The 72,089-nt window shown below is 32.5% G+C and overlaps 1 long non-coding RNA gene across 1 annotated transcript; it reads left to right on the top strand.

Annotated features, from left to right (window-relative positions):
- The first annotated feature begins 44,106 nt into the window (after window positions 1–44,106).
- On the top strand, window positions 44,107–59,456 carry LOC143240081 (uncharacterized). The gene is made up of 2 exons (XR_013021565.1): window positions 44,107–44,388; window positions 59,143–59,456. It is a non-coding gene; the product is annotated as an uncharacterized LOC143240081 (long non-coding RNA).
- The last annotated feature ends 12,633 nt before the right edge of the window (window positions 59,457–72,089 follow it).

Here is a 72,089-nt window from a genome sequence, read left to right as displayed (position 1 = left end):
TGATTTTTGACATGCCGGAATGATTAATGAAGTTTTAGCATGTACTGATTACTTGTAGAAAGCTCTATTTTGATTATTAATTTTTGGAATCAATATAAAATGTAGAGTAAGAAAATATCTGCACGTGATATCATAAACGGTTAACGCAGATAGCCCTCGAAAAGCTTTGCGCGAAGTTCAAAACAAACCAAACCATACGTAATTTATATATCATACCAACAAGAATCAGGCTTATAATAACTATGATCAAGAGGAGAAACGTTCTTTTAAGTAGGTTTTTTTTTTTTTCTAATTTTGTATACCTTTTATTTACATTTTGAACTCGTCATAAAAATTTGAAGACAAGAAAAAATATTCCTTAAGTAATGTTTACATTTGTTTAAACGAACAGAAACACATAATGCTAGTTTACTTCAGGCAAATTACTTAGTAAAATAAATATCAGCAATTCTCAATTTGCCCCTGAAGAAGAAAGGTCCGCCTTTTGAAAGCTCTTTGGTTACAGGGCTTTTATTCATTTCTATCCGGTGATAAGTTCTTCGATACAGTCGAATAAATGAAAAAGGCGAAAATTATTTGAATTGTCAACATAAATGACACTGTATGTTCACGTAAGCTAAGAAGCTATGTCAGAGACTTCTTTGGTTCAGGTACAATTGTCTCTAATATCTACCTATTGAACACAAATACTTTTTTGCGTTCTTTGGATATTTCCAGTCACTTTTATAACGCGACTACAGCCGAAATTACAAATTATGCTCAGTGACATTACGTTTGGAGCCTCGCGACCTCGATACGCTAAACAAGTCCAAGCCAAAAGGTGAAACACCTCGTCATCATTATAAGGTGTTAAAGTGTAAAACAGAATAGTTTCCCGAAAATATTTAGTATTTTACGGAACTTTGTTACATCGTGAAGCCTCCCGCTAGTAGAGCGTTAAGTCTACGGATTTACAACGCTAAAATCAGGGGTTCGAGTTCCCTCGGTGGGCTCAGCTGATAGCCCGATGTGGCTTTGCTGTGAGAAAACAAACACACTATATCGAAAAAATGGTCAAATTAGTATTTCATTTTATTGTGAATAATTTATTTCTTGTATTGAGTTTTATCTTAGTCATGTGAAGTTAAGTTATGCGCAAAATTAAAAAACAAACATAATAATTGCAGGATAAATATATAAACATTACCGGCAACAGAAAGAATAAGATATTTTCTCTTTATCTGATATCAAATCAAGATTTTCGTCACGCGAAATGTATTGTTTTTTTTTTTTTCCATCTAGACTGCAACATGTGCTTAGCGACCAAGTCAGAGAATTTTTGGGCTCAGTAACAGCTGTCTCAAATTTCAAATTACTGAACAGAAGGCAAAACAGCCAGTAAGCAGCACCCACAAAGAGATTTGCTAATTTCCCTAACACGGGATTGATGATCACTTTTATAAGACATTCATAGCCTGAAAGTGATGACAGAGTTCAGTAAAGTGGCAGTGGCTTATTTTATTTTTTCCATCTATTGTTTGGTAGGCGTACCATTAAGTCATACTCGACACAAACAAGCAACACAAGAAATACTTTACCTCTATCTACGCCCCTTCATTTAACACCAAGGCATTTATTATTAATATTTTTTGATAAATGTAACACATCTGAAATACACTGCTGGCCGAAATATTAAGGCCAATGAACATAAAGAAAAAAATATGCATTTTGCGTTGTTAGACTCAACCACTTATTTGAGTACAGCCTTGAAAGATAAAACAGAAAAAGGGAAAATAAAAAAAAACTTTTTTTTAGCATTTAATAAGGAAAATGTGAACACTATGAAATGAGCCTAAGTACTAGCTGGTCAAAAGTTTAAGACCAGGGTAGGAAATGCCAACAAGAGGTATCAGTTGTGAGTTGCACGGCCGTCGTTGCGAATAACTGCAAACATTCGCTTTGGCATGGTAGATATAAGCCAGTGATTCTCAACCTGTGTGCCGCGAGAGATTGGCAGGTGTGCCGCGGTGTTTTTGAAACACATTCAACTTTCTTGGGATTTTACAAGCAAGTCGAACACATCAGTTAATAAAAGCTACTATAGGGACACTCTGAAACCTTCCAAAACATTCGATGATTTTCATTGAACTCGAGCACTGAGAAGTTCATGCTTAAATTTCATTCTCGACTGCACCGGTTCAACTGTTAGTTTAATTGTGGCGCAACAAGCGCTTCGTACGTCATAAATGATGCATCAAACAATCAAACTGCTTTCTGGAACACGTTCTCATTCTGTGGTAAGCTACAACTACTACGCTGTAGGTAAGAATTTTATATCAACTGCAGAACTTCGTGCTTATCATGTATGAATTAGCTTTATCATTTATCCAAGGAAAAATATTTAAGTAAGTCTGGTGCTGCAAAGAAGAATGTGTTGAATCAAAAGCTGGAATCAATCAAAAGTAAAAAAAAAACGAATACATCGAATACGGTTTTATCGCTTTGGAATTGGAACATTTTCAATCACCATTTTGCCTACTCTGCAATGCGGCTTTATCGAACAATGCGCTTGTTCCTAGCAAACTGAAGAGACATTTGGAAACAAAACATTCAGCTGTGAAGGATAAACCAAAAGAATACTTCGAGAATCTCGCGACTCAACAACATGAACGATCAAGGAAGATTGTGAACTACATGAAGCTGCCCGAAAAAGGATTGATTGCAAGTTATAAGGTTGCTCAATTGTTGGCAAAACGCAAGAAAGCGCATACGGAGGCCGAATCAGTCATTGCGTCAGCGTTAGCAATCATCGTTGAAACTATGCTTGGAACGGATGCCGCCCAAAAGGTTAAGCAAGTTCCACTGTTCAATGATACAATTTCGCGCAGAATTGTAGACTTGTCGTCGGATTTGAAGGATTAAGTTTGCGAACACTTCAAAGCGCCTGAAGATGAATTGTCTCTGCTATGGTCTCTTCAAGTTGATGAATCTACTGACGTTAGTAGAAAAGTTCAAGTTCTGGCTTTTGTTCGATTCATAAAAAATGGAAAAATCGTAAACGAATACTTATTTTGCAAAGATTTAAAAAAGTACAGCGAAAGGCCAAGAAATTTTCGAGTTGGTGAATGAAAACATTTTACTCTTCAAATTACATTTGAATAACTGTATCAGCGTTTGCACTGATGGCTGTCCTTCAATGCAAGGAAAAAAGAAGGGATTCGTCACTCTGGTGCGCCAACAAAATCCAAACATTAGGATTGTTCACTGCATGATTCACAGAGAGGCGCTCGCCTCCAAATCTTTGCCGAAAGATTTGCAGTCTGTTATGAATCAAGTTATTCAAGTGGTGAATTTCAACAAGTCTCGGCCACTTCAATCTCGACTTTTTTCTCTTCTCTGTGAGGTGATGGATTCAGACTACAAAAAGCTACTGTATCACACTGAAGTTCATTGGCTTTCGAAAGGAAAGGTGTTAAAGCGTCTTGTCCAACTAAAAACTGAAGTAATTTCTTTCTTGGAGGTTGAAGAAGCAGGTTTTGAATTTTCTTTTCATGATGAGATTTGGTGGCTGAAGGTTCAATTTCTCTCCGACTTGTTTGACAAATTAAATTCTCTGAACTTAAGTCTCCAAGGGCCATCTGAAAACACTATTACTGCAACGTCCAAACTGAAAGCCTTCGATGAAAAGGTGACGCTGTGGAAGAATAAGATCTCGAAAGAAGTCCTTGATTGTTTTCCTTCTGTTAACGAATGTCCGTCAAAGAAGAAAATTGTCCCTCAAATTTTGAACACATTAAACGACCTACAGTCTGCACTAAAACATTACTTCCCGTCACTTGCTGTCGACGAATATAAATGGGCGACCTATCCATTTGGAATCAACGAGACAACAAATCTTACAACTGAAAAGTAAGAACAGATTATTGATTTACGAAACGACAAATTTTATCAGTCATTGTTTCCCGAAAAGAGCTTGGATGAGTTTTGGATCTCTATTAAAAAATTCATATCTTGCAATCAGTTCAAAAACAGTTGAAGTTATGCTTTCATTTGCATCTTCATGGTTTTGCGAAATTGGATTTTCAGCATTGACTGAAGTTAAAGCCAGAAAGAGAGAGAGGCTTCTTACAGTCGATGATGTAATGCGAGCTTGTTTGTCTACGTTAGAGCCTCGCTTCAATATGATTTGCTCTCGGAAGCAGGCACAAGCGTCACATTGAAAACATATGTACAAATAAAAAGTTTTGATTTTTCTGCTATACCACAAAATCGTTAAAAAGCCAGTGGCGACGCCAGGATATTTTCGTTGGGGGGCTGAGGTAAATATACTGTACTAGAATTTTTTTGTTTTTGTTTTGGAATTTCGCACAAAACTACTCGAGGGCTATCTGTGCTAGCCCTCCCTAATTTAGCGGTGTAAGACTAGAGGGAAGGCTGCTAGTCATCACCACCCACCGCCAACTCTTGGGCTACTCTTTTACCAACAAATAGGGAGATTGACCGTCACATTATAACGCCTCCACGGCTGAAAAGGCGAGCATGTTTGGTGCGACCGGGATTCGAACGCGCGACCCTCGGATTACGAGTCGCACGCCTTACGCGCTCGGCCATGCCAGGCCATACTAGAATTACTATTTGGCTTTGGTATTAATTTTAAAAGACATAGGCATTTAAAAGGCATAGTTTATATTGTGAAAATAATTCAAAATGCTTTTTTTTTTTTGTAAAGGAACATAAATATCTTACATATGATTTGTGTTTTAAACTATAATAAGGAAAAAGAGAGATACAATTCATTGTTGAATTTTTTATATTTTAAGTTCACAGAAAGAAAATAATAATGAAAAGAGGAATTTACAGAAGGTTATTTGTATATCTAGAGCCAATTTCAATAACATAGATTAATTCTGATGTAATTGTCCTTACACTTTCTCTAGTATTTAGTATTTCCAGAGCTTAGATTAATATGGAATACTGCGAGTGGAAATTGTTGCAGTCTATATGCAAGAACTAGCGCCATCAGAAACTCAAAATCTCTTGACGTGAAATGTGTACACCAGTTAATCCCATCAATGACACAGGCAACTTTCGCTCTAGAAATGAGTAATCAATTTTTATCAATAGTAGATACGATTTAATCAAGTACATTAGAAATAACGGTCATAGGCTTCTTAGGAACAAGTATTTAGTTTTTTGAGGGGTTCTTCATGACAAAGCGCATACTAATTCACAACTGACCAAGTTCTATCTCGCATCACTTACAAAACGTGGACCACTCACACCTTTTCTATGCTTTAATTTTTTTTTCTTTAACGGAACACTTGAATGATTATTTTCACACTTTGATTCCAGCTGCCACACATCTAGGCTTTGAGCTGCATATCCGAAGAAAGTTTCATAATGTCTTAAATTAGAGCAATTCAATGGAGCAGTTCTTCAAAGTTTTGGATAGCTTTTGTTCACGTGCATTAAGAACACGTTTTTACGTACTATAAACTTTCGTTTGAGATTCTCTTCAAGTGAAGTGCGTTGTATCTTATTTTCAAAATAATTATATGGCGCTTAAAAACTGTTTGTTCATTAAAAATGATCCTCTTCAGGCAGTCCAGACGTGAGAAAATATTACATTTCAGAAAACTTACAAATGAATTTAATCATTTTTAGCTGTGGCAGCGGCTCACAGGATGGCTGTTTTTTTTTAATAGAAATATTTAGCTCATATATCCATCTCTTGACGAATTTGAGAACTAGTTACAGTTGCGGCCACTGAGGATTCCCTCTTGTTATTTCTTTATTCAGAATCATATTTAATTAAAATTGACATATAATAAGACCTGTTCTAAAATATCGAGTTTCTGCCATTTATATACAGGCATGTTAGGATGCTTGTAATAAGTTTGTTTAACTGTGAATTATTATGGTATTCTTGTTTTTTTACCACCTATGCATTATAAACTGTACAATTTTGATGAACATATTATGTTAAATATTACTCTAATGATATAATTAATAATAGACTCGTTCAAATCCTAATACAACAGTTCAATCTCTTTAGGCTAAAATACATGAAGTAAAATTTAACTGTAACATATTGAGTAATGAGAAATATTCACATTAATAATACAACATTATGAAAAAGCTATATGAGTGTGTAAGCTCACAACTGAAAATCTCTCCTCGATTATATTACGTGGATGATTGAATTGAGTGCTTAGTGTATATCCAACTTGTTTTTAAGTGACAGAATTACGTCTTTATGTCTATTATAATGCACATAAAATATTTTTCTTGGAATCCAAGTTTAATTGAAATCCACCTATAAAATAAAGTTTATATGACGGCACAAATGTCAAAGGTCAACATTGGCATTGGTACTGCTATTTAGTTGCTGTTTACATTCTGAGAACGTATGAGCGAACGCAAATAAGAACATGCTTGTTGAACTCATGAAATGTTATGTGAAAATAAGACTTGAGATATTCGTGATGATGAGAAACCCACTCGAAGTGAAAATGTATCTCGAGACGGCTGGTATTGGTATTAATACGTTTATTAAAATAAGTAGAGAACAAAGTTTCGACCTTCTTTGGTCATCTTCGGAGAGTTTGCAAAGAAGATCAAAACGCTGTTTTGTACTTTGTTTTAATAAAAATTTTAATACCCATACCAGCCGTCTTGAGATACATAAAGATCTGGGATAACACTTTTAATGACAAGAAGTCATGAACTTAAAAATTATATATACTCTATAGCATTTAATTGTTTGTTAATACAAGCAATATTATTAATTGGTTTAAAAACAACAGAAATTATTCTATTGGTGTCATTACAAACCCTTGAAAGTCAATTTAAAAAAAAGGAGACTGTTATGCGTCATGACTTGATGCTTGTATGAAATTAATTAACATTGTAAGCTATTGAACGACGGATAATTCAGAACTCAGGTGACTCCGAATAGTTTATAAGTAACATAGGTACTGCTTGATTGTGATGCATTTTGATAACGTTATGGGCTGTTGTGTCTATTTTGGTATCACTTGTTATTTGCTATTTCTCTATTGCATGTCCCAAAGGTTAAAAGCAAATGCTAGAATGTTAATGTACATGAACAAGAATTGATTTAACACTGACAATGACGTTTTTAAAAGCTGACCAATATGACGTAATTATCGAAAAAAATTCCTACAAATTGAATTTTAGAATAATAATGAATGTCTTCAAATCTACCTTTAAACACTAAAATAAAGTATAGGTTTAAATTTAATAAAAATATTGAAAAATTCTCGAACTATCTATTTGTATTTTATGGATGCTTTGTGTTTTTAATTATAATATTTAGGTCATAACATTGTTTTCGCAACCGTAATTTAATCTAGCAAAAAAAAAGAAAGAAAAAGATGCTTGTTGAGAAGCTTGGATCCGAAAGTTTTCTTTGATACTTTTATATGCAAAAACGGCTTGTTTGGGTTGAGAAAATATTTTACATAGAAAAGCGAACAACGTTTCGACCTTCTTCGGTCATCGTCAGGTTCACAAAGAAAGAGGTAACTGACCAGAAGCTGACCACATGTTTGAAAGGGGTTGTGTAACTGAGTGTCGGAATGTAGAGAGCGGTATTAGATGTTTGAATATATAATTTTATTATATTAATATAGGTATAAAGGCGTTCCTCTATATTGGTTTATTTTGGGTTTAAGTTGTTGTATAAGTAAGGTTTCTTTAGTTTAATAAAATTAACGATGAATTAGACAAAATAAAACAATACTTCATCAACATCAATAAGTTTCCTCCACAAACCGTAGAAAACATTATACGCACACACCTAGACAAAAAGCAAAATCAACCACCAACTAAAGTAAATACAGCTCACGAATCAAAAAACCACAAAACCATATACTGCTGTATACCATATATTCCTGACATCAGCAAACAAATAACCAACGTTTGGCAAAAAGTAGTAACAAAATATGACATTCCAGTTAATACCAAATTTATTCAAAACCCAGGCACAAAACTGAGGTCTATACTATGTAAAAACTACACTGACAAACACCACACCAACATTATTTATAAAATACAATGTGATAACTGCCACGACTTCTATATTGGAGAAACAAGTAGAAAAATGGAAACCAGATTCAAAGAACATAAAAAGTCACCTTCACACGTTTTCGAACACTGCAAGTCAAATAAACACAACATAACCATAGAAAACACCCAAATACTAAATAAAGAAACAAACATAAAGAAACGCAAAATTAAATAAGCTTTACTTATACAACAACTTAAACCCAAAATAAACCAATATAAAGGAACGCCTTTATACCTATATTAATATAATAAAATAAATAAAATTATATATTCAAACATCTAACACCGCCCTCTACATTCCGACACTCAGTTACACAACCCCTTTCAAACATGTGGTCAGCTTCTGGTCAGTTACCTCTTTCTTTGTGAACCTGACGATGACCGAAGAAGGTCGAAACGTTGTTCGCTCTTCTATGTAAAATATTTTCTCAACCCAAACGAGCCGTTTTTGCATATAAATTTCTCAACAAGTGGGTTTCTCGACATCACTGATTCCTTGATACTTTATTAAACAGAAAACAACTCGTACTTTACTTATAAATTTGTTGTTGTTGTACTTTCTATTTAAATGTACAACGTTATTTAAGAAAAAAAGACAAACCGATCGACTTATATAGCGAAGACTTTCAAACTTCAGCTCAGGTGCAAGTATTAAAACTCAACAGCGTGACGGTTATGAACTTAAAAAAAGTATTGGAGTGGATGCTATGATAAATACTAGAAAAAATTCTAACTATTACACAATTTATTTATATCATAACATGTTATGATACTATTAATTATTACTTCACCAAATGTTTTGCATAAGCTGAACTTGGCCAGGTGGATAAGGCGCTCGACTCGTAATTCGAGGATCGCGGGTTGGAATCCTCGTCACACCAAACATGCTCACCCTCTCAATCGTGGGGTCGTTATAATGTTACGGTCAATTCCACTACTCGTTGGTAAAAGAGTAGCCCAAGAGTTGACGATAGGTGGTGGTGATGACTAGTTGCCTTCGTTCTAGCCTTACACTGCTAAATTAGGAACGGCTAGCGCAGATGGCCCTCGAGTAGCTTTGCTCGAATTTCAAAAACAAACAATAAGCTGAACTCAATATGTATATACTTAAAACATAGCATACACTGTGCAATGGCCACAGTAAATTTGTATGAAGAGGTAGAGACAAAAGTAATGGTGGTAGGGACACCTTCTATTACAATCTTTAAACACTCACCTCTCAATGTCCTTGCACAAGGTTTCACGTGATTAATTAATTGACGATCACTGAGTGCATAAGTGTTTTACGGACTGAAGTTAAAAGTTCACAGATCAAAGCAGAATATGGGTATAACTCAATAAACGGCTCTTGATATTAGCCTTATGGTAGCTGTTGGAGCAGAAATTTTAGGTTATAGTTTTGCAATAGTGGAGACGATTTTTATTGTATTACTCCATAAAAAGTGCTAGTGCATTTTGTGAGATATGAAAGACGCTTGTGTGCCCTCTCCCACACTGTGTATGCTGTTTTATAGAAAGTTTAAGGTTTGTTTTGGTGTAAGGACGTACCGCCATCTATACATTTAGTTAACGTTAATTTACGTCAAAACACAATAAATGCTGAATAATAGCGATAATGGGCGGAGGGAGTTGTAAACCTATCATTAACACAGTTTTTGTTTCAAACTATGATCCCACAAAGTTTGGATGAGATTGGTCCAGCGACCTAGGAGTAGTTACATAAGTTACAAACAGAAAGATGTGCAGATTTTTGTTCTTTAAATATATATATTATGATTTTGAGTATCGAAAAACTGAAATAGAGAGCAATCGATAAGACGCATCATGTGATCTTCAGAATATGGTAACCTAGATTTTCAGAATCAGTTGTGAGATGAGCTCTATTTCAGGAGAAACTGTCGTGTGTCTTGTTTTGAAAGCATTTCTTAGACAAACAAGAAAAAACTTCCATTAATGTGTTATCAATCTAAGCTCCATCTATCGTTGTATTGTTTCTGTTCAATGCTACTGGAAACTAAAAAGTTGTTTTTGAGATCAAGTTTAAGTAAAAACAACTTGTTTCGGTTTACTATTTGAAATAGGTTTTTGATAACTGTCATAAAAAGAGAATGAATTTGTTTTAAAACTTTTTTTTCTGACATTCATATTTCTGAAAGTCAAGATAGATTTAGACAAAACGGAAAGTAGGCTTTGAAATAATCTGTAGTAATTATTGTTTGTAAAATGGAATATTTGATTGCTTCCATGAAGCATGTATCTACACAATTCTAGTAGAGTTATTGTCAATGAACAAGCCTTGAGGAAGACTTTCTATATCCGTGACGTTTCCTATCGTATTAAACACGTAGATAGCGTAGAGAATACTAAAGCTAATTTTAAACTGTTTTCAAAAGTGTCACCCTTAGGGCTAATACAAGATTTAGAATGCAATGTTGTAACTAAATGTTTAATAAAGACAAATGCTGAGCTCGCTTAAACTAAAAGGAATTTAATGGAGAAACATGTATGACCATTAATAACGCTTTTTGAACAATGTAGTTTCTTTGTTTTCTATACTTCTCTTGAATAATTACTCGAAATTAATTAATCTTTCTACTTAATTAATTCGGTAAACTAGTGTAACAGTTTTATAAAGTTGTTTATGAAATGAGAAGCTACAGGCTGGAGTTAAGAGGTGGTGATTGTTTGATTAAAAAAGTAACCGTAATTAAAGCAAACTACAAATCAACGTCAAACAAGGATGGCGGTTGAAGCAGTTTTGGATAAGCAGGTTAATTAATAAGTACTAGCCGTAAGAAAAAGCATTGAAAAAGTGAATAGAGATTTTACTGTTATGAGCTAACTCTGTCATTTTATAGTTTACTAATAAGTTACTGTCATTTTACACGCTGATACTACCAGGAAAACGTTTTACAAAATGTAATTAATACTATAACTCTTTACACCATAATTCATGAAACCGAAGATCAAAACTGGCGTAATGTAAGATCTCAAGTTTTTTCTAGACTGAGATCCATTCAGGTAAGACTGTTATCTAATCAATGTGTGATACAATACTTTGAATGTTTATTAGAACAATTATTTAAATGATGTGCACTTGTGCAAGTTTAATATATATATAAAACTTAATATATAAAAGGTTGATCAGACAAGTTGAATATATTTAGTTGCATAGATATTTATTAAGCCAGTCGTGTTTACACAATTTCAATAGTTTTGCTTACAATGCAGTTATCTAAACAAAATTATTGAAATTATGTAAACACGACTGGCTTAATAAATATATATGTAGCTAAATATACATATACACACAACCCATTCAACTTTTTTATCTCTCGTAAAATGCAAGAAAATAGTGAAAATGTACATAATTATCTATTCCTTCAATGAGAAAACAAAAAAAGTCTCATTTCAAGTGTAATACACTTTATTACTACATGTATTTTCATTACTTAGTAATTCATGTTTCTGGTCACGTTCGACTGTAATTGCACGAGTACAACTAATATCTCGGTTAACGCCTAAACATTTTTAATTTTTTGAAGACTTTAACTACTTGTATTATTTTAATGGTTAGGTTCATTAACTGGTCAATGGTTGAAGAGAGGGAATTGCTTACAATACGATAGACATATGGATCAAAACATTTATTCTCTTAAAACAGTGGTAAATGTATGGACTCACAATGCTAAAATTTTGATTTCTATTTCCCGCAGTTGATAGAGCGTTGTGGTTTTGCTCTCAAACAAACAAACAAAAAACAACAATAACAAAACATCTCAATATGGCAACTTTGATTAAAAATAACTGTTTATTCAACATGAGAACATAAAATATGTTTTGCTTATAGACAGATATTCATATTTATATGTATTTCATAGACAAATGATGAATTATACATATTTCAAGTAACTAAAATCTTTAGTAGTTCAAAAGAATACGTATGAAATATTCTTATCAAATTTTACTTTATTCGCAAATACTTTACTTCTTTATATTATGTATAGAGTATCAAAGTCGTCTTTTCTAAAGTAATATTCAAAAGTATGGATTCACAATAATTAGGCCCGACATGGCCAGGTTTTTAAAGCACTCGATTCGTAATCTGAGGGTCACGGGTTCGAAACCCTATCAAACTAAACATGCACGCCCTTTCAGCAGTGGGGACGTAATAATGTAACGGTCAATCCCACTATTCGTTGGTAAAAGAGTAGCCCAATAGTTGGCGGTGGGTGGTGATGACAAGCTGCCTTCCCTTCAGTATTACTATACTAAATTAGGGACGGCTAGTGCAGATAGCCCTCGTGTATCTTTGCGCGAAATTCAAAATAAACAAACACAACAATTAATACAGTAAACAAATAGAAAAGCGTGTAAAATTACACCATCACTTTATTCTTTATTTCGGCAATGCCACGCATCATAAACAACAGATTTTGGGTCATTGTAAGATAAATGTTAAGGTTTTATAGCATGCATTTTTAAATCGAAAAGCTAAACAATTGGCCATTTGCAGTGTACCCATCATGGTTATTGAACTCAGATTGTTTGCATGTACGTCCTCCCTTTCAAGCTTACCGCTGGGTTACTAAGGAGGTCGGGAAGGGGGAATATTTTAAGGAATAAACAAATTAATTATAACATGCTTGTTACATTTCAATTAACTTGCGTGTAAGATATAACTTCAGTGTTGCAGTATAAAAGTTGAGAGACATTGTGTTAGGCCTCATGAAAATACATTAGTACCATGGAACACAGGATATAAAATTAGTTTAACAGTTTCCTTGGAGAGTAATATTTGGACTGACATAACAAGGTTCAAATAGATATTTCTAAAGTCTTTTAAATAAAAAAAATATCTAAAAGTGTATTTTTCTGCAATCGTAGCATATTTCTTTTTCTTTTTTTTCCATTGACATGACAGATTAGAAAGTTTGTCCAGTGGTAAGAGCTCAAATGACGAATGGAGGCTTTCCACGTGACCACGCGACACGTTCACCGTGTACGCCCGACGATCTTCTTCTTACAGTAAGTTGTCCTTCGATTCTTTTCTTTGGGGAAGGGGAGAAGAAAATAGAGAAATGCGTGTTTTTTAAAGCACGTGCATTAACAGTGTTGAAAGTAAAAACAGATTTGAATGTGCTGAGAGCTGAGTCTTCGCTGTAGTATTTTGTATTCAATACCACAATCGATACTTTCCATAACAATGTTAGTGTTCTATTCGACCAATTCCATAACTTAGTCATTAAGTAAAAGTATACTTTTATAGCATAGTCTGGTTTTCATTTGGAACATTACTGACAAGTTACGTGTACTTTCTTTGTAATTTGTACGACTGGTTCTCTGTTTTGTTTTTCATTCGTTATATCTGGAGATAAAAAAGTTTTCCTTGACAAAATAAGGTCGTTTCGGTTGAAAATTGGAACCTATAAAACGTAATAGTTATTTCGGCTTTGCTTGCTTACGGTTGTATGATGCATGTGTCACAATAAATTTAATATTAACTTTGGTCATAAAATGTGATACTGAAACAGTGGTTTACTGGTGTGTATTTGACAGGGCTTTTTTCCTTCGCTTAAATGTATTAAGAAACGTTTTTCTTTTTAAAAACATATTTGCTATAATGAAAGGGAAGAGATAAAGTAAAACATCATACCATAATAGTATATTAAATTGTCCAACCCCTTCTCTTATATTTCAAAATTCTAACATTTATTCGTCGAGATTTATGCCGTTAGGGATCATGCCTGAATGGTTAAAACCACAGACAAACCTACCTGCGAAAGTAGAAGCCTTAATCACAAATCTTAACCTTAGGATTCCGAGCCTCAATTCAAGCTGTAGCACCAAAGAATAATCTGAAATTGGAGCTACATCCTGGTACTTTTATTTACGAGTCCAGATAAGCTTTGTTCTGTTTCCTAACTCCTTACACAGTTTAGGAGTTAGAGCCGACTTGAACTTGCACAAGGCTTCTATTGATTTTCAAGAACTTCAATCGTTGCTTGGTAACGGATCATTTACTCACGAGACAAATAGCTATTATTTGGATTGGAGTCGAAATCACCTGTTCTAGTATTGTTCTTCAGACAACTTCACAAGCGTTTCACGGTTAACTTTACTCTTCAACTAGGAAAAGTACACCAATCTTTAAAACTGTTGAAGGATACTTCCTCAAATGGCCCGGCTATAAATATCAGCAAATATCTCGTTATATGTTACAGAATAATATGATTTTATGCTCTCTAAGAGAAACATAAAAAATGAAACACGGTGGAAAGCCAATCAAGATAAAATATAGCATATCTTAATACAAGAGACATATGTCTGAAACATTGTAAGAACGTTGCGACAATGTTTACATGCAACAGCAACAATTAGTTTGTGGCCACTTAGATAAAATGAAAAACAAACAAACAATTTATACAGCAATAGGTTAAGCGTATAAGTGAAGAAAGTCGAAAATATAAACTAAACAACACAAATTTCCGAGTTTCACTTTGTAAACAGTTTTTTCATACAGCCCGTGTGTCCTTATTTAAATGAAATACGTTTCTATTTTGTGATAGATATACTGTGTTTTGTTTAACCATAAGTTGGTTTGGAAATCCTGTTTCTCATGCATTATATTTTATTTGTATATATAATTTAATTAACTTTCACAATAAAGAAAAAAGCGAAGCACAGCTCTTAGCTTCAGATAAACTGGTTTCTGAGATAAAGCGCATTTTAAACTGTTTTCATCGTATATAATAACCCTAACCATCATTGTCAACATGCAGAGAAGAACTACTAGTATAATTAATATTTTCGAGCTCTGCCAGACAGTACTTGCTTTAAAGTGATCGCTGGACGAATAAAGAAGTTGAACTGGAAGTTGTACTCTCGACATTTGTTCACCGAGTTGAACTGAATGCTATGACTGTGAACTTCATTTATAAAACTAGATTAGGTAAAATAGTCACAAACTTTATTATTGAGTTAAGCATGCTTTTAACCTTCCTTTGACGAAACTGGACCGACTCTTACACTTCTGAGCTTTGTTTACTTAGCTGAACTGAATACTATATTTTCTAACTTCACTTACCATTGTTATATTCTCAACCTTACTTTCATGAAGTTAAATTAATTGTTGTATCTTCAACATTTCTTCTGATAAGATACTTCTAACGCCGAACTGCGGAAATGGCATTGATAAACCGGGTTAATACCATAATTTAAATTGTCCGTTTACTAAATCGAACCCCAAGTGGCTCAGCGGGAAGTTTAAGGGTTTACACCGCTAAAAACTGGGTTTCAATACTTGCAAACTAGCACATTATGTAGCTTCAAGCCTAAGAACAAACAAATAAAATTTTAAACCGAAATGTCTGTTATAATATCGATATTTTATTGTCTTATTTGAACCGGACTAAATTCCGCTCTCCCGATTCACTATTAATAAGTCGTATTGAAAAATTTTAGCTCTAACGCCTCTTGTACTATGCTAGTTTGAGTGTTTCACGCCTGAATTCCTTTTTTCTAAGCAGGCTAAGTGTTTCACTCTCAATCTTCCACGCCAAGTTGAACAGAACATCACAATCTCGACTAACATTGCAAGACGCATATTGGTTACTGACAGGTTTCCATTACCCACAGAATCTAGTTAAGTATAATTTAGACTGAAAAGATGTCGCTTCACTACGTTTTTTTTTTTAACGATAGGAAATTGTTCAAAGTGTATTTTAATTTTCTTAGAATAGTATGGAGGAAATCTAATTTATTTTACGTATTCTTCAAGAGAACTAAAATAATTCAATTACTTTTTTCTTCATCTAAGGTTATTGTTTATTTTATTTTGAGCATACAGGGTTGGAAAATTTATACAGCTGGATATATATAAAATGCTAATTGATTTTAGAGCTAAGCCACAGCAGACAAGTTGCTTTGTTCAACAGTGAGAGACGAGACCCGGATTTTAGCATTGTACGTGTCCGCAGACTTACCCCTGTCCCGTTGGAGACACAACTTTAATTACATATGACATTACGAATACAGAAGAATCATTTCTTTTACCCACAAACACGCTATTTTGTTATTCTAATTACTTTAACTACCAAAGAAAAGTATATAAAGAAAATTATTTAATGCTGTAGAACATTTATGTTAACCGTTTGTATGTTTTTAAATTTGCGCAAAGCTTCACTAGGGCTATCTGTGCTAGCTATCCCTAATTTAGCAGTGTAAAACTAGAAGGAAGGCAGCCGGTCATCACCAACCCCGCCATATCTTGGACTTCTATTTTACCAACGAATAGCGGGATTGGCCATCACATTATAACGCCCCCACGGCTGAAAGGGCGAGCATATTTGGTGTGACGAGTCGAGTGCCTGGACAATTCTTATGTTAACAGGGATGTATATGTAGACACAAATATGGGAATTAGCGCCTCACATTATATAAAGTTACTTGGAGTAACACTAATATGAGCAGAACGATCGGGTATTTTCTAATAATTATTACAATTCTAGTATATTTATATATATGTGTTCTATGTTTTGAAGAAATGAATGTTATCAAAATTCAGATACTTTACAATACAACTGGTGCTTTTTTTCATACAGTACACAATATAAACATATAAACAGTTTAAAATTAGACTATACAAATGAATAACATATTTAATTGCACCATATGTTGGTTACGTCATTAGTAATTATACAATAGGATAGCCTCGCTAAAACTAGCAATAAAAACTCATAAAATTATTTAATCATTATAAAATACACAAATATTAATTTACATCAAAATGTGAAAATATTGTACGTGAAGTGATCAGTGTGAATTTGCATTTATTGTGATATGTGATGAGTAATGGATTTACTGTTATAGAGTTATTTTAATATCTACGCTTGTTTCAGTTTAATGCGCATAACTTAGTTCGTTAAATGTGTATTGCGAAAGTCCCGCCTGTTCTCCAAATTTGTAGAAGATTCTTGAGCGTGAGAATCAACAATCTACTACGTATGTAAAACAGTAGTGATTGCCAAGTTTCACTGTGTCAGTATTTGGGTATTGATGTTGTTAAATACCCAGGAGGGTCAGGTACATTTGACCTCTTCCTCCCTCCCGAACGATTATAGCGTCTGTCTTTAGGTTTTTTTTTTTTAAGCTTTGGGCCAGAGTAAAAGTATAACATCATACTCAGGTCCATTTCAGGGCTCAGTCCATGCATGGACGAACAAGAAGTTTTTTGTTTTTTTTCTTCATTTAATTTTTTTTCTATATATATATATTTTTTTGTATTTTCATATATATATATATATATTTGTTTGTATTTTCTCCTTTTCTCGATTGAGAGAATGCTACTACTACTTGTAGTAACACACACAAAAAAAGAAAGTAATAATAATTATTATTATTCAATACTTGAATAATAATTCAAAAAGAGAAGAAAGAAAAATAAAATAAAAATAATAATGATTAAAAAAGAAAACAATAATTATAATAATAAAAAGAAACAAGGACTAAGTGTCTAGTGCATAGTGGCCAGCTTGTGTTACATTTCTTAAATATATGTTAAAAGGGGAGAGGTATTTAGGACTATTTACATCATGTACGTGATATCTGTCGAGATCACACATTAAGTCATTTTTATGCCAATTCTTATTGAAATATTTTAGAGAATTATGCAAGAGTCTTTCAGATATAGTGTCTATGTTTGCATACTTGTGCATGAATGTGGTTGAGGTGCTACGTGGTACTTTATATGCTGAAGTTAGTACTGAATTTTGTATACGTTGAAGTTTCTGTATATGTGTGGGTGCTATGTTAATCCAGGCAGGTGATGCATATTCTATTGTTGGTCTAATGTATGTTTTGTAAATTTTAAGTATGTTGTCTGGTGATGTTCCTTGGATTTTACCTGAAAGACTTCTTGCATAGTTTGCTCTTTTCCAGATTCGTATCAGTACATTTTTGAGTGATTGCCAACATTACTGCTAGCTGAATTTTCGAGAATCGCGCCTAATGAGTATAAAAGGCAGTTATGACGAAACGAGGAGAGACAGTATAATATTGTCGAGTTGCTACAGTCAGTATACTATAAACTTCGGAAGCTGTAATTGTAACAAATGTTTATTAATCGGAAAACTACAGATAATTCAACAAGAACATTTATAGATTTCGAACATTACAGACCGTTTAACTTTAGTGAAGTAAATTCAGACGTTAACATTTCTACGAGGACATTAAATATCTTCGTAGGTAAAAAGGCAGCTTGTAAGTGACGCGAGGACAATCAAGAATAAACAGCTAGCTAGCTTAAGCAAAGAGTAACATTATCAACTCAGAATTAATTCGTTCGACGTGGACCTTGACCGTCAATGAAATATTCAACTCCAGACCAGATAGAAGAGTGAATTTTAGTTTTGTATATAAATCATTATTTCTAATAACTGTTTGTAACAACTGATATTATAAATCGTATTGTTGTTTGTACATTAAAAATATATTTGTGTTAAGAAAGCAAATTGTGCGTATCAATTGTTGGCAAATATCATAAATTTCGTACGTATCGACATATCTAAATTCAAACTCAAATTCACGGCTAGTTGAAATCATGATACGTTAACAAACGCAACATAACAAACCGGAGACTCTTCCAAGATAAACTTTAATTATGTAATACGTAACAGATGAATGCTAGTTTTAATTCTATACAACTGTATACATATACTTTAAATAATCTGTGTTGTTGTGAATTCATATATCAACAGATTATTTAGTTCAATCTTTGTAGATAACAGCAGTGACTAAATTATTAAAAAACCTACAATTGAACTATAATTTATGTTTTGTACGTTATATTAAACAGCGTTAAAACAGCATAATTTATATATTACACTCTGTTTATAGGTAGAAATAAAAATTCAGTTTATGAGCCTAAAATCTGCAAATGGCAAACATTTAGTTGCAGTACAAACTGAGTGATATCGTTTTAGTTAATATTTCGAGGCTTGAACATCTGATAACTGTGAATGCACAGGCATTATATCACCAAAGAAAAGTAATAGAGATCTTTTAAAGGAATCAGTACATATAAAATGTATTATATTTAATTATATTATATTATATGAGAAGCAAATGTTGTTGTTTATTTGCAGAGATATTGCTTATTGTGGTGAAGGTTGAAACCACTTACTTTTAATCATGTTAGAGTGGATAGGATAATCATTACTGTTCCTCATCCTCCACTCCCACTTCTCAGACTGCATTGGCTACTTTTAATGTCAAGTGTTAATGTTTAACTGGTCAACAAACTACATGTTTAGTAACAGCTGAATAAATGGTGTCGGCCTAAGGCTTTTCTGATGATAACACTTGAATATTTAAAAAAAAAAAATAAAGAAAAATATGTTTCCTTAAGTTTTGTACTCTAAAGCAAATTGTTTCTAACAGGTATAATTAACATTAGTTTAGTGCCACCGACCCTTTTATCTTTACGTTCTGATAACTATATAAACAGACAGATGGCACTGAACGCTCTACCAAAGCTCTGATATCACCACAGTGGATGATCAATTTGGAACAAATACAAATCCAATTAAGCTGATTTAAGTGATCAGTAAAGCTAGTTATAAATGATAAGTTGTCTATGAGATTTTGGATTGTTTCTACGCTATATCAGAAATGAAGGATGAACTTATCCTGAATTGGAATTTTTAATCTAAATATTACTTTTTACCCCGGAAATATCATACATTATACATTTCTAGCTTAACGTTAATGTTAAGCTATCTTAGTGGTTATCAGTATCAGATTATATCTCCAGTCTTATGTGTTTTAAAATCAGTTTCAAAAAAACTCACAGTAACAATTAGATCATATAGATTTAACAAAGATAGTTTTCACTTCAGCAAAATTCATTACGAACACAGAAACTGTTGTTAATCGTATTTTATTTAAATATATCCAAATTCGATTTATTTCGGTGTGTGTATTTCAGTCTTAAAAATAATATAATAGTAACTAGTATAAAACGATTTTTTAACACTGCGTAAAAGATACATGGTAAAATGCCTTGAAGATACTTACATCTAAGATCTTTAATCAACAAATATCTAAACTAACCAAGTAAATTAATATTCAGTATACATGAAAGACATTACGATCATTACAGCATAGCACAATGCTGCTTAGTGATATAATGCACGAACGCGCCATCATGCCTTTTGTTTAACATTATACAAATATAGCTCATCAAGAAAATTATGTACTTTAAACTGAATTAGCTACCGGAGCACATTCAAGCAAATTTCAGCGTAACTCATGTTAATCCATGCATTATCTCCAAGTCTGAGCTATAATCTTATAGCGCAGAGAAGAAACCATGCGTTGTATAGATTATTACTAATGTACATGATGTTCAACCTGTCCTAAGCATCAAATCAATAGAGTCTCCTTAATGAAAAGTGGATAACATTAGTCAATATGAACTTGTTTAGTTTGGTGTTTTAATGTAACAAGGAGATTTTAAGTTTTACTCAAGCTTTTAGGTATTTTTTTAAAAAAAATCAACTAATAGCAATAACTTAGCTAAAAAGATTTAAATTCCCTATTGCAAATTAAACAGGGCTTCTACATTGTTTGCTATCAAAATCACTCTTTCAGCAAATTAGAAAATAAGCATCGTTTTTGTAGCTCTGCAGTATATAATAAAAATTTTCTAAAGCTACAAAACGCAACGGATTGAAAAAGGATCGTACGTATGAATGGCAAAAACAAAATCTACGAAGAAATATATTTATCTTTACTTCTTATCTTGGACAGCGGATCAATGACCGGGAGATAACAAAATAGATTTATACAAAATATATATCGTAAATAAAAAAATACGTGTGTACGTATCGAATCTTTGAAAAGTTTGAGTTTTCAGTTTTTTACAGTCATAAATATATATAAGGAAACAGTTATATGGATTTGAATGTCTAAAGGAGAGAAAGCGTGTAATGCAATAGCGTTTTCTAGTGAAAAGCGTTGCAACATATAGAATATTGAAATAAAATTAATGTACTCAGTACAGAATGAATAATTTGGGATATATTCTACAAGGAAAGTTTCTGTACAAAATCAAACCTACACAACATATGACTTTGATTTAGCTTCTTTTCACGAAATTAGATTGGAAATGAATTATGAATTAAAAATTGAGAGCAAATATAAGTATTGTATATTATTATTAAAGTTATGAGGATAAATTCAAGTTTTTTTTTTCTTTTTAGGGTTAAAAAAAGAGACCTTTATGATATACGTTTTACTTTTTGTTCCGAGTGAGCTGCTTCTAATAGACAGGTGTAATTTAGTGGGTGGCTGAGAATCGGAAGTTACAAGGTTAGATATCGCGCCATGATACCACTAAATACGTTCTGAATGTTCAGCTGTAGATGCGTTATAAGGGTGATAGTCATTTCATTATATGGTTTTATCCTACACAACACTCACTGTTGACCAGCTTCATTGCATTTAAACAGTTATTCACAGTTAGGAATTCCTGTATCTAAACCCAAAACTTTTCTGACTCACAATTAATCCCTTGTGCACATAAGGTGCCCTTTAGGTTCCACAATATCTATGCTTGCTAAAAGCATATTGCTTTTGGTTTTAATTTATTATTTCGTTTCTAATGTCAAGTTTTAGAGTAAAATTTAGATCTAATAGAGAATGTGTTCTCACCACTTCGTAAGTTCTGTCTGTACTTCTTCCTTTGTCCTCTAGTGGCACAGTGGTATGTCTGCGGGCTTATATAAAAATAAACTGGATTTCAATACCCATAATGGGCAGAGCATAGATAGCCCTTTGTATAGCTTTGTATTTAATAACAAACAACAGCTTCTACTATTCCTACTACGTAGTTTAGACGATAGTCTGCCTTATTTGTACAAAATTATTTTGTTTTCAAAATACTTGAATGAAATTATGTTAAATATACTAAGTAAATATTAGGACCATGCATACATTTGTAGAATATTCCATGTTTTTGCGTATGCATAATAGATTGACATAATATGCGTAAAGTGATATCTTGATCTTTATAAATGTAGAGGCGTAGTGTTATCGTGGATTTATTGCAAAATCAGAAGAGACAAATATTTTGACGACGTTTAAAAGGGAATGATAGTAAACAGTCGTGTAACAGTTAATCAACCAGTAAGAAATGAAATAAAAAACGTTTGCCATCATCAACTGCTGATGACTGATCGAGAAATGATGATTAGGTAAATTTAAATCCATTTTTATATTGCATCACCCGGAGTAGTTTCGTGGTTTTGCTTGTTACAGTATGTAGTGTAGGAATGAAACACTCTCCTTCTACGTACAATGTACATTGTAACAGAAAAGAGTAGGATTAATTGCAATACTGATGAAATATTTGTTTACTTTTTCTGTTGGACTTTCATGTTATTAGAAACCTCGAAGAAACAATTGTGAATCTCGGGGTGAAGTGGCGCATAAGTTCTTTAGACAAATGTGTTAAAAAAGCTCATGATTTCGTATACATATTTAGGATTAATGTGCAATGTGTTACCAGATGTTACCAACTAAACACTATTCTGAGAACTGTTTATTTCAGTCACAAACAGGAAAACACGACTTTCATAAAATCGCTGGAATTAGAGATGTGAAGGTAGAGTTTCACATGACACATTTAAACCTGTTTGTACTATTTCAGCAGTGTAAGTTATTGTTCATTGTATGGTGGAACTGTTTGGAGATGCTCGTGCAGTACGAATTGGGTTATTTTATCTGTTTAGAAGAGTATGCATCATCTAAAGTGTATTTAAACGCCGATTACAATTATTTACATTCCCCATATATATATATGTATCCTAATAAACTAGATCTTTCCAACAACCGTAAGTTAAAAACCGTTCCACTTATGTTGTCCAAAATGTATTCAGAGAACACGACAGAAGCTTTAGTCATCTTTCTTAGATGGTGTAGTCGTCAGGTTTCAGTCTTGGATGAGCTTCAATATCAAATTTCTCACTGTACACTTCTGTGGGCATATTAAAGAATTCTAGACCATACTTCTTAATGGAGAAATCACAGCAAACCAAGTCGTCTTTTAGGTTGTTGTAAACTTATAGTAGAACTTAATTTCCTTATAATTAATATCAGTATATAAATACAAACTCATCCAAGTGGCTAAACGGTATGTCTGCGTACTTACATTGCTAGAAACAAGACTTAGATACCCGTGGTGGGCATATCATAGATAGCCCATTGTACAGCTTCATGCTTAATTTCAAACAAACAAAATAAATACAACCGTTTACATTTTGCTATGTTTCCAATTAAGTGAGGGAGCCTACACACGTCTTGTATAAACATATCTATTTTTAGCCTGTATATTTTATGCAGGTGTAATTAACTACATTTTTGGAATCACCTTCATCATTTATGTAAATTAATTCATATTTCTTAATGGTACCTTCTTGTACAGAATTGTTGCAGGTGATAAAGAGATATCACATTCTAGTTATGCTTTTGGAACATCAATAAAACCGCGGCCGCCATCTTACGTTCAGTTTTCGTTTAGTTTAGCCTACCATCTCAAAATGGTTATTTTTATTTTCTTTATCACTTTGATAGGATATATTTATAATTTAACTGGATGTTGTTTTTATGTAATAAACAGTTGTGCTCCACTGTTGTACTTTTAGTATAATCTCTTCATTTCGTCGTTTAGCCCCGCAGTAGCTCAGCGGTGCGGACTTACAATGCTAAAATTGGATTTCGATACCCGTGGTGGGCAGAGCACAGATAGCCTATTGTGTAGTTTTGTGCTTAATTCAAAACAACAACAACAACAATTCGTCGTTGAATCCTTCAATACCATTCTAACCAACTATATCATGAGACTTCTGTTACCTACAGGTTTAACTAGCTTTTAGCTAACTGATTTTTATTAAAATAACTACAGAGCTAATTAGGTAAAACATTTTGCTAATGAAACTAAGATTTAATATAAATAAAATTTTAAAAGGATAGTGACAATGCATAATTCCGTTGCTACTAGCGAAGGAATACTGAAATTTGGTATGGAAATCTTTGTAACACTTCCAAGCAGCCAGAATACGCTATATTTTTGTATGGTAGAAATTGTCTTATGCATAGAGGAAGATTGTTGGCTGATAAAAAATACTGAATAGTACCATTCTACAATCAGACAAGTTAGTTATATTATTTCATAAAGTAGATGAAACAGGGTCAAGTAATGTCGCCTTCCGAACAGAGGCCATCTGGTAATGTTAATGGTTCATGTCTAGAGATACAGGTACACGCAGAGATGTGCATTATATTTATTTTAACTCAGAATCTTATCATTTAACAAGTCTGCCAAGTGCATTATGCTCCTTTGTAGAATACGTAGTCTTGTATTTTGAAAAAAAAAACTACTAACGAGACCAGAAAAACATGCCAGTGCTCCACTGAAACATATATTTGTCAAATTCTTTTCGCTCGTTTCATATGTAAGCTTAAATACGTAGTTTATTATTGGAAGAGAGCGAACAAAGATTAGTTTAGGTATGTTGCATGACTCAACAATTTAGTTAATCTTTATTTTTAATACTATTTGATGATATGTACAGTATGCATGGATTAGAGACCACTATAATTCACCACTGTTCATTTTAACATCAAAACATGATCAGTTCGTTTTCGTGCAGATATTTCAGAGTTTCATAATGTCTAAAGGGAGATCTAACACATATAAAGCAAATTTACAGTTTATTCCTATAAAATGTTGTGTATTCACTTTCAGTTGAGATCGCTTCCTAAAGCTGATGAGGAATGTTTTCTTCAAGCCTTTGGAGATACTTAAGGGGAACTGAATTCTAAGCTTTTCGAAGCACTTCTCAGAATTTCTTTTTTTCTTCTTATGATTTCGATTGTCTTTTTTTGTTTTCGCAATAAAATAGTTCCTCACATACTTTCAACAGTGTTGAGGTTTGGGTTCAAATATTTCTTCTCCATTTCCTTTTGTTGTAACATACATTTTTTTGTCTTTTATTAACATCTATCTCTTGAAAATCGTTACTTCTATTCATAATCATGTTATTTTCAGTTTTCCTTTTCCTATCTTTGAATTTCCTATGTCTTTCTTTAATACTTCTATGTGCCACATTTCCTTTCATTTTCATCCTTCACCGTTTCTTCTCTCTTCAATTCTATACCAATCACTCCAATATTCTATCAGCGCTTCGCAAATAGCTTTATTCTGCATTATTTTATTAAATTCCAAATTTTCGAGTCAGTTTTTGTGGATTTCATCTTTTGGTTTTCATTCTATGCTCGGATCTTGAATTTCGATTATCAGCTTTTATGTTTCTATATTTGTTTTCAATTGAGTTCCTTCATTTGAGTTTGCTTATTTCTTTATAAAATTAAGCACAAAGCTACACAATAGGCTATCTGGGCTCTGCCAATCACGGGTAACGAAATCCAGGTTCTGGAGTGTGAGTCTACAGACATACTACTGTTCCATTCGGAGGGGTTGGGTATTTGAGATAGGTTCATTAATGTTTTCAAAAAATGAAAGATTCTTTTGAATTGCATTTTTCCATGATTTGCTTAATTTTCGAATTTCAAGATTTTCCAAAATGCAAATTTTCTGTCTTCCGAAAAAAAACAAAAAAAACTTATAGAGCACAAAATAGCTTCAAATTCTTTTTTTTAATTTTCATCAACTGTTTTCTGGAGTTTATAATTTCTTTCATAAGATCTGTTTTGTGCACTCTTCCAGTAAAGCATTTAATATTCTTTCTGTTAATCGTAACATTTGCCATGGATTCCATTAAGTTTGTTTTTGCATCCATTAATCAAAACTTCTTTGTAATTTCTCTAAGAAATTCTCAAACATTTTTCCACTTTCGTAATTAAATCCTTAAATTTAATATCTTCTTTACCATTTTGAGGTATCCCTTTAAGTAATTCTATCTTAGACTCTGATCTAGCGTCCAAACGTTAGCTGGATTAAACTAACAGGCCTTATAGAGATAATTAAACCACCTCTAAGATTCTCTTTAAACAGGCACTAATAAGAGCAAAAGTAACTGGTAAGTCAGTAGTAAAGCTATTTCCAAGTCTTACAGAGAAGACAATAAAGTAAGAGATATAAAATTATGGAATAAATAAGTATGGAAATTGCATTTCTATACCAACAAAAAGTCTAACTATAATAATATTTTAACGTAGAGTATTTAAAGGAAATCATATAAGACAAACTTTAATTTTAAGTCTATTCATATTAAGTTGTGGTTTTTACACATTAAAAATACATTACTATTATTGTATTTTAAATATATAGCTTTCTGTTATTGGTTCTGTAAGGTTTCACTTACACTATGTTGCTGATTGTGTGTTGTATTATTGAGTTTATAAGAAACGAAATAACATTTTTTTCTGCATTTTCGTGAACTTCTTTGCATTCTAAGACAATGTAAAGTTTGTGTTATTATGCTGTACTTTGTGTTACAAACCATTGTAGGCAGCTACATTGTAATATATTTAGCTGCTGGCTTCTGGTTTTATAGTATTGTATTTTATATTTTGTAATGTTTGATTATATACATGACAGTAAAATACTTTTGCTGTTGTTTCAAAGAATTTTATTTTGCCACTATGTTTTCTGAACTTATGAAAGATGAATAGCTTGTAATAAGTGTCATCTGTTCTGCGACACACGTTCATATTACGCTATGACATTGCACTTTGTACGTGGAATATAAGACTGTTTGTTCCGTCTGTCGTCAATGAGAGTAAAGTTTGTATGCAGACAAAAGACTAGAACTTTTAGATTTTGATTCAATTTCTATTCTTAAATTCAGGTCGTCTTGAAAGTAGACCTTACGCAAGGTCAATAAATGCTATAGTGGGTTTACCTGTACAGCTCATACATAATATATACTTACAGACTCTCTCGTGCAGGGTCTATGTGTGTGTTTTTTCTTATAGCAAAGCCACATCGGGCTACCGGCTGAGCCCACCGAGGGGAATCGAACCTCTGATTTTAGCGATGTAAATCCGTAAACTTACCGCTGTACTAGCAAAGGGCGTATGGGTGGTAGCCTAGTAGTTTAGCGTACTACACTGTGAATCCCAGGGTCCATGGTTTGTCATCGGTTCACGCAAAATTATTATTTATATTTTAGGTATGTTGGTGAGCCATAAGAGTAACGGCCAAACCACATTATTTGGTGAGACAAGAGTAATCCAAGAGTAGATGGTGGGCGCTGTTGACTTCTCTCTAGACTGTCTACTAAACGTTACGTACAGTTGTGTACAGATAATCACTTGAGTAGTATGCGCGAAAATGTGAAAACAAACACAAATCTGTGTTTCCTTTATTGGAATATCTAAACCTGTTATGGACATATGGAAATCTCTGAGGGCTATAGTTTTTGTTAAAAGCAAAACAGTGATTTCTGCAAAACTATAAAAATAATTCTTTGTTTAATTTTTTTTTAATTATCAACTATTGGATGGGAATTTAGAGCGTCAATCATTTAATCTGAATGAATTTGCAATAGCGTTACAGTTTTGTTGGTTTGATATTGCGTATGTTTTAGTCATTCTTGTTCTACCTATCAAAATGTAGTTTTCCTGTATGGTACTTTCCATATAAGTCTCTGTTGCTGATTGTTTTACCTGGTCTATGAATTGTAAGATATTACTGTTCTCGTCCCGTTGCCGAAAACGTACACCCCGTATTTTAAAGTTTGTGACTACGTTATAAGAGGGTCTCTGAAATTCCACAATTCGGACAGATAATAATTGCCCAAGAGCTGGTGGTGAGTGCTAATTAGAAACTAACTTTCCCCTGTTCTATCAGATCATAGAAAGGCTTAGCTTTGTGATTAAAGCTATCTGTTGGTTAATCAAAACTACTTAAGTGTTATTTTGAGATCATGTTTAATATTGCAGCAAAAGATTGGCCGTTTTGATATTAGATGAAGACTTGCACTGTAAAGAAATCTCGTAAAAATACATGAATTAACCGTTATTGTTTAATGTTAAAAACCATTAAATGATAAAAAACATTGAAAAATGCTCTAAAAATAAATCTATATTTTAATTTTACTGGAATTATCCGAACGTTGAATGCTGAATTACAATGAATTTAATTAACAGAAGGCTTCGTGAATTAGTATAAACTTCTGATTTTACTATTAGAATAAAAGGTTTCACAGTTCGGCCACTTGTCTTCTTACCGTAATTTAACAGTAAAATTTTTAACAGAATAATAGCTGGACGAATCAGGTAATATCGAATGTTATGAAAGTTGTTCCCCAGTGGTACAGCGTTATGCTTGCATACTTAAAACGCTAGAAACAGGGTTTCGATACCTGTGATGGGAAGAACATAGCTACCAATGTGTAGCTTTGTGTTTCATCACAAAGAAACAAATTATGAAAGTTTTAAAATAAATTTCATGCACTTGAAAGTTTGTTTGTTTGTTTTTTGAATTTTGCATAAAGCTACTCGAGGGCTATCTGTGCTAGCCGTCCCTCATTTAGCAGTGTAAGACTAGAGGAAAGGCAGCTAGTCATCACCACCCACCGCCAACTCTTGGGCTACTCTTTTACCAACTAATAGTGGGATTGACCGTCACATTATAACGCCCCCACGGCTGAAAGGGCGAGCATGTTTAGCGCGACGGGGATGCGAACCCGCGACCCTCAGATTACGAGTCGCACGCCTTAACACGCTAGGCCATGCCGGGCCATGCACTTGAAAGAACTTGGAGGCTAATGCGCTTGACTACCAATATGTGGGTTGAGGAATCGAATCTCGTCACTGAACATGTTCGCCATTTCAGCTGTGGGAGAAAAAGAACGATATATGTGACAGTCAATCTCACTTTTCGTTAGCAAGCAGTAGTGACGAGCTGGCTTTTGACGGTGTTGACAAGCTGCCTGCCCTCTAGTCTATCACTTCTAAATTCACTTTAGTTAGCGAAAAGAGCCCTAGAGTGTTGGCCCGGCATAGCCAGGCGGTTAGGGCGCTCGACTCGCACTTTTAAAGTCGTGGATTCGAATCTTTGTCACACCAAACACGATCACCTTTTCAGCAGTAGGAGTGTCATAATTTACGGTTAATCCCACTATTCATTGGTAAAGAGTAGCCCAAGAACTGGAGACTGGGTGTAATGACTTGCTGCCTACCCTCTAGTCTTACACAGCTAAATTAGGAACGGTTTGCGCTGATAGCCCTCGTGTAGCTTTGATGAAAATTCTAAACAAACAAAATCAGCGATTCGATTCTCCTCGGTGGACTCACCATATAGTTTGATGTGGCTTTGCTATTAGATAAACAGACACAAATACACTAAACAAACAAACAAACAAACAAACCCTAGAGTGCTTTTGAGTAACATTTAAGAAACAAAGAACACAAACCATTTGAAATGTCTGAACATCTATGTAAAACATTTTAAAGTCCGCTTTGCATTGCATTATTTCATTTAGAATTATTAACACATATATAATTTTAGATAACGCGATAGTATTTTTAAAGGAATAAATATAAATAATTTTAGATAACGCAATACTATTGTTATAGGAATAAATATTAATAATTGATGAGAGTGTACACTACATATATGACCAGAATTTTAACCTACAATTAACAGAAATGTTCGTTTGAAGTATATAGAATAAGTATGAAAAATAGTTACCAAGAATAAACGCACAAAATATAACAAAATGTTTTTGTTGTTTGACGAATTTTCCACAAAGCTATTCGAGAGCTTCTTTGTGCTAACCTTCTCTAATTTTAAGTGATAGACCAGAGAAAATGCAGATTGTCAGCATTACCCACCGCCAGCTTTGATACTTTTTTCTTGACCAAAAGTGAGATTGTCTCTCATGTTATAAAACCCTCATGGCTCTAAGGATGATCATGCTCGGAGACGGGACTCAATCCCTCGATTTGCAGATAGGAAGTCGAGCATTAAAACCCTTAGGTGATGTCAGATCTCAAACACTCATTACATTTAATAAACTGTGATGTCATTTACGGTGTATGTTACATTTATCACTAGTGTTTTATTGTTGGGAATAATTTGTTGGTGGTTATTACGTTCAATAGGCTTGCAGGATTTTAAATTACAAATGATTTGCTTTTATTCAATATTTTATTATATGTAATAACATTGCGCTATATCTGTTGTGATTACGCATAGAGTAGTTTACATTACGTGGTTAAACAGTCTATAAATTCCGAATGAACAAGGCATCCGTTTTGATATCTACATTATTTATTATGAACGAATGAGGTGAGAAATCTAGTACCAACTGAAATTACGGCACTGAGCGTAGTTTCTCAATAACTCTGATTGATATTGATTTTAGATTAACACATAGATTTGAAATAAGAATCGATAGTAGCAGAAATGAGAAATGGTAAGGGAACTATGGACTAAGTTATTTTTATATAACGTTGATTTACTGGAAGGTCTGATAAACTCTGGCAACAGTTGATAAAATGCGAAGAGCTTTCATGCTACACATTATCAGAAATGATGATTGAATAACACCAATTAAATAACATGGAACATATATAGAAATATATTTTTAATTTTAATGTACATATAGGTCTGACAATAAGCAGCGACATAGGATTCAAAGAATAGATTTGTAAATTTATGTGGCAATTACATACATTAAAATATTGTACAACGTGCTAGAATCTGCTTATTTTACGAGAGTTTTATGCTAATATTTTTATACCGTAATCTGACAAATAAGGCCATTTAGTTAGATTTATTCAAACAATTTTTAAATCGATACTAATGTCATTAAACTTGAGATTTTAATTGGTGAATTCTAGCATGAAAACGTTTAGAGAACAAACTTGTATTTTGTATTGATACAGGAAGGTTTAGAAAAATTACTGAGATAATTTTTTGCGTTCATGAACAGCATAATAGAAACTTTTATAATTTCACTTTTGTAGAAAATATTTATAATAATGTGAAATGTGTGTTTTATTTAATGTGTTTGAACTGACAGGTTCAAACTCAAGTTAGTATTTAGTGACTACTGCAGATTTTATAGATTTAAAATTTTTAATCCTTTGTTTTGATGTAGCAGTGGTACAACCTATTAAATATTTAGGGTTTGTAACAATTGTGTGGCTTTTCACTAATTAAGGAATGAAGTGGAGCTGAATCCGCTTGTTCTATGTTCTATCTACTTGTTATATACAGTAAAATAGGGATTGAACTTCAAATATGCGTAAAACGTATCTAAGGTGAGAATTGCGCTTCATTTCTGCTTGATTTCTCAAAGTAAGAAGATTCATAAAAGCCAAAACGCATTTATCCAGATAGATAAAATATCCAGATAGTTCGATTACTGTTTGTCGATAACGATTTTAGTGAGAGGGTGTCGTGAAACCTTATAAGTATAGTGAGTATTGGTATAATAAGCCTAAAGTAAAGATATAGTGTGAGATCACCAAGCTTATAGCCAACTGGATAAACTTTATAATGAAAGTAGAAATATCGATTCAAGTTTAAACTTAAGTCACTTCTCATTTAAACTATTTTCTGTTATACCACCAAAGTTTATAATAAAAGAACAAACTTCTTTAATTAGTGGAGTTTCTAAATTAGGATATCAACAAATATTTTTTTCCACTTTTGTTGTCTATACATTTCATTTTATACGTTTAGTGCGCAGCCTAACAACAATATATGATTATACCTTTGTTGATAAAACCATGATATAAAAGCCATTGTTGGAACGTAATGTTACTAAAACGTACTGGCTTTTATATTAATTAATCTAATTGATTTTTTACCAAAACATAGGCCTGCAAATTTAAACTTCATAAAAGTTGTTTTGGTTTTAACAACCAATTTTCCATAATTAAGCTGCGCACATTTCGAAAATAATGTTAATTTTTTTCCGTCACGTAAGAATTTCTTTTACAAGTCGGGAAAGAAAAAAGTTACTTAGATCAAATTATTATCTCGTTTACCACAATGAACAAAATGTTGTGTTTATTTGAGTTACAGTGTTCGAAAACGTGTGAAGGTAACTTTTTGTTTTTTGAATCTGGTTTCCATTTTTCTGCAAATCAAACAAACACAATACAACCATAGAAAACACTCAAATATTAAATAAAGAAACAAACATAAACAAACGCAAAATTAAAGAAGCCTTACTTATACAACAACTGAGGCCCAAAATAAACCAATACAAAGGAATACCTAAAACTAGTTTTAGTAATCAAGTTATTCAGGCTTTAATCTAGGTAGTTATTGAGTAATGAGATTATAACTCTTTATTAAGTTACACGATAAATGAGTGGAGACACTTCATTAGACCATACCATTATATTGCGCAATTTAATTTAGTTTATTCTCAAAGCGCATTTGAAGAACGTAAACATTGAACTATATTTTGCTAGTTAAACAGTCAACATGCTATGTGGTCTTCTAATTTATATCCATAAAATATTTTAAGAAAGCGGTATAATATAATAATAATATATATAGATATGCTAATCTTACAACTTTATAATATTTATAATCCCACAGTTCTACTGCTAAGTTATTGAGGGCTTCTTACTACGAGATGTACTACAACTGCGTTGGAAAATATGATGAAATGGCTTTTAGGGGTAAATATTTCCTTCTAATAACAAGTTTTATGGTATGGGCACCTATTTATATCTGGCGACACATGATTATAATTAATTATACTTGTCATACGAAATTTGTAGTAGGCCTACTACATTTTAACACTTCCTTGTTTTTCAAGTCTCTCGTGGATTTTCAAAACTTTGAAGAGTGTATATTAATAGTATTTCATTCACAGCAAGTGGCTTATGTATATATACATAATGTTCTGACCATCATTGCGTTTGATGTGTCCCAGCCATCCTGATGAGCTTTGACTTGAGCGAAACATGTCGTCGCTAATGGATATAGTGAATACAGTGTGGTTGAAATGTTTTTATTATACATTCTTGTAATTCGTAACAACCTTTAACGGATTAGATTAAGAATGAAGCGTTAAAAGACATAATAGGCCTAATAGTGATGTAGTTTGACAAGTATAATTAATCATTTCCTTCCACTTTTTGTGAGATGAAACATAGAATAACTAGGAATTATATTCGTGGGTTGTTGTTTGAACTGATTTATCACATTTAATGAAAAATTCAATTGTGATATAAAAAGTAGAAAAGTGTTTGACTAATAAAAACTGAATCAGTAGATTTTGTTTGAAAATACAAGACTGCCATTTTAACATTCAATCAAAAAATATAGCAGATAGCCCTCGTAAAACTTTTCACGAAACTCAAAATAAAATGTGAGAATGAATTTAATATAATATGTTGAATAGTAACTCATCAGTTTTTATTTACACAAAATATGTTCTCTGCCTATTTTAGTTTTTCTTTATTTGTACTTTTTTTTTACAATGTTCGTGGCTGTTCAGTTATAAACCGGAGGGCTTGTAAACCTAAAAATCGCGTATCGATACGAGCAGTTGGAAAGCAACGCATTCACTTTTCAGCTTTATTTTTAACACACAGATGCCCACTGGATAGTAAGCAGTAATTTTACGGAGTTACAACGCTAAAATTTGGGATTCGATTCCTCGCAGCCTACAGAGAGCGGATGGCTCGCTGTGTAGCTTTATACTAATAAAACAATTCCAACAGTTCTTCAAATGGTAGTTTCTCACAATCATTCGGGAAAAACAATAATGAGTTGGAGTGCTACTATTTTTAGTTTTCTAGGATTCAAGAAGATACGACCTATTTCGTTGTATTTATCATGTATTTACCTAGTGGTAAAATATACCAATTACAAATTAATTATTTCATTCCGTGAACTTTTGAATTCGAACGCTTAAGATTAAACTTTTTATGATTTTAAGTTCCGAGTTAATTTAGACTACGCTCTATACTTCTTTATTAGTGAATTAATTGGGCCTGGCATGGCCAAGTGTGTTAAGGCGTTCGACTCGTAATCCCAGGGCCGCGGGTTCGAATCCCGGTCGCACCACAAATGGTCGCCCTTTAAGCCGTGGAGGCGTTATAATGTGACGGTCAATCCCACTATTCGTTGGTAAAAGTGTAGCCCAAGAGTTGGCTGTGGGTGGTGATGACAAGCTGCCTTCCCTCTAGTCTTACACTGCTAAATTAGGAACAGCTAGTGCAGATAGCCCTCGAGTAGCTTTGCGCGAAAATTCAAAACAAACAAACTGAATTAATTTGATATTGATATTTTTTTATTATCTGGATTAATAAAAGTGTTATAAAATGTTATTATTTTTGTGTGTTTTTTTTCCCTAGTAGATGATTCTAGGGCAAAATTATTCCCCAACGAATCAAATACCATTTGACGTTAGAACCGGATTAGTACTCTCAGTCGTGTTGCACATTACCAAAGTCATTGCATTAAAATTACATTTTGGAGCTGTTTGAATAAAATTAAAATCGATCTGATTTAATTGATTGAGTGGATCAAGGAATAATTGTAGTTATGCTCTCTGATTTTGAGTTTATAGGCTAGAGGGAAGGCAGATAGCCAGTAGAAACCACCATAAATCCTTAGGTCATTTTAATTAAATAGTGGGATTTGATCATTATCTGTATAATGCACTTATTGTTCCTCAATGCGGTAATGGATTGATTCTTGGATCCACAATCCAGCGTATTAATTACTGTCTTTGATTGAGTAGTATAAAATACTACTTGCGTGACGATTTTACTCAACCAGCCCTCAAGTGGCATAGTGGTATATTACACAGATAGCCAACTGTGTAGCTTTGTACTGAACGTCGAACTTTCTCTACCAAAAAATCCACTATAATGCAAACGTTCTAAATAGGCAGATCACTGGTTGAATACGCGAAATTAAAATGATTTCACAAATCAGCAGGTAGTGCGACAATTACAATAAATATCAGATGGAATATATCAGAATTATACTCTGCTAATGTGTATGCGCTTCGTATGAAATACTGTGACACCGTGAATAGATCGCTTTTGTGTAGGGTATACAATAGCACATTTTGATATAGAGTATTCAGATACTCAAGTCACAAAGATCTGTTTATATTAGATATTTAAAATTTGCAAGAGTGTTAATTTTCCTTATACTTAATGGAATTAGAAACAAAAAAATATGGATCATAATGAATCACCAGAATCGTTCTGGAAGCTAGACCTGCAACAAATAGTAACCTATATGTGATAAGTATAGTTCAGTGTCGTGTAGGTCCGGTATTGCCAGGTGGGTTACAGCGCTCGAGTCGTAATCTGAGGGTCGTGGGTTCGAATCCCCGTCGCACCAAACATGCTCGCCGTTTCAGCTATGGGAGCGTTATAATGTGACTGTCACTCACACTATTCGTTGGTAAAAGAGTAGCCCAAGAGTTGGTAGTGTGTGGTGATAACTATCTGCCTTCCCTTTAGTCTTACACTGCTAAATTAGGGACGGCTTGAGCAGATAACCTTCGTGTAGCTTTGCGCAAAATAAAAATAAAACCAACCAAAACAAATCAGATAGAGTACGAATGGATGTGGTTAACATCGAATGGATCAATAAGGTGAAGCCCTAAAATCGTTTTACTATAATACACTAAGTGCTATGTTTAGTACATACATTTGATCTTTGATGTCCTCTCATGAACTACATAGTATTTTATTACGGTATAAATACCCCCCCACACACACAAACACACATCAAAAAGAAAAGGCCGAGTAGACTTTTCCTGTTATATTTGAAACCTAGAAACAGTTAACATTTCAAAAAGTGCCAGTGTGTATCTCGAACAGGATAAAGGGTTCTTTATTATGTAGCATCTTATTAAATTACGACATTTAATAACTTATTCTGAAGTTTATTTATTTTTGTATAATGATGTAGCAAAAATATGTTGAAAAACAAAGAGATTTATAACTTTCCAGATACTATTAATCAGCTGTGAAAATAAACTTTAATATGATAGAACAAACCACTGAATTTACGAAGGGATTTTTAAATGATGTATTACGTATTCTTGATAAAAAAAAATCCCTATTACTGGCGCTTGAGGAAATTGTATATAATTTTAAATTCTGAGTTTTTAAAGCTCTAAATGCATATTTTCGTACTTTCTCTCTATTGTTCTAAAGATATCGCAAATAAAAGTTGAGTATGCAACGAATTCTTCTACATGATAAATGATTTACTGACATTCTTCATGAAAAGTGGGACAAATAAAGCTACTATTTTTACAAAACAAAATTATACGTTTAAATGATTCGTAGAGCATTAAATTAGCTTAGTAAAAAGCACTTAATTGAATAAAATGTTTTGGGTGTAAACTAATTAACAATAATACAATTAATGTATTAGACCATTATGACGTAAATTATAAGAAATATGAATAAAATGCGATAATTACTTCTATACTTATGTTTTACAGCATTCCGAAACTTCTATTTCCAATTTTAGTGCTGTTTGAAATAATTTATATATGTTTTTTCCTCGTGTATTCTGATGAAAAAGATTTTAAAGACATAATTTACCCCGAAGTTCATGTTCACTGCTTTAAGTTAAATTGGTTCAGCCAGTTTGATAGATTAAACTATATTGAAAATGTCAAATTAAATTTATGTTGAAGTCTAAACAAATTAAATAATTTTTAATGTGCGGGTCCAGTTTTATTTTTACGAGAGATGGCTTGTACAAAGCTTTGTACTTCTGTTGTTAAGAGTAAAGTTACATAGTTACCACTGGGTAAGGCACATAAAAGCGTTGTTATCATGAAAAGCTGCATAAGTGGTACATGGGCTTTGTCTATTGTAGGAATCGAAACCCGGATTTTAGAGTTATGAGTCGGAAAATTTACCTTTATTACACAGAATAAACATTCTAAGCAGAGACAACTACTGGTGTTTTTTTTTTGTCAAGTAATTTAGGAACCCACTTAGCTGTTAACATTTTCATTTACTTCAACTGTTCTTTTCTATTTATGCTCTTTGTAACATAATTACAAAGTTTGAAAAGAGTTTACGAAATACAGAACAAAAAACTTATTCTTTAGAATTAGTGGTGTTTGTCTTGTTAATTTCTCCTTTACACTATACCTCTAGAAATGTGTTAGTAAAGAACTGACATGGCCAGGTGGTTAGGAAGCTCGACTCTCAATTTTAAAGTCGTGGTTCACAAGCATCATTGTCACACCAAACATGTTCGCTCTTTCAACCGTGGGGGGTTGGGTGTTATAATTATACAGTCAGTCCCACTATTCGTTGGTAAAAAGAATAGCCCAAGAGTTGACGGTGGGTGCTGATAGCTAGCTGCCTTCTCCTTAGGTTTACACTGCTAAATTAGGGGCAGCTAGCACAAATAGCCCTCGTGTAGCTTTACGCGAAATTTCAAAAAGGAAAAAAAAAAGATATTGGAATATATTAATATTTATTGGTTAAAGTGATAAATAAAGAAATGTATTTGAAATGAAAAACCAAACAGTTACAAAGCCTAACTTTTACGAAACGTTAATGATAAGTCCATACTGTCAATTGTGATGAATAAACATTAGTGACAAGTCCATACTGTCAGTTTTGAAGAATAATTTAATCTGAATGGTAATGCTTTTCTGTCTATCACTTACTCTTTGGCTACGTTGAAATATTACTTACATTCACAGATAAATATGTTTTCATATAGGGTCTAAAGTGAGTGGTGTTTTTTTTAGATCATTTACACTGAGGTGTGCTCTTTCCACAATCATAAACTTTGGTGTGATTTATAAAATAAATTCACTGAAGTTAGTTCGAAAAAATTAATTTGAGACAGATGTAGATCTACATAAACGGTTTGAGCTAGAAAATTAAATTTGGTTTTCCACTACATAACACTTGTGACATTGACCACATGTGTATGTGTGTATTGCAAAGACTAAACAAGCATTAAAGTTCAGACTATTCATTTTAAATTCATTTGGATTCCATTAACTGAAAATTAAAATGGAAATACATCATGCATATTATAGGCAGAGTTTTTCAAATCAGTAAATATAATGCTTAAGTGAAAAATCACATTTTTCTATGAAATTCTTTTGTAAGAAAAAATAAAGAGACTTTCAATTATATTTAATCAAACCGCAAAATCCTATTTGCACAAGACACCATCAGGACAAACGAGAACAATTCATGGCTGGCTGCCTTACAAATTCGTGTTATTAAGAGAGAGAGAGAGAACAAATAGTATTCCGAAATAAATAAGAAATGGAAATAAAGATTAAACATAACAACATTGATATTATTTTATATATTTTTATTACTTCACACTGATCTTCGAAAATACAAATAGGAACACCTGTGTAGATTTCACATATATTTTAAATTAATTTGAAGCTATGGCAGTGCCTGGTGGTAAGGGCACTCTACTCGCAGTCAGAGAACTGTGAGAACAAATCCCGTTCCCCAACATTCTCACCTTCTCAGTCGTGGTAAATGATAATGTAACAGTCAGTCCTATTTTTCGTTGGTAAAAAGTAACCCAATAATTGCTGGTGGGTGAAACCTTCTTTCTCTAGTCTATCTCTTCAGTATGAAGGACAGCTGGCATAGGTATCCGTTGAGTATCTTTACGTTAAATCCATACTGAAGATTTACAGTATAACTTGAAAAACAAAGGTTTACTATCTTTCACTCGAACTTCACAGCGTAATAGGAAATGGTTTATTTAATGTTATTTGTATTTGCACCACAACAGAAAACATCTAAACTTTTTTTCGTTAAGACATAAAACAACGTATTTCGATTATTTTCAACTGTGAAATATTTATGTGAAGCCTTCTAGAAGCCTAAATTTTAGCTTAAGTTTTATTTATTTATTCTGAAGCTTAATACTTTGAAACGTGAAATTCAGAGCACAGTTACGTGTTTTGTATATTTTCTTAAGACAGAAACAAATTGAATGATCTAAATCTGTTTTCAGCGTCATTTGATTTTTTATACTGATACGCTTTTTTATTGTTTTATTTTCTGTTTATCAGCTTTTTTACCAGTTATGTAATTAATATTTAATCGATGAAGTTATTAATAAGTATAATTTCTTCTGCCAGATAATTCCAGGTTTCAGCTCTGAGTATTTTTAAGGGTGTACCTGAAGATAAAGAGGCCTAACGTGTAATCAGTCTTGTACGACACGCTCTCAGTAAGCAGACTTTAGAGATTGTATTAGGAAATCTTTCGTAGCACGATTTGTTTTGTTTTTGTTTTTTGAATTTCGTGCAAAGCTACTCGAGGGCTATCTGCGCTAGCCGTCCCTAATTTAGCAGTGTAAGACTAGAGGGAAGGCAGCTAGGTATCACCACCCACCGCCTTAACCCGCCTGGCCATGCCGGGCCATAACTAAAACGTGAACGCATTCGTAGTACGAATGAAAAGAGATGAAATACTTCATCATTTAGAAGTGATTTTTTTTAGAATGTATTTTTGTATAATGTGTGTTTTAAGCTGCCAAAAATAACAGAATTATTCCGTATAGATTTATATTTACTTGTATAAGATTATATATTTTCATAAAGTTACGCAAATAATAATATATATTTTATTTAAATAATAGCTACTCGATTGAAGATAACTGCGCATTCAATTTTTTCTTCATCTTTTCAATAGTTTTAGTTTTAAGGTTTTTTTTTTTTTCCATTTTACTCATTCGAAACAGGAATATAAAAGAATCTATGGAGTCGTCAAACGAACTACAGAGCTATGCTAAACCTTTCATTTAAAGTGTAATGCATGAGTTACGAAGATTCAATGTGATTCCCTAAGCATTACGTTTATTTGTGTATTCCTTTCAAACCGTTTGTTTTTCTCTGTGCAAAGCTGAAAGCATAAAGGATAATATTAAAGTTTTCAGCTAAGTTACCAGTGAAATACTTACATTAAAAGGAATTAGTTTGAACTGAAAGGTAACGTGATATCATTTTGACCATATCTCTCAATCAATTTTAATACCTAAACCAGTTTATTTTGAGGAATAAGAAACTCAAAGCTTTAGCCTGATAAATAAGACCCACTAAACTTTGAATACAACGTGTCTGATAGAACTAATATACCATTTTGTTCCATGAATGATGGCCATTGAAATTAGTATTTGAGTAGTGGAAAATAACAAAGGAAAATAAATACATTTTCACCATAATACAATTGTTAATTCAAATTGCTAAACAAATGCTATTATATTGGGGCAATGAATTGAATTCTTAAAGATTAATTTTTTGAACTTATTTTATAAACAATGTTTCCCACTAGTGCAGTGGTAAGTCTACGGATTTATAACGTTAAAATCAGGAGTTTCATTCCCCTTGGTGGACTCAGCAGATAGCCCGAAGTGGTTTTGCTATAAGAATTTGTTTTGTTTATTTGTTTTTTTGAATTTCGCGCAAAGCGAAACAAGGGCTATCTGCGCTAGCCGTCCCTAATTTAGCAGTGTAAGACTAGAGGGAAGGCAGCTAGTCATCACCACCCACCGCCAACTTTTGGGCTACATTTTTACCAACGGATAGTGGGATTGATGGTCACTATATAATGCTCCCACGGCATGTTTGGTGCGACGGGGATTCGAACCCGCAACCCTCAGGTTACGAGTTGAAAGCCTTAACCCACCTGGCTGTGCCGAGCCTGCTATAAGAAAACACCCACAAACATTTATAAAAAATGTGTATTAATGACGGTAATTGTTTAATAGTCATAATCACGAAGGAAAATTAAACGAAACAACCTTGAAATCTCAGAAAAATCATTAGCTACAAAAAATTTAGTCAACACTTCTCCTAAATGTAAAATATTAATTTGACGTCGCAACACCTGTCATGAACAGTATCTTCATTAAAGCTAAAAGCTGTATTTAGACAAGCGTTTTTCTTTCTTTTAGTGGTACGGTAAGATAAATGATCCTCGTGTAATTGATCAACACTGTAGAGTGTCCTCAATCATAGTGGAGAAGTAACGTCTCAATGTCAGTTTGGACTTTCTGTTCGAAATTTCTAGGAGGAGAAATGATGTAAATGAGTTTGGTTTATAATAACATCAGCTTGATTCAGGTAAATACCTGTCTTAATAAACTCTTGGTTAGACGAATGCCATACTTAAAGGGTTTACGGTGCTGAGAACTTTAATTCATAGTAACATTATATTGTTTCTCTGTTGGTTTTATGTATGACGTTATGGTATCATTCAATAAGACATCTTGATTAAAAGCCTCATTCCTAAGAATATTTCACTTGTCAGTTTTTATTTTGTTTCCAGTTAAAAGGTTTTTTGGACATCTTATATCCACCAGGCAAACAGTTGTCTTTCGTATGTTTGATTAGAGTATTGTCATTCGGTGCCATTTGAGAAATACTAGCTGACGTACTCGTTTAACCTTCAAAGAATATATAGGAATTTCTGAGAGTGAAATAGGGGTGTCAGATCCAAATACTGATCCCCCGTGTCACTTTATGGAGGCCCTAAGGGAATGTGCTGGGTTTGGTGACAGATGTTCCAAATGTTTGCCTACTATAAGAGACCCTAACACACAGGCGTTTGTCTAATAGTGGTTTGAAATAACGACACTTCGCTCAGAAATTCACAAGACCAGGGAAAATTAAATGAGTTAAAATACAACTTGTACTTTTTATCAATATAATATTCTCATCCATGTTAAATTACTAAAACCATAAATGACAACTGTAATAATATTAAAAAAAACTAAGTATTTCAAAAATAAAATTTTATATTAAGTGGCCACGTAACTCTAACAAAACAGTTTTACATTATGAAGATATTATCACATTTTATAATTTTTAAGGATGGACATCTCTTGTAAGTTTAGGCTTATTTTTGTATTGAAATATAAATATTAATCACATGCTGAAACAAAACCACAGATATCTTGGCGCGTGTTTTAGTGTAGTTGTTAAATTGAAAAAGAGGCATTTTAATTTCTGAAAAGATATGTTTGTCAGACATATCACAAGGTAAAATGTGATGAAACTAAGAAGTTATTGAAACAGCTCAGTAGACAGATAGAGAAGATAAAGCCTTGTGTATTTCCTATGTTTTTCTTTATCCTTAGGAGACTAAAAACGAATTCAGTTACATTAGAAGTGATTCATAAGGATTTGCCCGTAGCGATTTAACAGAGCATTGTAACACCTAACGTATCATTCATTTTCTACAAAACAAAAGTAATATTTGTCTTATTTCTATTATAGAAGATGATTCGTTCTCATATTTAATTACGATTCTAAAGACGTAATGTAAAATCAGTTCAGCAAGTTTCTGTACTATGAAACCGTTATGCTGTACCGATACTGCCTCGAGATGTTGCAACGTAAAAGATACGCATGGATATAAACTATAATTAGTTAGATTTAAATTATGATGGCAACAAAACGTAAATTAAGGGTAAATCAATTTTCCTCTAAGATACAAGAGGACTGTAATACTATAAGTCCAACAAGGAGTAAAAATTCCTTAGTGTGTATTAATGATAGAATGTTTTCTTAGAAATAATAAGTTAGTGGATGATTTCGTCTGAATGTTGTATTTATAAGATTATTTGATGTATTTGTTCAGTGATAAAAGTTCTTCCTGCAGGAAAGATCATTATACATGCAAAACATATGATTTTAAAATAAATACTTATTCAAATTGGAAGTTACAAAACGAAGTTGACGATGCACCATAATAAAGTTTATAAAGTGATTTTATAATGGCAAACTATTTTCACAAAAAAATTATACGATAATTTGTATAAATATAATTTCTAAAAACGTTTAAATGGAATCTAACTTCATAAAATAATACGCTAAAAACTTCGCGTTCCGAAACTGCTAAATGTACGATAACAGTGCTTAGAAAGTACGCCGTTTTTGCTTGGTTGTTTATTTATTTGAGCGCAAGGCTACAACATAGGCTATCTACGATCAGTCTGTCACAGCAGATCATACCCCAGATTTTATATTTGTAAGTATGTCAACTGTTGACCCATTATGGCAAGAGAATTATTTAAACGTTATTCGAAGGAGTGGTTCCCATGGTTTCAGAATACAAAGGGGTATATCTAACTACAGTGTAGGAAAGATTTTATATTAAAAAAAGTCATCATAATTTTTTATTAAAATCTTTCAGATTATCAGTAATTTCGATAAGCATTAACATGTAATAAAACTAACACAAACGACTGGTGTGGAAGTCTATAGCAGGCCATTAGCGAAAAAACGACTTATGAAGAATTATAATTAAGATGAAAGTATATAAGGAAATTAAAGAAGACATTAGTGAAATGCAAAGTAAGTGAAAACGATATAAAAAGATTAATTTCATCCTGCTTTACTTAAGCAGATTAACTAAACAGTTAATATTTGTTTTTTTGTGTAGGAATGATAGAATAGTTTACATCGAAGCATGTATATCCTGGCTTCTTATATTATAAACACATTTCACTCAGCATAAAACTTTTTATAATTCATTGCCCTATCTTCAAATCAATCTAAAACTGTAAAATATCTTTGCTTTTCGATATTTTACTTTAGTGTTTGGAACACATTAGGAATAAATAGAAAATGTTGCGATCGCGAGGGTTAACTTTAGCCAGAGTTTGCATAACCGGAAACTACGATTTTATATAGATCACCAAATCTGTATTCCAGTCGGCTTATTAGAATAATCTCGATTAACCGTTTTTTGCTTGCAACTAAAGCAGAAATGTTTCGATAACAAGTATCCTGCTCAATGTTTCCATCGTAGAAACTTATGTTTAAAAACTGAACAACAATAAGAAAATAATCTTTAAGATGAAAGAAACATGAAATAATTGAACTTTGAAGCCGAAATTTTATCTTAATTTATGAAACCTGTAGACAAAAAAAAAAGCTTTTTTACTTAACTGAAAATATGTTTTGAGCCTGGTGTTTTCATTTTGAGCGTTAAACCGTTAATATGGATAAATAAAAGTACTTAATGATCTATAGTGTTCTTCTAGTTTCAATGAATGTTGATCGTTAGTTACGATTATAAACTATCTTTATAAAGCGATATTGGCTTTAGGTTTTAACAACTTTGTAAGATTGCATTTGGACGTCCGCATCCGAACTGAGAGTAATATATGAACGCCATCTTGACAGTCTAAAGTCTTCGACAATTTGATACTCATATGGAACGTTGACATCATCCAATGAAAGCTATTTGAGTTTATACTGACACTCTCCAGCGAAACAGTTGTACGAAAATGTGGGGAAAGACTGACATCTTAAAGTTGTAAGTAATGTTTAGATTTCTCTCTTTACTTGCTTTGTAATATTATTGTTGTTATTGAAGTGAAAATAATTTTTATTGTCAAACTACAATAATAAACTAGAGTCGAACAATTCCACTTCCTTCTTTCTAAATGTGTTTGTTTACTAGTCATAACAAAAGCTACGTCTTATTTTTTATATTAAATGATAGAAAGAAAAATCCCTTCACTTGATAATTCAAACTTAAAATAGCGGTTCACTTCTAATAAATTTGTTTGATATTGAGTGAATTGCAAAAAAACCAAAAAACATCCAAGATAAATTGCTTTTAGTTGTTTTAATTATACAATGTTTGAAGAAAAATGTTTGTAACGTGACAAAGGCTAATTTTTTACTGTTAACTACGACGATGACAACATGACTCTGACGTATATTCAAGAATGACACCTCAATTTTATTTCTGTTCTAGTTACTGCTATTCCTATATTTGGTTAAGAACGCAATAGTTACATATGGAACAACAAACTTTGTTAAGTATTTAGTATAAAAAATATGCATTTTGAGTAAATGCTTTTAGAAAATAACACATAGTGATTTATATTTTTTATTTTATGTCACATTATTCCAGCTAACTCTCTTGTTAAACGTTTATCAACGCCCTTCACAAATACATTTGTTCAATGTAACGAGTTTCCCATAAGGTTTAGTCAGAAAATATTTATATTTTGGTTCTGTGTCCGCGATGACGTTTAGTTTGTCGACAGTATTAATTAACGAGACGTTATGATACACTGCACGTTGTGAAAACAAGTCAAGAATTAACAGGAATTAATTATCATTGTTAAGCCAGTCGCAAAGTATAAAATAAAATGGGTAAGTGTTCACCGCTAATTTCCTTAAGGTGTTTTACACCTGCTAAAAGCTGAAACCAACTAAAGACCCTGTTTTAAAATTTACATTAGTAACGTATAAAAATAAATGTAATATTATATGTCTTTACTTACAATTACAATATTCACATTGTTCATAATTAGCCGGTTTTAATATTATATATATATACGATCATGTAATGTTCTGTTTCATAAATAAGTGTTGGAAACATTGTTTAAAATTGAAGGTCGAAGAAAATAAACGATTCGGAAAAAGTAATTCTGATACAAAACATTCTCAGATCATTAAAGTCATTATTAAGCACATTAAGTCTGAAAAAAAGTAATAACTAAACATTTTACTTATTACAATATTTAATTATATTTTCTACATATGATATGTAATGATCTCAGTAACAATATATTTAATATTACAGCAGATAGTAATTATCATTACTGTTCTTGTAAAATTCTGAAGTAAATTATCACTCATTTTCGTTGAATAATTACAGTCAGTTGTTTCATTATGCATGTCCTATTTTAATAACAACCCCTAGGAACACATCTGGTGGTCTTTGAAATTTCCTTTATAAGTATTTAGTGTGTTTATTAGGATATTATGCACTTCCGTAATCTGACGAATTACTAGTACACATATTCTGTATTTAGTGGTTAAAGTAAATTCTGAATCTCATAGCAACACTTTAAGAAGTCGGAATAAGCCTACATTTATGATTCTCTCAACGCTTCACTGGTTCTAGAACGAAAGTGCTGAGAAACATTCAATCGTAAAACACACGATTTTCCAGTCAAGATGGATCAAAACATTATTACTGTCAACGTTTCCAAAGTGACAGATGCCGTACATTAAGGTGTAGTTTACCACCAGAAGCTGCGGTCTGTATAACGAAAAAAGAATGGCTAAACACTGCAGTTCTTCATTGTTTCCGGTCATTATGTTCGCATTCTCAACGAGCATTTTACGAAAGAAGTTTTTAGCCATTATATAAGATAATAGAAAAACTTCCATGGCAACAGAAACACAGTGAGGTTTGTAACTGTTTGAAGTTTTATAGAACTATCACTATTTCTCTGGTGTTAACGTACATATAAAACGTTGTTAAATTCGAAAAACAAACAACTTGATAGGGCTTTAGTGAATTACTTGAGCTAATGAGGGTAAACCTTGAATAAAAAACAACAAAGTATATAATTTTCATCACAGAGGAACAAAATATATATTGCGTACATTGGTACAGTTGCTATAGAAAATTAACTGTAAAAAAGAAAGGTTGGATGAAAAAATTTGCAAGAATACAATAAAATATACAAAGAAAGAAACTAAAATTATGAGTATGTTTAAACTTTTTTCTGTTTTTTTGAGTGTATGTGTTTTCTCATAGCAAAACCACATCGGGTTATATATTTTTTCAGATTAAAAGCGTTATGCTATATGTTTTAATTTAATTCGTTTTGCATCTCTAAGAACGTTTTATCAAAACGTTTACGTATTTCAAAACAATTTTTTTTCAGAGAGAAATTAAAACCTATAATTTCTAATAACACAAAATCTCTCGAAAATATAGTGCACAAAGTTATAACAATAATTGTGTTCATAAGGTCCTGAAAATATTCGTTGTTACAAACCTTTAAGAGCTGTAGACAAAAACAAACAAACAGAACTAAAGGTTCGTTATGGATCAAGCAATCAACACTCCCATCGGTATTCGAAGGGAACGGTACAAAGTTTAGGCAGAAGCTAATCAGCAATGTGAGTTGGTTTACGAAAGAAGATCATAGCATTTTATTCTCGAAGGATTTTAAGGTTTTCTTCAAGTAGTTCAAAAGAAAGGTGGACATATTTACTGTCTTTATATTGTTTTTGTAATTGAAAAAAACATACGGCGAGTTCCAAATAATTAATTAATCATTTTAGCTGAAGTACAAGGGTTATAAAAGGAGTAAAATTACGAAAAACCACTTTGAATAAGATAACAATTAATTTATATTGGAACCATTTTTTTTAAGAAGCAGGCGTTCTTGTGACAGCATATAGCACACTATAAGTAGATGTTTTAAAATGTGTCAAATACAATAGAAGCTGCGATGTTAGTTATCCAGTTTCTTGTAATCTGAGATGTTTAAAATATTTTGTTCTATGTCAGTAACATGAGCAATGTCCATTATGTAATATTTTTATTGATACTAGATTCTTTCATAGGCTTCACTTTGTTTAACAAATACATATGAAAAACTAAATGTACTATAAAGGCTTAGGATCTCTTTTTTGATATTGTTGTAAGATAGCTGATAAAAACAATAAACCATGGGAATAGTAAACTGCCATACAGCTTGTACAAGTTTAATGAAGAAAGCAGACATGTTAAATCATATATGTTCTCCACTGAATAATACCATTTCAATTTCGTTATATTTACAAATCATTTCTTGTTAATCTATTACTGAATTAGCATAATATACTTCCATACATAAAATTATACATATGTTTTAAGATTTACTTAAAACTGAATATAAAAACAATACCAAATGAAACAGTGCAAAATTACGTTAATATCTACGATTTACTTTGTGTTAAAAATTTACTAAGAATTTGTTTGTTTCTTTTAAAATTATGTACAAAGCTACACAATTGGCTAGCTGAACTTCGCTCCCCAGGGGAATCGAAAGTCGGTTTTTAGCGATGTGAGTTAGCAGAGATTCAGCTCTGCCACTGGGGGGTATTTATTAAGGAACATTACACGGCATACTTATGTTATGATCTACTTTATTACTTTTTTTAGAGTAGTAAGGTTTCCGATTAACACAAAATGTTTAAGATATGCTGCCAAATCAGATATTGATTTAGCTAGAAAATTAGGGCGCCTGACTCGCAATCTGAGGGTCGCGGGTTTGAATTTCCGTCTTTCCAAACATGGTCTCCCTTTCAGCTCTGAGGTGTTATAACGTGAGGGTTAACCCCACTATTCGTTGGTGAAAGAATTGCCCCAGAGTTGGAGGTGAGTGGTGATGACCAGATGCCTTCCCTCTTGTCTTACACTGGTAAATTAGGGATGCCTAGCGAAGATAATCATAATGTAGCTGAGCACGAAATCGCAAACAAACCAAACCACATATTTAAAGAGATATTTCAGAAATATTAAATATGCTCAATTCTTCTTTCTATGTGAAGGAAACTTGATTGCTGGATGAAACAACTACTTTCCAAATGTCCACGAAATGTTTTCTCAGAAAAATAAAAAAACATATTTAGAAAAGAAATATTTATTACATTCTTCAATGCAACATTTGGAACTTGTATTGCCAGTTCAAAGACAAAAGTTTCAGAGTTTTAAGATGCATATTTTGAACGAAGACAATGAAAGAAAGAACTTAATTAACGCATCCGAGAAATAAAGATAAATTTGGACCGTCGAAAATTAAGTTGCTAAATAAATCCTATTTGAAATAATGATTACTTGAGAGTTTCTTTATTACCATAAAATTATTATAAAAAGATGAAGTTAAATGTTGTTTTTTTATTTATGTCTTAGTTCTGACCTCAATTCAGATGTGACATTTAATTGTCAGATTATTTACAAACATTATTGTTTCATGTACACACATATAGGCCTATAAGGATTCTGTTACATCAACATTACATGTAATATCACGAAAATTGTTTTAAGAAATAACTTTCTACTTGTATACTATGATATGAGAAAGGTGCCCAGAACAATACATACAGGACACAGAAAAATAAGGAACAAAAGAACAGCTGTTATACATGAACGAAGAGCTTTGATTTATTATGGATAATTTTAATCTTTTCTATTACCATGCTATACAAGCAAGGCTGGTCTCTATCTATATACTCTATCGGTTTCTGGCCTAAGAAGCAAATTACTAAAAACATTACGTTAAGTATTGATAACACATTGGCCCCTCGCCAATGTCTCTCATCTTAATGGCAATAGAGCCACTGAGCCGTCACTTGCATATGCCAGTTTAGTAGCTCAAGTGTGTTTGAGAATCCTGATTTAACAATGTCGACAAGGATACAGCAACGTCAGAAGATTTTAGTGTTTGGTTCCATGCGATTCCAGGAAGGATTGGTCATGATCTAGCGCTTAATATATATCCGGAGGTTTTAATACTTACGTCGGATACGTATACTGAAGGCTGAAGAAATCATGCCAGTTGTGTAAAAAGAGACGGGTTTTACATGGTTGTTGAATCATGACGTCCGTTTGATGTCATAACATGACATTAATTTTATTGCGGCACTAAGAAATTTTTCTTTGTCTGAAACTACGCAGAACTGCTTTAAAACATTTTTGTACCAGAAATAAGACAGCTTATCTGTACATCCCAATGACTACACAACAGGTCTTCAGTTTCGAATTAAAGCATTAAATAAGAAAAATACGCAGTAGATGGTTATAAAATAAAGCAATAGATGGATTAACTTAACAGAACCTTGATAATTAACAATAAACACTCCAGGTCATTATTTCCAGGAATATATAATGTAATTGTCACCAACAAATGTTTTTGATTAAAAGTACCTAATTTATTAGATAACCTCAGGTTTTCCTTCACAGTAAATAAATACTACAAAGTATTCATGCACTTGTGATCGAAACTGCTACAACATATTCATATGTAACTCCAATTATTCATAAAAGTTAAATTACCTTTCACGAGTACATAGTTATGGAAAGCTTATCAATTATACTTAAACTTTTAAGATTCTATTGTGGCCGCAAGCGTATTTGATTTTCTATTGCATACTTGAAATACCATTGTATTGAACAACAGAAGTTTTACTTTATTAATTTGAATTCATGACCCACTTCAACTTAACGATTTCAAATAATGGAATTTTTTGAAGGCTAGAAATGACAAAAGTTTCTTGTTACATTCATTTATTTAAAACATTTTTTGAAAATCAATTACTGTTATTTATTCATTAGAAACAGGTTCAGTTACATTTAAGCTGTTGTTGGACTACGAAAATGGAATGGCTTATTAGAATTTTTATGTATTATGATTTCAAATAACCTTAAGTTGAGTTTAATTTTGATTCAGAAGTTTATTAAATGTTGAGATTTATCAAATTTATGATATTTGCCAAGAAGATTGATACACAGTTTTCTTTCTTGATACAAATATATTTTAATATACAAATAATAATAAAATTTATAATAACGGTTATTGCATATATTTATTACAAATAATGATTTGTATACAAACGCCTTACAAACTTACAAACAACATTAAGACTTCTATCTGGTCTGGAACAGAATATTTTGTCGACGGTTTATTATTAACGAAATAATTATATACGTGATGGCGAGAAACCAACTTGAGGAAAAATGTATCTCAAGACGGTTGGTATGGGTGTTAAAACTTTTACTAAAATAAAGTATAGAACAACGTTTAGACCTTCTTAGATCATTCACTGGCTAAAAAATTAATTCTATGTTGATATCAGCACAGTTCACTTAACGGGAAAGTTATCTCCGCTGCTCAGACGAAGATACGCAACGTTCTTTAAGAAATATTAACCTCCAAAAGTAATTCACTTAAGGTAAACAGTTTGTAATGTTTGAAATCTATAAACGTTCCTGGTCAAGTATTTGTAATTTCCGATTAGTAAGCGTTAATCACAGTTATAGCTTCAGAGGTTTATAGTATACCAACTGTAGCAAACCAACAATATAAACTTCTCTTCGCGTTGCATTGGTTATTACTTTTTATTAGCTTGAGAGAAGATTTTCTAGAAATTTTAGCTAAGGCAACAATACTGATATTTTATGATGACGAGAAATCAACTTTAATTAAAATTTTAAAACCTATACTGGAATTTACATACATGTATATACATTATTGATTCTTACACTGGAGAATCTTCTAGAAATGTAGTAAGTCTGTTTTTTGTTTGTTGTTGAATCTCGCGCAAAGTTACACGAGGGCTATCTGCCCTAGCCGTCCCTAATTTAGCAGTGTAAGACCAGAGGGAAGGCAGTTTGTCATTACCACCCACCACCAACTCTTGGGCTACTCGTTTATCATCGAATAGTGGGATTGAACGTTACATTATAACTTTCCCACGGCTGAAAGGGAGAGCATGTTTGGTGCGTCGGGGATTCGAAACTCGGCCCTCAGATTAAGAGTCGAACGCCTTAACCTACCTGGCCATGCCGGGACAGAAATGTAGTAAGTAGGAGGGAAGTTTGCAATACACATTTGACAGAATAAGTTACATGCATTTGTAAATATATAACTAAAACAAATATCGATACCAAAATGGATATATAACAATAAATCTGTAAAAAAAATCCATTCTTTAATTGTTCCTAAAACTCAATCTAAAGATCACTAAGAAAAAAATTATAATGACATTCTTTTAAATAAAGCAAAAATGCAGAAAGTTTGTTCGTGAACACCATTTAGTTAAAGAGAGAGATAACTATATAATAACTGAAATGTCGGTTTCGGAAATGTTGTTGACAGTGCCATTTACAAAGACTGCAAAAATGTCAAAACGTCTTGGCACTTATAAAAGTTCATTTCGATTTTTTTTAGCCTGTGCTTTCTTTCATATTATATATTTTGTTTAACCTTACTTAAAACCAAATTTAAATAAATTTAAGTGTGGTATAATGTATTGCAATTAATCATGAATTCGATCATAAAATATTTCATATTTTTAAAAGTTTATAGAATATTTTTTAATTTTTAACGTAACAAAATTAATGCGAGTTTAATTTAGTTTAATCGAAATGCCATGGATTGCTTTAACAATGTTGAGATGTCTAGTGAAAATATTCTATCTTCCAAAAATTTGAAGTGATTATTTTTACATTCCTCAGCTTTCAATAAATCCAAAATATGTTTTAAAGGGAATATTTATTTAATATGTTTAATTTAAATTATTCATGACCTCCAAAGTATTCATTGCTCTATTTTCTTATCTAAATTTGAATAACATAAATTCATGAAACAGTTTATAGATTTTCTTTTGTAGGATTGCGTGCACTTGCTGTCCCTAAATGTGAAGTGATGGACCACATGTAAGGCAGCTAGTCAACAACACTTATTGCTATCACTTGGGCAACACTTATCAGGCCATACAGTAGAAGTTGGCCATCACTCTTATTAAGCCCCCAGAGCTACAAAATGCGGAGCGTGTTTTTTTTTGGCAGCTACGGGATGCGAGCCACGGTACCTAAAATATACGTTCCAGAACATGCACGAACCATTCGGCAGCACTAGCCCATTTACAAGCGCCAAGTATGTTTATTAAATCAGGGAGTATAGTTTTACGAGTTTACAGCGAAAACTTTATTATAGATATACTAAGAAAGAAATGAAGACCCGTTAGCTGATATTTTCCAGACAAGCTTATTTTTGATTTAACAAAAGGAGGTCTATTAGAACAGCAGATCCACAACTTTTGCTCCACAGTAAGAAAAATGATATATATTTCTCTCTTTTTTATTTTACAGTTTGAGCGTAACGTTACACATAGCAACCCTAACTTTTGAAGTGATAGACCAGAGAAAATGCAGCTGGTCAACAGCACCCAGTTTTAAAAGGTTTTGCGTTTCTTTTATCTGATCAAAATTTATCGTCACTCATACAGCGTTCTAAAGGCTACGGAATGAGACGCGCGCTTATATGGCAAAACAATGCAAATCACGAATCGTTCTATTCACTCTCTGCGCACCCTAATCAGTAATTCACACCTGTCCTTATACTTTTCTGCGGTAATTAGTTCTAATTACCTATTAGAAATTCTACACCTGCACGCAATCCCACAAAAGAAAATCTATAAACTGTTTCATGAATTTATGTTATTCAAATTTAGATAAGAAAATAGAGCAGTGAATACTTTGAACATATCTTAAAGTGTTCTACTATAGTATATATTCAAATAAATATTTACAGAGATATCTTTGAACTAAAGTACAGTTATCATGGTAGATTAGATATCATTTAACATTACATCCACGATTAAATATGTCACATGTAGAATTTTGTCACTTAATATAACAGATATTTTATCTTTATTAGATAAAAGATTAGCCATTGTCTTTTCTAAAAGAACTAAATAATCTTTCAGGGTAGGTACAGTATCTAACATCGCTGTAAAAACACAAGAAGAAAGAATACACAATCTATTTCAGGTTAAAAGTGAATAAAGCATTTTAAGGCATTAATACCGTCATTACTTCTCTAAGCCATTAGTATTTAGGCTTATTTAAATATGTTGCAAGTGATTAAAACAGATGTTTCTGAGATTAGATTATAAAGTTGATCTTAAGCACTAGTGTAGGCGACCAGAAAAGAAAAATAAACCTGAAATTATTGTTTTGTGACATTGATTTTTGCACGATATTTTTGATATATTTCCAATTTATGATTGCGTACGGATAAAGTAAAGGCGTAATATTCATACGGCATCTGTAAACGCCAGCCTTACGTATCTGAAACAAACACATTAGTATAAAACGAATGAATCAGATAATTATTACAATCCTTTCGTGATTCAATGCAACCATGTGAATTAACAGATGTTCCTAACAAATTGTGATTATACACGAGTTTGACTGTGGTAATTCTGATCTATTAATATATCACAACCAGCAATAATAATAGTTGTCATTTATACAGAGAACTGCACGCATAATGAACTGATGTAATTTTAGAAAAGGAACTCTTTTGAAATAAGTAAGATAATTAGATATAGATCTTTTTTTTTTCTTTTAGATCGATCTCTTCAATTTCTCTAAATTCATGGTGTAAAATGTCAGATAAAGAAACGCATAAAAAGGCTTAAGTCGGCATCCTTTTGAAAGAAATACATTTCTTCACTGTAATCTCTAGAGCTGGTGCAGAAGAGAAAATTAGATTTACAAGGGTAGTTGTTTTCAATCTATCTTTCGCTTTGTTTTGTTAAAATGGTATCTAATCTTACCTTCAAAGTTACTGTTTCTTGTTAAATTCAATAGGAAAGCTTAGACAGCTTTTAGTTTCATAATGCGTCATAAGGGCAACAGCAACCAAGTGTGTCGAGAAATTAGAAGCAATGTAATTTATAACTACCTCAAAGGATATCGTTTAAGCTGTAAAAGTAGATTTGTTGGCTTAGGAAAGCAGTTCAGAATGTACTTAACAAAGTTACTGATTACAGAGCAATCTAATGAAGCTTAATTTCAAACTTTTTTTTTCTTTTAAATGTGTTAACTAAAGTCGATCAACGCTTTCATTTTGGAAAGGCAACGTTACAGAAGTATGTAACTAAAGTCTACCGCTAAGTCTTTAGTTACTACCAAATCACATAGGTGTTATTGATGTGACAATTCTGAGAGTGTCTTTGAAGAGGTTTTAAAGGCTTGCTTCTTGTTGAGTTCGTTAACAGAAACGTAAAGATGTATCTTCAGCAAGATATTGGCACATTCAAACAGTTTTAATATTCATACACAGTTTTTATTGTTTTAAAAACTTTACACTTCAACTACGGTCGCTTAAATCTATTTAGTAATATTAGCACTAAAACCTGAAAATTTATTAACCACGAACATTTGACAACTGTATAAAATATATTATGAACAGAAGTAATGAAACACACAATTCAGTGAAATTTAAAATTTCTTTTATAATAAAATCTTTTCTTTTATGGAGAAAATTAAAAATAAATTTGACATGAAAACTGGATCATATCCTTTCTCCACATACACACACATATTTATACACTAAATTCTGCTTAGGGCCACGAGGCACGCTTGCAGCAATTTTTCCACGACTTGGTTCATTACAACTGTTTAAAAAATATATTTCATAAGATCAGCATAATATTTTGATCAAATGATCGAAATGTATTTAATGTTAATTCAGAACACCAACACTGTAGTTAAAATTTCGTTCCTAGACGACATAATGTCAAGAACCAGAAAAATATTCAAACTCAAAGAAACAATATTCCAGTTATCTTAAGGTCCTTTAAGGACATACTGTTAAAAACCTAAAACAGTCTCAAGCTCAGAAGACCAACAGTCTGGTCACCGTGATTTTCTTTTGTAACGTACTCTTTGACAGATAAACAGACTGAAACTTAAAACGTGAACTAATGAAATTTTAAAGTTTAGGGTAATATAAAAGTTACTTGTGTGCCTACACTCTTAAAAAAGGGGTTGTTATTTGTGAAAATTGTATATACTAAATAATAAATACGTAACTACATACGAATATTTTTCCTCTTTCCCTTTGTCAACTTTAAGACAAATATTGAAAGGGTGATTTAAATCCTGTAGATGAAAAATAATTTGAAGAATAAGTTTTTTATAATTTGTTCATATATATATATATGTTAGTTTGTTCGAAAAATAATGGCCGATTTTAAATTTTAACTTTAATAAGATGTAAAAAATTTAAAGTTAACTTTATTGATTAAAATAGAAACCTAGTGAATCTACTTTTGCCAACGAGAAACAATATTATTTATGCCATGACAATAAAACTATGACGTCCTAGAACTCAAAAATTATTTAAAACCATTCTCTGCTGCTGCTCTGTTGTTGAATATTTTGTTCTGTAAAAAGCCGTCCAAATGCTTGAAAAACTGGTGGGTGACAAGTCTTGAGAGTAAGGCGGCTAAAGCAATGTTTCGTAACCTAATTTGTTGAGCTTCTGGAGCGTCATTTGACGACTGTGTGGCCGAGTATTATCATGAAGCAACATTGATCCATTTGAATGACTAATGCTGGAATTTTTCACGCAAATTTTTATACATTTCTTCCAATACTTGACAGTAAACCTCCGCAGTGATATTTTGGCCCTGGTTGAACAAACTATAATAGAAAATACCAGCCGCAGACCATCGTACAGTGACCATAATCTTCTGTTGGTGCAACTTTGGTTTTGAGAAGTGTTTTCGAGCCTCATCACGGATGAGCCACTGCGCAATGGCCTTCTGTCGTTGTAAGGATCCACTTTTTTCACAGGTGACAATTCGAACAAGAAATAGGCCATTTCTGTTGCGCAAAATTAACATAGAACACAGATCAGAACGGTTATTTTTTTATTTTCACTAACTTTGTGTGTAACTCACTTGTCGAGCTTTTTCACATTTTCAATTTGCTCGAGATGGTCTGAAATTGCGGAAAAGCAAACACACAATTCTTTTACCATTTCTCAAACAGTGTAAGAAGGCAGCTACTCATCACCACCCACCGTCATCTGTTGGGCTACTCCTTTACCAACGAATACTGGGATTGACCGTCATATTATAACGCCCCCACTGCTGAAAGGCGGAGCATGTTTGGTGCGACGGGGTGTTTGAACCCGCGACCCTCAGATTACGAGTCGAACGCCTTAACCCACCTGGCTCTGCTGGACCTAAAATTATAAGAAAGTAATGCTATTTCCTTCCCTGATCCTACACATCATATACATTGGATATTAAACTAACATTAGTTTCTTTTATTTTCACAGTTTAATACAATTAGTGTTATTCATATAAAAACATTCTATAGGCAAAGTGGTATGTATAAGTTGGAAAATATGACTTCTAACTGTTGTGTTATTATTTGTCTACAATACCAAAAACAAATATATTAAAGAGTAGGTGAAAGAGTAGCCCAATAGTTGGCGGTGGGTGGTGATAGCGAGCTGTCTTCCCTCTAGTCTTACACTGCTAAATTAGGGACGGCTAACGCAGATAGCCTTCGTGTAGCTTTACACAAAATTCAAAAAAACAATTCTTATAATTTAAGGATGTGTAAAATCACAATGTTCTCCTTTTGTGTAATTTTAAAAAAGTACAGTTAGAAAGAAGGCTGCAAAACAAAGCATTCCCAGTTATTAGACAAGTCTTTTTAATTTTATTAGGCCTAAAAAAGTTTCTTAATTTGCCATATTAGGAGTTTCATATGATATTATTTATATTTTAGCTGTTTATAATATTTATCCATTTTCAGAACTTCTACTTAAGGAAACTTAAAATCTTTGCATCCTGATTTTCAAATCAAATATTATCATATAGCAGGAACTTTCACTTTTCATACCTCACGTTGATGGGTAGCAGACACTCGATTCTATACACTGACATTGTGTTTCATGCATGTTTCACTAAGATGATATTTAGATATTATTAACCTCAGATTCAGGTTTAAAGATTTCAATAAAACGGACACTTTGGACGTTATAAACTTTGCATTTACATACACGAATCTCTAAGTTATTTATGTTTACTACCTCACAGTTTGTTAGATGTAGTAGAATTTCTTTTACATTTACAAGACTTCTGGATAGAGCTCGTACTCTCATTCCCATTTTTCAGTAAACAGGTTTCTCTATTTCTCACTTTAAACAGAAAAATTATTCACCTTTGTGGGAAACTCAGTAATATTCTTCTTAAGATTAGGGTTAAGAAGTTTTACAGACTATCGCGATTAAAAAAACAACAACTTACAACACTACATTAATGTATTTATATACTGTTTACGATTATAATGAACATCTTAAGCTTATTGACTACCATTGGTTTAACCTCACATTAAGGATAATATTATGATAATTAGTACTAGGTGTACAACAGTTCCGTACATAGTCTGACTTTACGTAATTTGTTTAGTTACATTAGGCTTTGATAATTGATTTCTTTACCATGGTAACAAGTGCTGTAGCTTTTCTTACTAAGTCTTGTTGTCATTATTGAACTATTTAGAGGTTTAATGTGTTTCTTTTCTGTCTTTTAAAGATGAGTTAACATCATCTAGTGCTTCCTTTAGCCAGTTCCTTGTACTTGCTGTTTCTTTTGAATTATTTTTAAAGTTTTCATGAACGACTCAGCTATTCTTTTAATTTCTTATTTTGTATCTTCTTAAAGAGTAGATAGCACTACAGGTAAATTACTGCTACTAGCTGGATACTCTCTAAATGGCGAGATGGGTCGTTGTAACTCTTCTCAAGTTACACTGTAAAATGGATTCATGAGTTTGCATTGATCAAAAGACGTGTTATAAAGGATACGAGAAAAATATGGCATGTGCTGCTGATGTTACACTTTTAAAATAAAATTAATTCTACCACAGCAGTTCAAACCGACAGCTAGAGATTGTGTGTCTCCTAAGTGAGATATACCGTATTATTTATTTATTATTATTTTCATTAATACTTTTAGATAATATACTGACTATAGTTCTGTTTTTTATTGTTATATATTTATTTTAAAAACTATTTTACATTATTAACTTAATATATCCATTTAAAACTAACCTAAATCTCCTGTTCCAGTGAAATCCTGTGATATATTATTGGGATTATGACCGAAAATATTGTTAACAACAAGGGCACCCAAGTGATTAAACAACGCATTTTAATATTTATAAGTAAAAAACTAAGAAAAGTATATCTAATTAGCTTTTAATGATTGCCAAGTTGACTTTTAGCTTCACTTGCTCTGATTGTAAGTTAATATCAACTTGTAAATGTACCTCTCAACTCGTTTGTCAAAAGTATCGAAGCTGTGTTTACTTGTGAGATGTGCTTATTATGAGACTAATTATTATGTTGATCAACACAGTCTTGTAGGAAATGTTCCTGATGTTAAATAAAATAGTAATAATTTTGTAGTTGTAATGAGTTTTTGGACTTAACTTCATTGTTCGACAACTCACCATATGGTAAAATTAACCGGGAGTAATGCTATCAGTGCTTATTTACACATTTTGAATACGTGTTCCAATAAAAAAACAAAACAAACCTAATACATGATAAATGATCTCTTTTTTGAGCGTATGTGACAGGGACAGCTAATTCGTTCTCTGGTAGATAAGATGCGCAAGATTTTACTGCAAATTTTACTTCTTGGTTTTTTTCAATCTATCTGAAATATCCAGGCTCTACTGCAGGGAATATGAACAGCAAAACACTAACAGCATAGCTCAGCTAAACAGAAAATGTCGTAAATGGAGAATCTATCACTGCAGAGGGAGTGCTGGCGCATCTAAATCTTACCAATGTGGACAGAAAAGTGTTTCTTCTCTCTTTGGTGGACGATAACGATGCTTTTATGAGGAACTCTTCTACTTTGCCTGCAGGCTTTGAGATGAACGATGGCCTGTTTTTCTCAGATTTTTCCTGATCCTTTGTATGAAAAGAGTAGAACTGTGCTCAACGAAATGTAATGAAATGAAGTCTTAATAAACTTGAACACTTTGTAACTCACAATTTTGACAAGAGTGATTTCTTTCTATAATTGTTAGTTTGGTGAAGTTCCTAAAATTCAGGATATGTAAAATTCCATACTTAAAAAGTAATGTAAACAAAAAAGGTTATATTTTTTCTTGTTCTGGAACCTTTTACATATATTTTTTTTATGTGAGATGTAACAGTTGGTCTCTCTTTGTTCGTGAAATACAGTTACTTTTGCCAGAGATACATACGTACCTGCGTATGCGCAGCCAACTATTTTAAACATAATTTTGCCAAAAAATCTATTTTGTTTGTTTTATTGTTGTTAAGTGCAAAGCAACATAATGAATTACGTATGTGCTGCTCACTACGGATATCGAAACTCAATTTTAGCTCCGTAAGTTTGCAGACTTACCGTCGAACCACTTGAAATTTTTACAGAGGAAGCAGTATGTAAATCATAAAAGGAATCGCGACATAAATAAACACTATTAATCATTTACGAGGGAACCATTCTCTGTTTTTGAAACGTGATTGACGCCAGAAAAGTTTGTATTCTTAAAAGTGGTTATTACTTACCTTGAGCTTGGAATATCTGCGCACAGTAGTCCCTAATTTTGAATTAACGGATTAGCAAGAAGGTCCTCTTGTCTGATCCAATGGCAGGATCTGATAACCGTTTTTAGAGAATAATTTACAGTTCCAAGAGTTTATCGTGTTCTTCTGACAACGGCTTGCAATTCATGAATTTTCAAATTCATAATGTGAGCATAAAAATTATAGGCCACGCCTTGTCTGTTGTGAAAAAATATTTGTTGGCCATTGCTCGTTACTTAATAAATTTAGATTACGTGGGATACGATTTTGGTTTGTTGATAAATTGATTGTAATACTTGTTTTGTTGTTTAGAATCTCAATATATAAATATTTTTTTCTGATATGAACTATGATTATTCATTTTATCGAAACTTGAAGAAAAGATAAGTTCCTTTTTTTTCAGTACCTTTTCCTAGTATATGAATATACATTAGGATTTGCTGTAGTTACTTTAAAAAGTACGTAGCGTGTATGATATCTTACATTTCCTATGAAAAAAAAAAAAAAAAATTATATTTCACGATAATTAATTAAAATATCTTAATCTTAAGTAATTATCCGTGCTTCGGAATATTATATTTCTTCATTCCCAAATAAGTTTACTCATCGAAACACAAAATTTATTTTAAATGACTGCAATATATCTTTATCTTCAGGTTGAACAATATTCTGTGTTCCACGCTGAGAAGAATTAATTGTCATCAGTGAGGAAGATAATAATTAGGGTTTAGTTATGGTTTTAACAAGTCCGCTTTCTTTCTTTACCCTACAGCTGAATAATTATAAAACACTTCTCACATCTTCTGTGATTTAGGTTTGTAATTAAGTGAACGTTGCCTCGTCGAAACTCAATGTAGCAGCTGTAGTGTGGTTGACATAACATTGTACTTTCTTCTTTACTTTCACTCAAAAGTTCTTGTTTCTAATGGCATGAAGATTACGAAGTAGTTTAAAAAATAATTAAAACATCACACTTTAGCAACTGTTGGAAGGGGAGATCTTAACAAATCACAAAACTTTGAAATATATGAGGAAGAAGGAAACGCTCGAGGCTTTTGAAAGTTTAACGAATGAATAAAATAAAGATAATTTCGAAATGATATAAAGTAAGTATTAAAATGTTTCACAACTTTTGTATACAGTCGGTTGCTAGGAGCTTTTCTATCTTAATTGTTAAGTAATGAACGTGTATGGAGTTAATTATGAGTCCATGTTTTGGTTTGTTTGTTTGTTTTACGATTTCGCGCAAAGCTACTCGAAGGCTATCTGCGCTAGCCGTCCCTAATTTAGCAGTGTAAGACGAGAGGGAAGAAAGCTAGTCATCACCACCCACCGCCGACTCTTGGGTATTCTTTTACTAACGAATTGTGGGATTGACCTTCACTTTATAACGCCCCCACGGCTGAAAGGGCGAGCATTTTTGGTTTATATTGATATTAAATTTAGCTATTAAAATAACGTTGCAAGACATTATATCAGAAAGGAGGGGGATTTGTTCTTGAATTTCTGCTATAAGTATATTCGTGTTGAATGAAACTGACGAAATGAACCTCCTTGATGTAGTGTATACTAAATAATGGCTCTTTGAGCATTAGCCAAAAAGGTTAGACATTTAAGTACTATGGCTTAACTTGTCTGCTAGAGCAACCTTGTTAAAAGACTTCGTTCGGAATTTTAATATGTCAGACATAGATGATAGTATCTGAAAGTTATCTTGCATTTTTGGAAAAAAAAAATTAAAATGATGTCTACAAAACCTATCTAAGCCCAGCAACAGCCAGAACAACAGTTATCATACTAGCTTCAAACCTTTACTTCGTCCATATCTGAAACTCTTATATCTCATTATAATTGGAAGCGCGCCAAAAGTAATACTTTATATATCCATATATGTATACATTAAATGTGTGGCCAAGTTGAACGACTGAGAAATGGTAACAGTCATAAATTGCTCATAAACTGTAGGACCTGTGTTTCAACATTTTCAATAATAGAGCACATTGTCAATACTGCTTTCTAAAGTTTCACTCTATGATTGTCGGACACTTAATGTTAGATTTACATTCAAAGTTTCATTTTTAGCGTTTGTAGTGTTATCTATGATAAAGCTACCAAATCTAGAAACGTAAGAATGAAAGCGAAGAAATTAGAACACACCAGCCCCACTATATGTGTCATATTCAGAGCTGACGAGGCTTTTCGGCTGGGGCGCTACAGATGTAACAGTGGTTATTCATCGCGGTTCCTGAATTTGGATTTCTGACGAGAGGGTTTGGCGTGTTTTGAATTTCCCGCAAAGCTACATTAGGGCTATTTGCGCTAGCCGTTCCTACTTTTGCAATGTAAGACTAGATGAAAGGCAGCTAGTCATAACCATTCACCGCCAACTCTTGAGCTACTCTTTCACCAACGAATAGTAGGATTGACCGTCATTTTATAATACCCGCACGGTTGAAAGGGCAAGCATGTTCGATGTGACGGGGATTTGAGCCCGCGACCCTCAGATTATGAGTCAAAGACCTTAATCACCTGGCCATGCCGAGCCTGATGAGAGCGGGGCAGGTAATTAGTTGCAATACACTACTCACCATTCACGTTGAAAGACTGATTATCCCTCTTATGACATACCACATCTTAAAATGTGGTACCTCAAAATCGGAGCCCAAATAACCAGCATCAATACACACCAGACGAATATTTAATATGTGGTATACTTATTTCAAATATTGTATTCCAAACGTCGTTGTTAATACGCCAAATATTTTGATATAATTTTTTTTTTTTTTATTATTGATACTGCATGTGTTCACATGGTTAATCTTATTTCTAATCGTTGATCGAAATGTCTCGCATTTCTACTATACATGGGCAGGTAGAGTAAGCTAGTGTATTTTAAACTTTCCCGCGTGTTTAAAATAAAATTCATTTGTTTTGTGATTTTACAACGCTAAAATCAGGGTTTCGATTCCCCTCGGTGGGTTGAGCAGATAGCCCTTTGTGGCTTTGCTATACGAAAAACACACACATTGTTTTGTGATTATTATTTTTTTATGAATACAAGAAAAAATGTATGGGTACAGTTTGTTTTGAATTTCGCGCAAAGCTACACGAGGGCTATCTGCACTAGCCATCGGTAATTTAGTAGTTTAAGGATAGAGAGAAGGCAGCTCGTCATCACCACCCACCGCCAACTCTTGAACTAGTTTTTTACCAATAAATAGTGGGATTGACCGTCATATTATAACGTCCCCACGGCAGAAATGGCGAGAATGTTTGGTGTAATGGAGATTCGAACCCGCGAATTACGAATCTAGTGCCTTAACCATCTGGCCATGCCGGGCACTATACGTACAGCTAGGCAAGTTTCACGCTTAACGATAAATCATTGATAACGTTGATATTCAACGTTTGTCCCCGTTCATTGGCGGAAAAGCGAACTTATAACACTATATCAACTATGGACATGTTGTACGTAGTCCATTTTTGTACCTGGAGTAAATCATAAAGTTATTATTCATTAATCAAACTGAAGAAAATGTGCTTAAATTCAAGTTCTTAAATAATGGTAAAAACATTCTATCTTTCAAAAGTATGCATCTTACGTGTTGCTAGTTTGAAAGATCCCTGGTGGTTGAACTAATTTATACTTTCCTTATTTTGCCTTGTTTTACTAAAGTTTCTAAGTGCACAGACATTATTTTAATTTAATATGTGCCTACCAATACCGTGGCTCAGTGACTTTAGGCCATTTAACGTTTTCATTCGGAGATAAGTTTAGACATTTTTGTTTCATAGTTAATAAATTTCCTATTATACATTATTATAAGCTATTATTCTAATGAGTGCAATAGCAATCTAGAAATGATCACGTTGTGTCAAGATAAGCCTCTTTTAAACCTGATGTATATTTTCTGATAATTTTTTACATAAATTATATTTTTGCTTTACATTGTAGTTACGTGTTTGATAATTCAAATATTTTTATTTCAGGCAAGGGTTTGAATTATATAATACAAGTAATTAGTTCAAATCATAGCTAAATCAAAGTATCTCTCATTACAGTTTCGTCAGGTAGTTTGTCTTTATCATTGATCGTGCCTTATTTATTCAGTAGGTTGTTATAAATTACTGGATTATATTGTTTGTCCTCAAAAACAAGTTAAAAATATACTTATATTATAATTACTTCTTACTACTGCCTACAGCAGGGGGCCGTATAAATTTTTCACTTTGGTAACTAAGGTTTTCCGATCGAAGGACGCATGAAAACAAAGATGTTCCAAAACCAATCCATTAATTTAGTCCAAATCATACTACTATTTTACACTTATATCTTCAACAATATTAAGATATTTTTTTCATGTATGACGTGATTGTGTGTGTTTATTTTTTTGATTCTGTGTTCAAAACTTTCAAGTTTTACGTATTGTGGGAAAGGGCAAAACATTAAAATTTATAATTGAATTTCAAAAATTGCGCGCAGAGAATGTTCGTGTAGCGACAATGATGAAATATCTGTGGTAATTAACCCCAGTATCATGAACCATTTATAATCTCTTCATTTTGAGTTCATTTACTGATTATAAGTATTATTATATTACAAGATACAACTTTTATTGTAAGAAATAACATTTTTAACATAGGAACTTTTTTCATAAAATAAGTAATTATAATTAAATTTACATATTCTAAGCATAACAAGTTAGGAAAAAATGTAAAAGTATTTAATCAAGTAATTTCAAACACTCAGTAAATTAATCGGCCTGTTCAAAGAACTTGTTGAGTGAGAATTGTTGAATAAGTTAAAACAATATATCAACACCACTATACGAGTATCTACCGAATTCAATGCAGTTGAGTGTTTTGTTACATCTGGGATTCAGCAGACTTGATAGGTTACTGCAGAAGCAGTGTTGGATGAGATGCTACTTATACCATTTTATAAGTAGCAACTGTTATATTATGAACTACATGAAAGTAGTAAAGTATAATTATTAAAAATTTTACTGAAGTAATTTACAAACTAAAATTATGGTGAAGACTAATAACGCATTATTACTTAATATTTAATACAAATTATTTATTTATACAGATATTATAGCACTGTCTGTTGTTTGTCCATGTAACTGACTACTTCTCTCCCTCTAGATGGATCTTCACCCAAATTGGTATGGAGGCTTACTGGGTCAATGGAAAGACACACAGAAAATACTGTTCTAATTCTGCGTTTTGCGGTTTTTATGAGTGATTTTGCGTTGTTGTTTTTACCACTATCTCACCTCCTATAGATGGATCATCAGTAAATGTGGTATGAGCGTTCATTGGATTCATAGGGAGATACAAATTTTCAGTTTTGCGTTTTGCAGGTTTTATGGGAGTTTTTACCGCAATCTTACCTCCTCTGGATTGATCTACACCGGAAATGATATGGACATTTATTTAAGTCCACGCGGAGATACCTGCAAATTTGCTGTTTCATATTTTCTGTTGTTTTATGTTTTTTTGGTTTTAGATTCACATACAAACCAAACAACTTCTTGTGCCCCAAGATTAATCATGAATTTACACAACTACCGTCCATGAGTTTGTTTGTTTGTTTTTGAATTTCGCAAAATCTACTCGAGGGCTATCTGTGCTAGCAGTCCCTACTTTAGGGACTTTGTAAGACTAGAGGGAAGGCAGCTAGTCATCACCACCCACCGCCAACTCTTGGGCTACTCTTTTACCAACAATAGTGGGATTGACCGTAACATTATAACGCCTCCATGGCTGAAAGGGCGAGCATGTTTGGCGCGACCGGGATTCGAACCCGCGACCCTCGGATTACGCCTTAACCCACCTGGCCATGCCGGGGCAAAAATATAACACACTTAGATGTTCTTTTGTATTAAACTCAAAGTTACACAATGGGCTATCTGTGCTCTGCCCACCACGGGTATCGAAACCAGATTTTTAGCTTTGTAAGTCCGCAGACATACCGTCCATGAGACGGGTACTCCAACTACTCATTAATACTATTTATTTTTACTTTACTTAACTTCACTCGTCATTCCGAAGGACTGGTCTTCCTGCAGACAAAAAGGATGAAACAACCATAAGATTGAAGGAAGAAGACAAAAACAGTTATTTGTTATTTCTTGAATTTTGCGAGAAGCAGCTCGAGGGCAACCGGTGATAGTTGTTTTTAATTTTGAAGAGATAAACCAGAAGAAAGGCAGTTACCCACAGCCAATTCGGAGGCTACTTTAAGTGAATAGTGGGATTTGACTGTCAGTCTTATAACGCACTCACGGCTCCACACTGCTGAACGCGATCTATTACACAACCTCGGATTAACAGTTCGGTACTCTAACCAACCGTCTTTGTATTATGAGTGAAGGTAAAAAAAAAAGCACAACATTTAATTACTGTTGCAAGTTGTTACGTATTATAATTTATCTCGGACGAGTCTTGATTTCTTACGTTACGTATTACGATTTCAAATAGCCGGAAATTTCAATTTTAATTGAATGTCCATATGTATTAAATATATTATATTTGCCAACAAGATTGATACACTCAATTTTCTTTCTTAACACAAATATATTTTGACATAGAAATAATAATACAATTTATAATAAAGGATAGTACAAATAGTTACCACAAATAATGGTTTATGTTCAAAGCTTTCACAAAATTACAAACAATACTGAGTGAGGAACTGAATCTTTTATTGACTTTCACGGTGAGCGATTTAATACTATCTTGATACACGGGTACATTTCTCTTGACGGGGAGAATTAACTAGCTGCTTAATGGGTACACGTAAGGTTTTCATTGCTGAAAATTCTCAATGTCCTCGGACTTTAGCATTTCTACGAATTATTTCACTTAAGTTAAACGCATTATAATGTTAGAAATCTATGAACGGTCTTGGTCAAATATACAAAGTCTTCCGATTAATAAGCGTTTGTCATAATTATAATTTCTGAGGTTTGTAGTGTATTGACTATAATAGACCAATATTATAGTGACTCTCTAAACTTTAAGGCGACATTCTCTAAAGCTCACTTGGCAACAAAATGAAAAGATACGCTAGTGCATTCGTAAAATATATATTGTTGATTCTTACACTCGAGAATCTTCTACAAATTTAGAGGAGAGGCGGGACTTCTGCAATACAGTACAAGTTACATACATTTCTAAACATATATTAAACTGAAACAAACATATATATTAAAATAATATTAAATCCATTACAAACTGAAAATGGTTTGTCAATAAATGAACAAAATAAATTATATTAAGTGCTTTCTAAACCGAAGTGGCACAACGGCATAGAAACTGGCTTTCTCTACCGGTGGTGGGCAGCGCACAGATAGCCTATTGTATAGCTTTGTGCTTAATTCCAAAAAAGTTTCAAAATAAAATTCAGAAGTCAAAAGTACTTTTAAAATTTTCTCTCTAACCTTTCCTAGAGTATAACTTTACGTAAGTAAATGCGAACTTAATTTATTGTCTTGTTTTAAAATATTTAAGTTTGGATTACTTAAGGCTAATTAAATATTCACAAATTATAGCAACCAGAGGGATAGTTACTTATTCTCGTTTACCTTACAAATATCTTCGTATGTTCGGCCAGAGCAGCTCAAATAATTTAGATATATCAAGTAATTTGAATAAGGCATAAATATAATTATATTTCAGAACTTGATAAATGAAAGGTTGTTCTAAGACATGAAAAAATGTTTCCGTTATATGTAATTGTAAAAAAACAAACTCCTATAAAACTAAAAAATACAAAATGTGAATTTACAAGATTGCATGTATTTCCATACGGATCCAACAAACATTGATACAAAATTTGGTAAAGATCTATTCACAGGAAGTGAGGTAGTGGTAATAACGCAAAAACGCCAATAAAAACCTCAAAATGCAAAATTCAAAAGTGAAAATTTGTCAAATGAATATACTGAACCTCCACACCAACAGTAGTGAAGATCCACCGACACCCTGCGAAGTACTTACATGGACATGTAACATACATTACTATTATAATGATACTATGGTAAGTGATTATATGAAGATGTAATTAGTGTAGGTTGAAAAATAAATATATAATTTGATCCTAATACTCAGAAAGTTGTATGGAAAAATGAAACACCCGGAGTGCTTGTCTTTTATACATGTAAAAATAAATAATAATATTATTGAATATTCTTCTTCATTGATTTTAATTAATGAACAAGTTGAAAAGTGAATTTAATTAATTGCTTGAGTGTTATGTGTAAAACTTGAAATAAACAATCAACCACTGTCCATTTATTAATAACACAAAACTTATTAAAATTGTATGAAAAATCTACATTAACCCATCTTATAACATTTCTCATTTAACTGATAAAGAAACAGTAGGTTCTACAATTAGCTTTGATAACAAGTATTTATCACTTCTTGAATATTATAAACGACGGGGGACTCACTACTTCTGTTTATATCATTATGATAGAAATCATTCACTTCCTCGAACAAAAATAATTGTGTTCTATATACAGGACATGTAATCAAGTATTTTACGATAAAAGTGTATATTTTTTCATTTTGATATACTTTAAAATGAATCTTGTTCATACACTATATTAGATATATAGAAAACTACGTCAATCTTACGAGTGCATGCTTCCATATGCTTAAAATGGATCCTGCTTTACACAAAATATTGAATAAACAGATAACCACGTCAAACTCAAGAAACACATGGTCTTATATACTTGATATGGATCCTATATGTTTTACGTCTGTTTTCATTCCAACAAAGATTTGAAGAACAATAAACAACATTGTGTATTATTTTTAGAATGAATTTTTTTGTATTATGTATTATCGTTTCAAAATACGTTTTAATGACATAATAGACAAAGCTCTATTAATAAGCTTTGCTTACGGATTCTTAAACCTCAGTGTTTAAATGTTACTACATGACAATAAGTCCGAATTTCTCATTAAAGGTGTTCAAAAATTTTGTGTTTCTTGGAAAGATTGTCAAATTTGATGTAACTATCATAACTATTAGGATATCATATGTTTCTACGATTTTCTATCAGTTTCCACAAACAAAATTATAGCTTCATCTTATTTAATAAGTTCGATATTTTAAAGAACCTAATCAAATATTTGTTACAATGTAATGATATAAAATTCCAATATAAATCCAAAAGATGAAATTTCAAAGTTACTATAGCGGTTATAAATTCAATGTTTTCAGAAAGTGAAGTTAACAATCTACCATAATATTGATTCTATTTTAGAAAAAAAAAAGACACCTGCTGAATGCATCGTAGCCTTAGGGCTATAGGACGGTCATTCAACCATTCTGTTTGATCAATAAAGAAATTGATTGCCAGAAATATAGTTGGTCTAAATCAAATAGCCACTCCACCAATCTGTTTTTACAGGATTATTTTAAACTTGAAATGTGGTTTCTGAAGGGAAATATTTAATGTATTTAATATACGCTTTAGGACAATTACGAACGTGGTCTACGCATAGACGTATATATTGATTTACACACAACAGACCTCAATCCATTTCATCTCTAAATCTCATAATTTAATTTATAAATGTGTTCTCTGCAGCCATCTTTTTAAATTCCTGGATGTTATTAGGAATTTATTGTTCATGCATCTGTAAAAAAATTCCATTTAATTTTAATCAGCTGTCATTTGGGCGAAAATAACAAGTTAAAATAATAGTTGATAAAATATTTCTATTGTTCACGGAAGAATAATTACCATTGATATCTGGTGAACACAACCTGCCTACATAGATTAGGATGAAACCTTAACGGGGTAATTAATACAGCTAATTCAATAAGCCTTTCTAACTGAAAGCGTGCAAGGTCATAAAACTAATGATTAGAATAGGTTGCTTCATCAGTTGGTCAGGTCACCTTTGTTGTGAACCATAAATTGAACCTTTGAAATATTGCTGTTGATAAAACTTACATTAATGAAAGAATATAATATAACTTACATAAACACACACAAAGATGGAGATACAATGCTATATAAGACATCTATGTGAAAAAAGAACAGTTATTAGATAGACATATCTTTGTTCATCAGAAGTATATGCAATAATTTAGATACTAAATCATATAAAAGAACTACTACTTTTGAAGCATAATTTCTATTTCATTAATTGTAAAGATGATACTAGTTCAAAAAGTGAATATAAAAGCTATAATACACCATTCAATAAATATGATTCATTCGTCGTTGTCATTTCAAATAAACAACTTGTGTGCCTAATAAAGGTATCAACATACAAAACATTTGTTTATATGTAGTTGAACCTTTTAAAATGTGGATACTAGTTTAATATATTTGGAATTTTGCACTAAACTACACGAAGAATATCTGCTCCATGTGCCTAATTTAGCAGTGATAGACTAGAGAGAAGGCAGCTAATCAAGAAACACCTACAACCAACTCTGGGGGATATCCTTTTTTTAACAGAAAGTAGGATTGACAGTTCCATTACAACATCCCCACGACTGAAAGACAGGAATTTGAACATGGAACTCTCGGATCGTGAATTGAGAGCGTTAACAATCAGGCCATGTCAGGTTCCAATTTAGTGTGCTGGTTCGAATTCCCGTCGAACAAAACATGCTCGCCATTTCAACCATGGGGGCGTTATAATGTGACGGTCAATCCCATTATTCGTTGATAAAAGAGTAGCCCAAGAGTTGGCGGTGGGTGGTGATGACTAGCTGCCTTCTCTCTAGTCTTTCACTGCTAAATTAGGGACAGCTAGCGCAGATAGCCCTCGAGTAGCTTTGCGCGAAATTCAAAACAAACAAACAAACAATTTTACAGATATCTTTATTTAAGTTTTAAAGCAATTACTTATATTGTGCGCATGCTCAGCAGTTTTATTTGTGGCTAACAAATGTTAAGCTATCCATAGTTTTTAAATTAAAAGTGTTTGCTAAAATAGTAAGTCATAATGGAAGTTGCTCAAAGTGTCTTATTATCCAATAATTAACTGATTTTTTTTCCCAACAAGCCATTTTTTCCATTCCTTCACTTAAAATAATTTTATAAAATAGTAAATGGAAAAGTCAGTTTGACTTAGTGCATTTCTAACTACTTTTATTCTTATTGAATAATAAGTTTTAAATAAAACGTAAAATGTATGCACTTATGAAATGTAACATGAAATATTTACACATGATATTTTAGACGGTTCGTTTGTCTGGAAATTTTATTTTATTTATTTTTTTGTTTGTTGTAAAACACAAAATTACGCAGTGGGTTATCTATACCTTGTCTACCGTGAATACCGAAGACCGACTTTCAGTGTTAGAAGCATACTGACTTACTGTTACTTAACCGGAAGGGCAAATATTGTATTTTGATCAATAGATGCGTTTGTTACGTAGTATTGTGTTTTTTATTAATGTTATACGAAGGATTACTTATAAAGTTATTCAACAGATTCTTACCATTAAGTTAATGTATTTGCCATACATTTGTGATATTTATGACGGAGACCAAAACAATGGTAATGACTGGCCCCACGTGGGTGATCTGCTGTTAGGTAGGTGGATTACTTCTGTGGATCCAAAACAAAACCCATCATTAAATGTACTTACTTAATTACTTCTTAAGCCTCGACATCCCACCTAATCCCAAACGTGTGATAATAAGTTCGCATTAACACTAAAACTTTCTAATTCATTATCATTATTTCAAACAGAATTGATTAAGGAAGACATGAAAACAGATGAGAAAAATACTTGTTAATGGTAAGTAACATGAATTTGGTATCAAACATTATTGTTTTATGTAAGCAGGACTTTATAGAAAATTTACACACAACTTCATAAACGATTTATAATCACATATCTTATGTGCCCCAACATTGGATAGATAAATAAAAAGGAGTGCTATAATTAAATAACACATATCTCAGTATGATAAAGAAGTATTTACTACGAATAGCGATAAGCACTTTATGAGTTTAAATTTATTAGGTTGTTTGAAAAATAATAGCGGATTTTTATATTAAA

Source organism: Tachypleus tridentatus, chromosome 13 (assembly GCF_004210375.1).
Source record: "Tachypleus tridentatus isolate NWPU-2018 chromosome 13, ASM421037v1, whole genome shotgun sequence".
NCBI classification, from domain to species: domain Eukaryota; kingdom Metazoa; phylum Arthropoda; class Merostomata; order Xiphosura; family Limulidae; genus Tachypleus; species Tachypleus tridentatus.
The sequence above is the reverse complement of the archived record's forward strand: the minus strand, read 5'-3'. Positions and strand labels throughout refer to the sequence as shown.